This window comes from Triticum aestivum, chromosome 5D (genome assembly GCF_018294505.1).
Source record: "Triticum aestivum cultivar Chinese Spring chromosome 5D, IWGSC CS RefSeq v2.1, whole genome shotgun sequence".
In the NCBI taxonomy this organism is placed as follows: domain Eukaryota; kingdom Viridiplantae; phylum Streptophyta; class Magnoliopsida; order Poales; family Poaceae; genus Triticum; species Triticum aestivum.
The window spans coordinates 168,750,528-168,822,616 of NC_057808.1; positions in this window are offsets into that span (position 1 = coordinate 168,750,528).

Here is a 72,089-nt window from a genome sequence, read left to right on the forward strand (position 1 = left end):
GTTTTAGATTGAAAAAAGATAGATGCCCGTGATGCCTTTGTTCTGTCCCTCCCCTCCTTGGAGCTGCAGGGGGAGACGAAGAAGACGGAGGTAAGACCTGGCTGGGATTCGGTGCCTCCCCAGGATCAGGATGGCGACATTCCCAAGTTAGGAGGAAGAAACCGGAGGGCAGGTGCGGGTGGAAACACCAACGGGAGCCCAGCCGGTGATGATGGTGCTCCCAACAAGCATGCCTCGTCGGAGCGGTTGTCCTCGCTCTTGACGCGTCGTGGGTTGCCGCCACCTTCCCCATCGTGGTTGCTCAAGAGCGCGCGCCCGCGGCCTCTTAATCTCCACCCTGGCGACCAGAGAAGGCACCGGGCGCTCTGGATGACTCCACAGAGAGCATGGTCGTCTCAAGCGACCCGAAGCTAGAAGGATGCCGCCCCCTGAAGAAGCATGCATGGTCACAAAGAACCCGCCCATATGTAAGACGGGCAGTACTCCGAAGGAACGGATCTGCCATTACCAATGGCGAGCCACTCCCGCGGTCCCCCTCCGACATCACAGGAGAAGGGGGATAAGCCACGATTGAGTACCACACTTTGCGTCCATTATGGGCTCCGGCGTGGTGTCGCTCACGTAGCCCCTCACTAAAGTTGAAGCGCCGGGCGGCCCGGCGATGAGCGCACCAAAATCGCTACCGCCGGTGCCATCGCCGCGCCGCCCGCACACCCCCTGAGGCATGTGCAAAGACCGGAGAGGGGTCCCATCCCAGCAAAGGCGTGACCACGCCCTTTCACTTCTCATGCGCCCGCGCGAGCGTTCAACGCCATCAACCCCAAGATGGAGCCCGGGGCTTGGCCCCTGTCTCTCCCCTTCAGCATAACCAGGAGAAGACGGGGAGTGGGGGAAGAGAGATGTCTGGATGAACACTCCCACTTCTCCCCCACCCCCTCTTTTACAGTCCGATCGAGGCTGAGAACCGGTCCCTCGATGGGCAACCGTCGTCCTCCTTCGCCAATCCAAGAAGGTCGGGTCCCTGCCTTGACACTCTCCCGCACCACGTTCCTCCGTTACATACCCCACTCAATGCATGCAGCATACGTGGGCAAGGATAAGAGCGTGGTGGGAAGAGTGAATTGGCAGTTACTCACCCGTGCGTTAAAGTCATTCACGGGCCATTACAAGGGTGGCCCCACTGCAATTGGCGTTACACGATGCACGAGAGAACCGGAAATTGACCTGGTCTCAGGTTAGTGAAGAAGCAAAGAAAATCTCAGGAGACAAGCACCTACTACCCTCCTGTCTATGCACTGGTTAGGGCCTACCCCGACGACGCCCGCTAGCGTGTTCCGGCCAGGCCCGAGGGCTCCTGTCGGTGCAACAAACCCTGGGACCATTGCCCAGATTGTGCACAGGCCTAAGAGCAAGATTGCAACATCCAAGACCAGACCAAGCAAAATAGATCAGCTCTTTGATAGAATCAGAGTGCGGATCCAAGAGACCAAGTCAAGCCAAAGGAAGCAAGATATCACTAAGTGGAAACCTCCCTTGCCGGGCTGGTGAGCCTGGCGAGGTCAAGGTTAACCCAAAGACAAACCTCAAGACTATCCCGGCAGGCCTGCCGGACGCTACGAAGGCAAACTACCCCGCCAAGGCTTCACCGCTCCACCTCACAGCTACGCAAGTCATCGAGGTGCGGTGTCAAGCCCCCAAGTGACTAAGTGGCTGTTTCTTGCCACATGGCAGCCACTTCCTATGGAAATCACCTCCAAATGACACCCATCCAGAGACGTGTCAAGCAGGCAGGTGAGAAGCTGGCCGAACTACCCGGCAAGGCTTGCCGGGCATGCCATGATGTGACACTAAGCGGCACATTTAATGCGCTCTGTCCTGTCTGCAGAGTTAGGTATGGTAGCACTATTTGGTATCTATTCAGTGCACAATGACTAATTTGCTACTATGGTGACCCCTTGATCTATAAAAGGAGGCCCATGGCAACCATAGAAAGGATTCAGACCCTTGTACACTCATATGCGCATAGCCGTTCTCGCCCCGAGACAACCCTGCCGAGCTAGAGCACTGCATTTCCACCACAATCCACCATCAATCCACCAAAGCATGAGTAGGGATTTACGCCTCGCAGCGGCCCAAACCTGGGTAAATCGCCCGTGTGATCTCTGTCGTGTTGTGCTACGATTCTCCGCTCGTTGAGCAACGTGCTCATCCCCCCTGCCGAACCACAAGGGGTTGATGGCCCCATAGGTGGTTGTGGTTTCCCACGACACCGCCGGACACTCCTGCCTACTATGCATGAGACTTGTCGAGCTTTTGGTGTGACCTTCGTTTGCTGAAGGTTGTAATCTGCGAAGTGCACACACCATCAGAAGACTACATGGATTACAAGCTCATTGCCTTGTTCGACATGGGATTAGTCTATCTGGAATCCGGTCGCCATACATGGTTATGGCTCATCATCAATCCTGTTGAGCCTCCATTTCTGACTGATGCTATAGTGCACGATGGCATCGTTTATGTGGTCGACGCACAGACTGCCTATACTGGTGGAATCTACCGTCGTGTAATTCTACTATCTCATCTCATCTTTACCTTACGAATACGACTGCCTGTTGATTGTTCGAATTTTAGAATAGATAGTATGTCTATAACCACATCATTGCTATATGTTCCTCTCGTTTCCTAGATTTTTATGACCACACATGTTATGGTTAGAGTTGATATGAGAACTATTGGCATCTAATGATGGTTAGAATAGATATTATGAGTATAACCTCATGATTGCTAAATGTTACTCTCATTTCCAAGATTTTTATAACCACGCATGTTATTGTTAGAGTTGATATCAGAACAATAGTAACTGCTATGGTAGAATATGAGTAGGCCCTGTCATAGCTATTTTCCTCTCATTTTTACATGATGTTTAAACCATGACATATTGCTAGAATATGAAAGCCATTGACTTATTTTTTTAACTTGGGGTATAATTATGACCACGACATTGCAATTCTCTGTCTATGATATGTGTCACTATTATAATAATCTTAATTCCACACATACTCTGAACATGATTGTATATTTTTGACCTTTTGGTCTCCAATTTGATTTGTTGCAGCAGACGCAATGCGCTGGCCTTCATGATTCTAGGACCTGGAAATATACAAGTCAATGGGTGTTGGTTTATCGCTCGATCAGCTGACGCTGGTCATTTGATGCTCATTCGCACGTACAAAATTGACCAAACCATTTCTTCAAACCACATGTAGTACAATGCCTGGGGCTTTTGTGACTGTGATGGCTATGGTTGCTTCGTGTTCGAGAAAGATCCCAGCTCTGTTGGGCCAGGGTATTCAACTAGAGGTGGGTTTACAGCCTCGGCAACCACTCCATGTTCCTCGGGCTCAATTATCCGATCATCCAACCAATCATTGATCATATCACAGGCGATGATTACCATGCTATGCAACTTCCATTCGCCAGGGGGAACTGTGGTTACACATCGTACCATGGGTTTCATGAATCACCATATCCAGAGATTCGTTGACACAGCTTGTTGCCAGATAATCTTTAGTGTGTGAAAGGCATCAAGCTTCCATGCGATGAATGGCTTTTGCAAACCCGACATGCGGCGATGTGGTTCATGCCAATAGCAAATATCCACAACTTGATTCGTAGTGACATCTAGACTGAGCCATGTATCCTGCTGTTGTAGCATGACCCTCTTTTGTTGGATATTATGTATTGTAGTTAGTTTGAAGGATAGATACCTTTCTAGGATCAAGTGCACAATCATAGAAGACTATATGATGGTTCAGTATGTGGACTTGCCTAAAGGCTCCGATACACGACCCTTCCTGAAAAGATGATGAATTGTAGTTGCAAAGTTGACTGAGAACATAGTTTGTTAGTTTCTAATAGAGTTTTTGCTTCATACTTCAGTAGTGTGATGAATTGTCACTTGTTCATGAGACGTCTATGATAAAATTTCTATGATAAGAGTCTTATGTTGAAATTTGTTGTTGTTATAATAATGAACATGATGCTTCTATGTCCGTATTTTGTTTTTATCGACACCTCTCTCTCTAAGCATGTGGACATGTTTTTCGATTTCGATTTTTGCTTGAGGACAAGCGAGGTCTAAGCTTGGGGGAGTTGATACGTCCATTTTGCATCATGTTTTCCTACTGTTATTTATGATGTTTTTATCCATAATAATGCTTTTTGGAGTAATTCTAATGCCTTTTCTCTCAAAATATGCAAGGTATACACAAAGAGGGAGAATTTCGGCAGCTGGAAATCTGGACCTGGAAAAGCTACGTCAGGCCACAAGCTGAAACTTCACGGAGATTTTTTATCAAATATATGATGAATATTGGAGCAAATAACTACCAGAGAGGGCCCACCAGGTGGGCACAACCCACCTGGGCGCGCCAGGGAGCCCAGGCGCGCCCTGGTGGGTTGTGCTGACCCAGGCCCACCTCCGGTGCCCATCTTCTGGTATATAGGTCATTTTGACCTAGAAAAAACAAGGAGAGGACTTTCGAGATGGAGCGCCGCCGTCTCGAGGCGGAAATTGGGCGGGAGCACTTTTGCCCTCCGGCGGAGCGATTCCGCCGGGGGAACTTCCCTCCCGGAGGGGGAAATCATCGTAAACATCATCACCAACAACTCTCCCATCTTGGGGAGGGAAATCTCCATCAACATCTTCAATAGCACCATCTCATCTCAAACCCTAGTTCATCTCTTGTGTTCAATCTTGTTACCGGAACTATAGATTGGTGCTTGTGGGTGACTAGTAGTGTTGATTACATCTTGTAGTTGACTATATGGTTTATTTGGTGGAAGATTATATGTTCAGATCCAATATGCTATTTAATACCCCTTTAATCTTGAGCATGATTATCATTTGTGAGTAGTTACTTTTGTTCTTGAGGTCAGGGGAGAAATCATGTTGCAAGTAATCATGTGAACTTGATATGTGTTCGATATTTTGATAGTATGTATGTTGTGATTCCCTTAGTTGTGTAATGTGAACGTCGACTACAAGTCACTTCACCATATTTGGGCTTAAGGGAATGCATTTTGGAGTAGCAATTAGATGATGGTTTGCGAGAGTGACAGAAGCGTAAAACCCCAGTTTATGCGCTATTCCGTAAGGGACCGATTGGATTCAAAAGTTTAATGCTATGGTTAGAATTTATTCTTAATACTTTTCTCGTAGTTGCGGATGCTTGCGGGAGGGTTAATCATAAGTAGGAGGTTTGTTCAAGTAAGAACAGCACCTAAGCACCGGTCCACCCACATATCAAATTATCAAAGTACCGAACATGAATTAAACCAACATGATGAAAGTGACTAGATGAAAATCCCGTGTACCCTCAAGAACGCTTTGCTTATCAAAAGTGACTGTTTTGGCCTGTCCTTTGCCTCAAAAGGATTGGGCTATCTTGCTGCACTTTTGTTACTACTATCATTACTTGCCCGTTACAAATTATCTTGCTATCAAACTACTCAGTTACTTACAATTTCAGCACTTGCGAACATTACCTTACTGAAAACTACTTGTCACTTCCTTCTGCTCCTCGTTGGGTTCGACACTCTTACTTATCGAAAAGAGCTACATCCTCAACTTTGGGAAAAGGTAGCTTGGTATTGTTTATCTCATTTCCTACTCACCTTTGCTCGAGTCTTGTGATGGATATGCAAAGCACATCTACTTCGGTCTACAACAACGACGACGAGTTCAATGCTATGAAAAACTTCATCGATGCCAAGATGGATGGTCAAATGGAGGAGATCAAATCCCTCATAAAGTCCTACAAGAGATCTTCCTCATCTTCGAGAAGACGCTCAAGTGCACATCCTTCTGAGCATCTCTGGTACGATCACATCGGCATCGACACCACCACCGACGAGAACGTGAAGGTCAAGAGCTCAACACCAACAACCACTCATTGAATTCACCATCTGCATTGGCATCTTTGCCAAGCGACTTCAAGGCATGTTCACCTTTGGAGATTCGTCATCTTCGCTACAAGCACCTCAAGACTACACTCAAGAGAAGCTCCCCAAGCTCAAGTCTGTGACTTCGACGAGCTACTACGACCTCGACACCAACCATGAGCTTCCTTTCTATGGGACTCAAGACACCGAGGAGTATCTCGAGTGGGAGCGCAAGATGGATGACTACCTCAAGCTACATCAAGTCCCTTCCAAAGACCAAGTGAAGTGCGCCACAAGTAACTTCCATGACTACACGTCGACCTGGTGGCTTCATACACCTTCGAAGACCTTCGACATGAGTTGGCCCAAGACGAAGAAAGCTATGCGACGAGAGTTTGTGCCTTCCACCTACACGGAAAATCTTCAACGCCAATTGGAGAAAACCATACAAGGATCCAAGTCCCTCGACGAGTACTTCAAGGGGATGAAGAAAGCCTTGCGACGAGTCAGCGTGGAGGACCATATTTGGATGAAGTTCCACTTCATGATGGGATTGAACAACGACATCTCCAAGACTATCTTCCACGATAACTACAAGTCCCTCGACGACCTCTACATTGGTGCTCTCAAGGCGGGACATGAACACATGAAGGCCAAGACTTCTTCACCCCAAGCTCACTTTGCGATGACCAAGCTCCATGAGAACGAGCATGAGGATAGTACCACCAAGATGTCCAAGCCCGACGAGATCCAAGATGATGCTCCCAAGTTCGACTTCACCGCCATCCCTCTTTATGGCATTGATGATGCCGAGTCTACCTCGACTCTTTTTCAAGATGGTGTGGCGACGACTACGACTATGGAGTCTCTCAAGGAACATGCTTTGGAGGCGAGCGGCAAAGTGGCGAGCAAGGATGATGCTTCCATCTTTGGAGGCGAGAGTGATGATGTGCCATCTTCAGCCTTCATCCACGCCGACGGTGATGAGATGATCGAGCATGGGATTTTCCCTTTGGTCATGGAGGAGAGAGATGATGTGCCATCTTCGGCCTTCATCCATGGCAACAGTGACGAGATGGTTGAGCATTTCACCTCGACCACGGCGGCGTTTTGTGATGACTTGAGTGACTTGTGCCACCATATTGAGAGTGAGAGTGAGTTCACCACTAGCCGCATATATGATGAGTTGATCCAATTCCCATGTGAGGAGAGCCACAACCCCCACCACTTAAGTGAGATGAGTGACTCCACCATATGTGACTTTGAGTGCACCTACTTTGAGGGACTGAGTGAGACACCACATAGAGATAGTGTGATAGTTGATAGGTCACGTGAGGACATTTTGAACTCTAACGACTTAACCTCTACCTCTATTGTGTCTTTTCATTTGGTGCTAGGTCCCATTTATGATGACGCGCCGATACTCGATGATTTCGTCCTTCCTTTGGACAAGACATTAGCCATGGTGGAATATGATGCACCCCCACATGGTTCCGTCAAGTTGATGATGGTGACCAGCATTTGGTCTTTCCCACCTCACCTACACCACTTGAGTGGAATGACAAAGGTAACATAGGTGACGGTGATGCTCTTGTCCCACTAGTGGACTATCTTGACATTGATTGCTTGCATGATGTTGATCCACCTATGCCATGCTTCGTGGTAGTGCGACTTTCCCATGCGTTGATTTACCCATTTATGACGAGTTTGATGATTGCCATGTGGAGTCTATTAGTTGTGTTGCCATGTTGCATAGGATTTCTTGTGATAATTCTCTCGGTCAATGTTTGACAATCCGCTTGACTTGTCATATGCTATGCATGAGATCAACCATATGTCATCTCATCGTAGTGACTATGCATATGCTATTAAAATAAACCCCATTTGCACTTATGGTATAGATTACAAGCCCATGGATATTGGCATTTATTTTTCTTGTGATAATATTGATATGCTCCCTTTGCATCATTTATCTCATATGCCATGCCATGAGAACCTACATTCGGATATTCATTATTTTGGATGTTATCCATTTTCTCCATATGATGCTTTCGATATTGCTCATGAGGAGACCCCCATAGTTTCCTCATACATGTTAGGAGATTTTGATCCATCCCATCCATTTTGATTCTAATACTTGTGGGCAAAATATGCTCCCCTAAATGATAATACTATTGTTGTGCCATATACTTGCATGCTTAATTTGTGTCCCCATCGTGTTATACACAACAACTATTCTTTCATGATGGATGACATGTTCATATACCATGCTTCAAATTTCTTTGAGCGATGCTTATCTTGTGCTAACTCTCACGTGCACATACACATCATGATGGATGATGTGTACATTTACCACACACACAATTTATTTCGTTTGTGTATTTGTTGTGTAGGTACCCACGCATACTTGTCAACCTCACAATCCCACGAGTTGACAAAATGAGCTCTAGAGAGCAACGATGACTTGGGATCCCGTGGATTCGTTTTCCCACCGCTCCCGTCGCGCAAAGACTTCACGCATTTCTTCTACATGTCCCTCACATTGTTATGGGTTATTGTCAATTACATATTCTATGCCCATCTTGCCATGTTCATTTTGCATGATATTCTCATTCCTATATCTTTACCATGCATTTGTGACCCTTGCTTTGCATTACACATGATGATTGACTCTAGCACTTGTATGTGTATTTGCAAGATGGTGGAGATATTGTTTGTTCTTGACATGTTTCCTTTGTGACCCATATTCCTATGGTGATACTTTGATCTTACTTTGTGTTCATGCTTGTGATATGTCATGTGCATTTCCTATATCCACTATTTGCTCACATGACATGATTGCCATGATTTCCTCTAGTGTGTTGCATCTTTGCTCCACTAGTTTGCACGACTTGATTACTATGATTGCTTGCCTTGTTGCATCACCGATGACGCATACTTGCTTGTTTCATGCGGTTGATGACAACCATCTACATGCTTTGCACATGATTGCTATTGCTTCTTCTCATATATCTCCATATGTTGCCTCTCTTATGCTAGATGATTTTCCATGTATTGAGTACAACAATGATTTTAGTCTTTCTAATGAGATTGCCCCATAGCATTCTCGCATATATTTGGATATTTTGACATAATTCTTGTGAAGCATGCTTGTCTTCCCTCTTTGCACCATACGCCTAGTGACATGAATATGCACATTCTCGCATCAGATTATTCATGCACTTTTACTACTAATGGTTATGTGCAAGAGAAGAGAACCATCATGATGGATGATGTGTTTATCTACCATGCGCATACGTTCTTTCTTTTGTTGTGTGCATGTCTAGGATACTTGGACTTCGTGCCGACTTCCACTTCACGTGAATTGACCATTCGAGCTCTTGAGAGCGAGCCTCATACATTCTACCATGACTCGCTTCTACACCGCATTTGCTTGCACTTCGGCATTGTGAACAATGCACAAGGACACACCTTCAAGGTGACATCTTTCTTGAGCTTGGATATCGTGGATCATACTTCATGTGTTGCTTGCACCATTCACACACATGTTCGAGATATTGCCTTCAGTCATGATTGCCACATTGCCATGCCTCATGACATATATACCTTGTGTATTGCATCCAACTTGTTGAGTTCTTGCTCCTATCATATGCTTGGTTGCAACAATGTCATTTCTTCACATATGCCATGCCTCATTGATTCCTACATGCTTACCTTGATTGCCTCACACATGATGACCAATTGCACTTTCTATTGTGTTGAGTGCCACACGATTTTCACTACACCCCAGGCACGTTATGCTTGGATTGTCTTGCACTTGACCCATGTGCTTAGACACTTCATTTCCTAGTGTTGTGAATGATTCTTATGCCTACCATAGACCTTTCATTGAGCAATTTGTGAATGCTTGCTATGACCTTGAGGTATATGCTTGTCCACTTGACACACATATTTGCATCTCTACCTCACAATTACATGCTTGTTTCCAAGATGTTCTTGATTATGCTCAATTTATGTGCTTACATGCCATGTCACAATCCCTTGTCCCGCCATATGCTATGCTTGATGACGACACTTGCTGGGTGAATCACCTCTTGAATGCTTGTTTTTGCACTAACTCTAACCACATTTGTTTTTCCAAGTGTTTATTATCCTTACTCCTTTTGAAGGAACCACAAGATGGTGCGACATTGGAGAGTGCACATTACGAGCTTGAAGATGATGAGTACTTGGTGATCGTCCATTTCTACACGACGAAGCCATCTCTTTCCCAGGGTGATTTGGTTTTTGATCCAAGCTCGGATCTTTCCCAAGTCGGTGGGTGGGTGGGGGGAGATGATGGGGAGCATCCTACAGACATCGCCATGTCAAGAGTCCGTTTGGCAAGTGACACGTGCGACATCTACTTCACATACATAAAGGTGAATCATCTCCTTTACACGTGCTCACTTGACCCCTTCGAGGATGGTATACTACTTGACATTCCTCTCATGTGCATGCATAGGTATTTCCGGGAGCTTCATGCATGACGAGGAGGAGTGCAAGCACCAAGGAACACCTACACCATCTGCGAGGGAAGCATGGAAGCGAAGACGGAGCTGCGGAGTCTACAGCGGTCGGACGACCGGAAGCCACTGGATCCGACACTCTACAGCACCCGGACGACCGAGCGCCCCCGAACTTCCGACGCGTCCACACCCAACCGACCAGAAGGAAGGATGCTGGCAACTCATCAGCGCCTGGATGACCGCAAACCTCCGGACGTCCGACAAGTCCGAGTCACCGGACGACCGACGTCCCTCGGACGTCCGATGCTTGCCAGTGCACAGCCGGGCCTTTGGCCTTTTATCCCTCCCCCACTTACCCCTTCATGGATTAGACTATAAATAGAACTCCGCCTTCTCCTTTTTAGGGTTAGCAAATATGATAGCTCATTTGTATGTGAGCTTTGATCCTACCTCCTCCTCTTGACAGAGAGAGAGAGAGAGAGAGAGAGAGAGACCATTCCTTTGGAGGCCAAGACCTCCATCTAGGAGAAGATCCCGAGGGATTCAAGACCTCTTCACGGAGAAGAACCTTCTAGGATTCAAGGCCCCATCTCCTTTACATTTGGGATGAACTTCACCTTGTATCTTTCCCTTTGTTGTTCATGCACCCTTGTGGATCTTGTGTTTGATTGTCTAGTGGATGTGTGGTTGGACTTGTTCTTGAGTGTTCCTCTCGTGATTTCCCTCGTGTTTCCCCTCATGTTCTTCGTGTTTTTCATGGTATCCCCTCCAAATCATGAAAGATCGGCCCCTAGGGTTCCACCCTACATCATGATGTTGTCGCCATAATTCCGCACAGCCGACGTCGCGGAAGCTGCTGTTGCTGTTCCTATGCATGGCCGCCGGCATTCTTCCGCACAGCCAAGAACGGAACCGACTGCCGATGATCCTCTATGCAATAGTGATGCAAATGGCGCTGCTCCGCCTTCCACAACCGTTGTAGCGCGGTGAGCGAACGCCCTAGGGAAGGGTGGTGGCAGAGGCCGCACCATGTGGTGTGTGGATGCACACCACATGTTCTACGAGTTCCTCCGATTGACCTCTCTCTCTTTGGCGCTCTGTGTTCTAGTTTCCATGCTCCTGTGCTTCATACCTTTCTTCTGATGATCCCTACCAACTTGTCGCTGAACTTTCAGAAGCATGAATGTGATTCAGTGCACAACTTTTCTGTTTGGAAAAGGCATGTGATGAGGACATCAATACCATTGTTACACCCACAGCCACTACTGCTATACATACTGGACCAATCACTAGAGCTCGCGCACGCCAATTGAATTACCAGGTACTTCCGTTTCTTGGTAACAATTCTAATGTTCATGAGAATATGATGCCGCCTAAATTGGATACATTTGTGTTGATTACTAATGAAGGGGCTAGCATGGACAAGAGGGATGAACACTAGAGCAGAAACAAGTATGGAGATGAAGGCGCGCGCGAAGGGAACCAGAACGGCGTTTCTAGTGTAGATTTCAGTACTTTGAAGCCTCCTTGATGACATACAAGGACATGGACGAAATATACAAGATGTCCTTTCACAAATTTCGTCCATATCTTATAATAGGTGCTGCACCACCTTATTTTTGGGCCAGGCCCATGTAATTTCGAAATACTTGAGTATAAGCTGTTTTTAGAGTCTGTATATGTGGGGGAAACAAGAGTTAGGGTTGGTTTCGGACGCCTCCTCCAAGGGTCACGAAATTCCCCCTCTCCCTCCATATATACAACCCTTAGGGCGTCGTTTAGACTTTGGGTTTTGTTTAGATTAAAAGTTTGCCATAGCTGCAACTTCATTTACTTCATTTGTGTTCAACGACCAGAACAAGACTTCACAGAACCCCACTTTCATGAATAAAGCTTTCCTCTTATATTCGCAATATCCAGATTGCAATCTTAGTTTCTTGCTTGTTCTTCGTTTGCTCACAAGAAATAGACCCTCGTGGCCAGGTTGATCGTGTCTGTGGTGGTCAATAATGTAACGCCCTGAGACCGCTGCTCCAGACGCCTTCCATATTTTTCGTTGTCGCCGTGTGTTTTATTTTGTTTGTTGCTTTTCATCATGCCATCCTCATTGCATCCGCATGTTTTCTTAAACTCGTGGTCCGTTCGTAGTTCCCGCTTCTCCCTGTTGCCTTTGTTGTCCCTTCGAGACCAACCGTTCTTTTGTTGTCCGACCGTTTGACCCTCTCTGCATAGTGCACAAAACCCCTTCTTGCGCGCGATCGAAACCTGTCTCGAACCCGACCCGGGCTGGCATGACCATTGGGTTCGGATCATCCCCTAACATCTACAAAACATCTCCGTTGTCTTATTTGGACTCCCTACCTATTATTTTCTCGATCGTCCGATTTTAATCGGAGGGTCCTTTTAGCCCCTAGTCTAGCCACCCTTCCTATTTAAACGCTCAAACCCTAACCTATCCTGTCCAATCCAGCAATCCTCGCCGCCGCCACTCCACCAAATCCTCTTCCTCGGGATCCAAGCCCACAGCCACCCTCTCTCCTTCCCTCGTTTTCCCCACCGGACCAATCCATCTCCCACCTCGACTCCGAGCACCCCTGCAGCCTCCCGCGTCTGATCCAGGGAAAACAGCACCCTCCCGAGCTCCTCCATGCCGTGCCCCTTCTCCAAGTCCTGCGCCTCTCCTCTAGCTCCCTGCCGTCGTCCCCGGCGAGCAGTTCTGCTAGCAGCCACCAGCAGGACAGCCACGCTCGCGCCTCTCCTTCCTTTCCCTTTCTTCTCCTGTTGCCTTTCCCTCTCATGCTCTCTCTCTCTCCCAGGTACGCCCATCGCCAAGCTCTTGCCGTGCGCGCCTGGATCCGCCATCCCCGGCTCCTCCGCGCTCGATTCCCGTCGCTGCGCCAAGTCCCTCGCCCCGCCTCTGCATCTCTGCTCCTTCCTCGACGCCGAGCTCGCCAAGCTCCGCCGCCTCGACCTCCTTCTCGCCGGAGTCCCGCACAAACCGCCACTGCGAGTCGTCCTCAACGCCTTGCCCGCCTCCGGTCGCTCAGCCGGCGAGCCCAGTCGCCGGTGAAGCCCCGCAGGTCGCCGTGTGCCCCTGCTCCTCCTTCGCTTTTCCCCTCTACCTCCCTGACCCCTTTCTCGCGCCCGTGTCCTGCAGGAGCGCGTCGCAGCCGCCGCCCGAATCCACCGCCTCCTGCCGCCCTTCACCTCCTGTCGTCGCCCGGATCCAGCGCCCCTTCGCCAGTCCCTCCCCGGCGCCGTCTTCTGCGTCGCCGTGTTCTGCTGATGCTTCTGTTGGAAACGAGCAGAGAACGAGCGCACGCTGCCGCCCCCGCATTGACCCATCGCCGAGCCCAGACTTGCGGCTTGCTTCCTCGCGGGCCACCAGTCACAGCCGGCCCCGCTCCCTTGCTGCGGCCTGCCTGGCGTCCTCCTCTCCAGCCGGGCCTTGGCCCAGGGTGAGCAGCCCCCAGCCTCTCCAATGCACTATCGGGCTAGCCAGTTTCGGCCCGTGTAGTTTTTTCCCAGAGCTGCGATTTTGTCCATTATCTAGAGTATTCCAGTTTTGCAGAAAAACCCCTCATACATCATGCATATAATAACTTCACAACCGTGCATCGGATTAAAATAATTTATATATGAAAAATGCTTAGAATTTTATCTAGTTTCACATTATGCCACTCTCATCCATGTTTAAAATGTTTAAAATGCTGTTTGTTTAATTTTGCATAAATGCCATGTTAAAATGATTTATATCATAACTAATTAACCGTAACTCGGAATTTAATAAACTTTATATGTAAATGGGGTAGAAAAATGCCTAGTTTAACATGGTGCACTTCATTTTGCTGTTTAACAACATTAAAATTGCGTTTATGGCAGAGCAGTACCAAATCTAAAATATGCACATGGGGATTTTCCGGAATTGTTGCTTGTTGTTCCGGCCTCATTTAAACTTGCCTAGATAGGTAGTCTTACCATGCTTCTCCTCTTGCCATCTTAATCAACATTTAATATTGTTGGGTACATAACCGAGAGAGAACTAAATAACTTGGATGTGGTGTTTCGTTAATATGCAACTCGTTGCATATTGAGCTCCACTTAATTTGTAGTGTTGTTTGTTGCACTTTGCCATGCCATGCTCATTAAACCGGACATGCATCATACTTGATTGTGCATCATGCCATGTTTATGTGATGGTTGTTTACGATGTTGTTTGTTTCTTTCCGGGTTGCTTCTCTCGTTAGCTTCGGTTTCGTTCCGGAGTTGTGAGGATTCGTTCGACTACATCCGTTTGTCTTCTTCAACGACTCGTTCTTCTTCCTTGCGGTATCTCAGGCAAGATGACCATACCCTCGAAATCACTTCTATCTTTGCTTGCTAGCTGTTTGCTCTATTGCTATGTCGTGCTACCTACCACTTGCTTATCAAGCCTCCCAAATTGCCATGAACCTCTAACCTTTGTCACCCTTCCTAGCAAACCGTTGTTTGGCTATGTTACCGCTTTTGCTCAGCCCCTCTTATAGCGTTGCTAGTTGCAGGTGAAGATGAAGTTTGTTCCATGTTAGAACATGGATATTTTGGGAATATCACAATATCTCTTATATTTTAATGCATCTATATACTTGGTAAAGGGTGGAAGGCTCGGCCTTATGCCTGGTGTTTTGTTCCACTCTTGCCGCCCTAGTTTTCGTCATACCGGTGTTATGTTCCTTGATTTTGCGTCCCTTACGCGGTTGGGTGATTTATGGGACCCCCTTGACAGTTCGCTTTGAATAAAACTCCTCCAGCAAGGCCCAACCTTGGTTTTACATTTGCCTCACCTAGCCTTTTTCCCTTGGGAGTCGCGCTCCCGAGGGTCATCTTATTTTACCCCCCCGGGCCAGTGCTCCTCGAAGTGTTGGTCCAAACTAGAGCCACTTGCAGCGCCACCTCGGGGAAACTTGAGGGCTGGTTTTAGTTGTATGTAGTGTTCATCCGGTGTGTCCTAAGAACGAGGTACGTGCGACTCCTATCGGGATTGTCGACACATCGGGCGGCTTTGCTGGTCTTGTTTTACCATTGTAGAAATGTCTTGTAAACCGGGATTCCGAACTGATCGGGTCTTCCCGGGAGAAGGTTTATTCTTCGTTGACCGTGAGAGCTTATAATGGGCTAAGTTGGGACACCCCTGCAGGGTATTATCTTTCGAAAGCCGTGCCCGCGGTTATGTGGCAGATGGGAATTTGTTACTATACGGTTATAGAGAACTTGACACTTGACTTAATTAAAATACATCAACCGTCTGTGTAGCCGTGATGGTCCCGTTTCGGCGGAGTGCGGGAAGTGAACAGGGCTTTTGGGTTATGTTTGACGTAAGTAGGAGTTCAGGATCACTTCTTGATCATTACTAGTTGACAACCGTTCCGTTGCTTCTCTTCTCGCTCTTATTCGTGTATGTTAGCCACCATACATGCTTAGTGCTTGCTGCAGCTCCACCTCATTACCCCTTTCCTACCCATAAGCTTAAATAGTCTTGATCTCGCGGGTGTGAGATTGCTGAGTCCTCGTGACTCACAGATACTTCAAAAACAGTTGCAGGTGCCGAGGATACTAGTGCAGGCGATGCTACCGAACTCAAGTGGGAGTTCGACGAGGACCTTGGTCGTTACTATGTTTCTTTTCTTGTTGATCAGTAGTGGAGCCCAGTTGGGACGATCGGGGATCTAGCAGTTGGGTTGTCTTCTTTTCTTTTGGCTTTGACCGTAGTCGGTCTATGTGTGTATCTTGAATGATGTATGAATTTATTATGTATTGTGTGAAGTGGCGATTGTAAGCCAACTCTTTATCCCATTCTTGTTCATTACATGGGATTGTGTGAAGATGACCCTTCTTGCGACAAAACCACAATGTGGTTATGCCTATAAGTCGTGCCTCGACACGTGGAAGATATAGCCGCATCGTGGGTGTTACAAGTTGGTAATCAGAGCCATCCCCGACTTAGGAGCCCCCTACTTGATCGAATCGCTGGCGTTGTTGAGTCTACAAGAACAAATGTTTTGAGTCTTGGGATTATATATCAGAGAGTAGGATTCTTTTTACTCCTCAGTCCCTTCATCGCTTTGGTGAGGCCTCCTGACGTAGAAGTTTTGACTTTTCTCTCCTCAAATTTCGCTAAAAAAAATTAGGATCACGCGGGTATCTTGGAATCGTTCCGATGGTTTTGTGACGAGAACATTGTTCTTGGTGCCTCCTGACATTTAGGGGTTGTGGCAGTGTCCCGGGGAGTTGAGCTACGAGGTGTTGTCATCACAATTTTATCATTGCAGTTCTGGAATACCTGAGTTTCGCCGACATCGAAATCTCTTTTATGCAGTTGTTGGTGAGATCACCTCGACGCCACCAAGTACTGGGGCGGGAGTTCGGGAGTATTGCCATAACTCGTATAACGGATGCTTTTCGAAGGTTGAGGTAAACGATTTCCGAAGATTTCTTGGTTATGTGTTGACGGATGGATACAGCTGGATCTAGGGATTGCTAGTTTGGGTGATATATTTTGTGCCCCCTGTATCCCCAACACCAGATTGCATAACCAGAAAGTTTCGGGAGTTTATAAGTGGGAATTCAAGTAGCTCCTAGGATATCTTTCCGACAGATGCATGTTATGAGATTGGGGTTCGACGTCTAGTGGTCCGCCTTTCCACGGTTGGTTTTACAGTTGTCTCGTAGTGTCTTAAAGAGTCCTTGGCTATGACGACTCGGGGACGCTTCGTATGTCATGTGCACTGCCTTGTACATGATGGTGCTGTAGGATCGAGCCCGTGTGGGCCCCACCATGAAAACTTCGGACAAAATCTCTATCATATGTTTGTTCCGGCTTATTTCCTAAGCCAATCCTTTGTTTTGTTTTAAGTTGTGGTATTCGAGTTGCTTCAATGTCAAGTGTTGATTCCATACCTTATTCTAAGTGGTGTTCTCATATTCCTATGGGGATACTAATCCTTCTTGACCATCGAGTTTGTCATCCCAATTCTTTCCAACCGACGTGCTCTTTTTCAAGTGGATCCGATCATTTTAACATTCGCGAGATCAATTCTCAGTTCTTTGCAACGGTGTTTGCTTCATCCGTCCCAAGTTGTCTTTGTTTTTCCCGCCCTCCCACCCTTTTTCTTGAAACACTCAGATTTCTTAATCAAGTATCCATCTTATGGATGTGAAGTCTCTTCATTCTTTTCATCCATGTTCTTAACCGGTGATTTCTCATGAAGATGCTCAACATTTTCAAGTTCATCATCCTTCGTTGTTGTTTCTTCTCCGGTGGATCCAATTCAAGCTTACAGTGTTGATCATATTCCTTTCCTCGTTTCAAATGTTTTCTCATGCCAGTGCACCTCTTAATCGTCCATTTTTCGCCATTCATTCATATCCGGAGCGCTGAAGATATCTCAGAAAATTCAAGCTTCCATTCTTAATCAGTTTAAACTATTTTGAGGTTGTTATCTCATTCAAGCCATTTAATTCAACCGGTGCTATCTCCTTTTCAAGTAATCATTTCAACGGTGTTTCTTTTGAGTGGACCCTAACCCACAGGTCTTTTTCCAGGATCTTACCTGACTCTTTTAATTTTTCCGGAGTTATTCTCAAATTCATTGCAAAGTTTGACGTAAGAATGAATTATCATCAGTCAAATGTCTTTCTCCAAGATCTTTCAAATTCTTTTCATTGTTGGTTCAATCTTTCTAATTTTCATTCCGGAGTGCCTCAACAATTCATGGTGGTGTTTCTCATCGTCATTCTCAACATTTGAAGACCGAAGAAGAGTTTCTCTCAAATCTTGGTCCGTTCTCTTGAAGATTCATAGTTCTACCTTATGCCATCCTCTCATAATTGTTTTCGATTGTGAGAATTCTTCTCATACCCATCCGGAGCATTTCATGAGTTGTGATCATCCAAAGGCCATCTTTTCAGAAGATTTCTTCGTTCTAAGTTTTCAGCTTCGTTCTCCAATTATTCTAAATTGATGTCTCTTCGTTCATCCATATTCTCCCGGTGCATCGTTCAAGTATCCTCTAGTCAGCTCGTGATCTATTCGTTCTCATGTATCTAAATTCCCTCGAGTATTTTCGCGTGTTCTTTAATTCTTACAGTGTTTCGTCCTCTTTTCTTCAATTGTTTTCAATTCTCGCGGTGGTTCGTTCAAGATTTCTCTTCCTTCGTTATCATATCAATTTATTCGTTGTTTCAACCCTACCGGTGGTTCGTTGAAGACTTTTCTCAAGTTTGCGCTATATTTATCTTAATCCTTTCTACGAGAATAAGTAGTATGCCAAATCCGTTGCTTGTCATCAATCTAAATTGGTGAAGGATACGCATAATGTAATTCTTATTCTTGTTTCCTCCAAGTGATTAATCCCTTATTCCGGAGATTCATCAAAATTCTTGATCTCTTTTGTTCATTTTTCTTTCCGGAGCTCCAAGTTATTTCAATTATATCATTTCAAAGCTTCACCTAAATCATTGCAAGTCTTCACCTTGTGTTGTCAACTTCTCTTTCTTTCTATCATCCTTTTGTATACCGGAGTTCTTCATGGAGGCTCTACATGGTGCTTCGTCAAGGATTCCTTTCATTCTTCAATTGTTCTTCAAGATTTCCCTCGGAGTCAGGATCCGTCAAGCTATACTCTAAAATAAACATGGTGCTTAACACATGTCTCTCTTGAGGAGTTCAAGCATTCTTCATCTCGCATTCCAAAGTGCAATTCTTTCTACCTTATGTTTTGAGATGGTGCTATGTCATTCTGGATAATTTCCCTTCGGGTTCATGATTCACAAAGTTTTCAAGAGTGACATATCTAAATCCATCATTTTATCTTTGTTCAAGAGGTCTTTTCAACCAATCAATCTTTTTGTTCGAGTTGTATTGGGTTATATTTCACCTATAGCCTTCCCTAAGGAATGTAGCTATTTGTGGTGTTTATCAATGATCCAAATTTTCTCCTATCCTCTCGGCGAGGGAAGTTTTCATCTCTTCGTTGATCTCAAGCAAGCAATTGTTTTCGTTAGTGGCAGAATTTCACCTCAAGTTTCGAGATGTCTCCATAAGCCCACGAAGTTCATATCCTTTCTTTGTTGATTTTTCAACAACTCCGTTCTTTTCATTGCATTCTTTCATTTCTACCAGAGGCATTGTGATATCGCTCTCTTCGAACCCATCTTCTTGTTTTGTCAAGATCATCTTCTTTCCCTGTTATTCCTTTTAACCGAAGTGCTGTCTGAAATCTTTCTTACCCCTTGTGCCATTCTTTTAATAGTTCCGAAGGCAGTGTGTTGTTGATTTCGTCAAGTATCCCCTCATCTTGTCAAATTCATGTTCAATTCCTTCCATTTACAGTCGGAGTGCTTTCCAGATTTTATCACAATTATTCCTTCCCTATCTTTGTTTTAACCGGAGTGGTTTAATCGTGTCACTTAACCTCAAGGTTCTCATGGTGTTCCTTGCTTCCGTTTACTACGGAGTGCTCTCAATTCACTTATCTCCGTTGTGTCATGTCTTTCGATTTGTTCAACCCCACAAGGTTCTTTGGTTTCACTCCTTTGTCTAAGAAGCAATTAGTTTTACCTCTTCTCTTCCTCTCCCGCTTCTCTCCGGTGCCATCCTAGATCTCGGGACGAGATCCTCTTGTAGTGGTGGAGTGTTGTAACGCCCCGAGACCGACGCTCGAGACGCCTTCCATATTTTTCGTTGTCGCCGTGTGTTTTATTTTGTTTGTTGCTTTTCATCATGGCATCATCCGCATTGCATCCGCATGTTTTCTTAAACTCGTGGTCCGTTCGTAGTTCCCGCTTCTCCCTGTTGCCTTTGTTGTCCCTTCGAGACCAACCGTTCTTTTGTTGTCCGACCGTTTGACCCTCTCTGCATAGTGCACAAAACCCCTTCTTGCGCGCGATCGAAACCTGTCCCGAACCCGACCCGGGCTGGCATGACCATTGGGTTCGGATCATCCCCTAACATCTACAAAACATCTCCGTTGTCTTATTTGGACTCCCTACCTATTATTTTCTCGATCGTCCGATTTTAATCGGAGGGTCCTTTTAGCCCCTAGTCTAGCCACCCTTCCTATTTAAACGCTCAAACCCTAACCTATCCTGTCCAATCCAGCAATCCTCGCCGCCGCCACTCCACCAAATCCTCTTCCTCGGGATCCAAGCCCGCAGCCACCCTCTCTCCTTCCCTCGTTTTCCCCACAGGACCAATCCATCTCCCACCTCGACTCCGAGCGCCCCTGCAGCCTCCCGCGTCTGATCCAGGGAGAACAGCACCCTCCTGAGCTCCTCCATGCCGTGCCCCTTCTCAAGTCCTGCGCCTCTCCTCTAGCTCCCTGCCGTCGTCCCCGGCGAGCAGTTCTGCTAGCAGCCACCAGCAGGATAGCCACGCTCGCGCCTCTCCTTCCTTTCCCTTTCTTCTCCTGTTGCCTTTCCCTCTCATGCTCTCTCTCTCCCAGGTACGCCCGTGCAAGAGCCGCAAGGAGGAAGCCGCCATCGCCAAGCTCTTGTCGTGCGCGCCTGGATCCGCCATCCTCGGCTCCTCCGTGCTCGATTCCCGTCGCTGCGCCAAGTCCCTCGCCCCGCCTCTGCGTCTCTGCTCCTTCCTCGACACCGAGCTCGCCAAGCTCCGCCGCCTCGACCTCCTTCTCGCCGGAGTCCCCCACAAACCGCCGCTGCGAGTCGTCCTCAACGCCTTGCCCGCCTCCGGTCGCTCAGCCGGCGAGCCCAGTCGCCGGTGAAGCCCCGCAGGTCGCCGTGTGCCCCTGCTCCTCCTTCGCTTTTCCCCTCTTCCTCCCTGACCCCTTTCTCGCGCATGTGTCCTGCAGGAGCGCGTCGCAGCCGCCGCCCGAATCCACCGCCTCCTGCCGCCCTTCACCTCCTTCCGTCGCCCAGATCCAGCGCCCCTTCGCCAGTCCCTCCCCGGCGTCGTCTTCTGTGTCGCCGTGTTCTGCTGCTACTTCTGTTGGAAACAAGCAGAGAACGAGCGCACGCTGCCGCCCCCGCGTTGACCCGTCGCCGAGCCCAGACTCGCGGCTTGCTTCCTCGCGGGCCACCAGTCACAGCCGGCCCCGCTCCCTTGCCGCGGCCTGCCTGGCGTCCTCCTCTCCAGCCGGGCCTTGGCCCAGGGTGAGCAGCCCCCAGCCTCTCCAGTGCACTATCGGGCTAGCCAGTTTCGGCCCGTGTAGTTTTTTTCCGAGAGCTGCGATTTTGTCCATTATCCAGAGTATTCCAGTTTTGCAGAAAAACCCCTCATACATCATGCATATAATAACTTCACAACCGTGCATCGGATTAAAATAATTTATATATGAAAAATGCTTAGAATTTTATCTAGTTTCACATTATGCCACTCTCATCCATGTTTAAAATGTTTAAAATGCTGTTTGTTTAATTTTGCATAAATGCCATGTCAAAATGATTTATTTCATAACTAATTAACCATAACTCGGAATTTAATAAACTTTATATGTAAATGGGGTAGAAAAATGCCTAGTTTAACATGGTGCACTTCAATTTGCTGTTTAACAACATTAAAATTGCGCTTATGGCAGAGCAGTACCAAATCTAAAATATGCACATGGGGATTTTCCGGAATTGTTGCTTGTTGTTCCGGCCTCATTTAAACTTGCCTAGATAGGTAGTCTTACCATGCTTCTCCTCTTGCCATGTTAATCAACATTTAATATTGTTGGGTACATAACCGAGAGAGAACTAAATAACTTGGATGTGGTGTTTCGTTAATATGCAACTCGTTGCATATTGAGCTCCACTTAATTTGTAGTGTTGTTTGTTGCACTTTGCCATGCCATGCTCATTAAACCGGACATGCATCATACTTGATTGTGCATCATGCCATGTTTATGTGGTGGTTGTTTACGATGTTGTTTGTTTCTTTCCGGGTTGCTTCTCTCGTTAGCTTCGGTTTCGTTCCGGAGTTGTGAGGATTCGTTCGACTACTCTATTGCTATGTCGCGCTACCTACCACTTGCTTATCAAGCCTCCCAAATTGCCATGAACCTCTAACCTTTGTCACCCTTCCTAGCAAACCGTTGTTTGGCTATGTTACCGCTTTTGCTCAGCCCCTCTTATAGCGTTGCTAGTTGCAGGTGAAGATGAAGTTTGTTCCATGTTGGAACATGGATATTTTGGGAATATCACAATATCTCTTATATTTTAATGCATCTATATACTTGGTAAAGGGTGGAAGGCTCGGCCTTATGCCTGGTGTTTTGTTCCACTCTTGCCGCCCTAGTTTTCGTCATACCGGTGTTATGTTCCTTGATTTTGCATCCCTTACGCGGTTGGGTGATTTATGGGACCCCCTTGATAGTTCGCTTTGAATAAAACTCCTCCAGCAAGGCCCAACCTCATCTTATTTTACCCCCCCCCCCCCGGGCCAGTGCTCCTCGGAGTGTTGGTCCAAACTAGAGCCACTTGCAGCGCCACCTCGGGGAAACTTGAGGGCTGGTTTTAGTTGTATGTAGTGTTCATCCGGTGTGTCCTGAGAACGAGGTACGTGCGACTCCTATCGGGATTGTCGACACATCGGGCGGCTTTGCTGGTCTTGTTTTACCATTGTCGAAATGTCTTGTAAACCGGGATTCCGAACTGATCGGGTCTTCCCGGGAGAAGGTTTATTCTTCGTTGACCGTGAGAGCTTATAATGGGCTAAGTTGGGACACCCCTGCAGGGTATTATCTTTCAAAAGCCATGCCCGCGGTTATGTGGCAGATGGGAATTTGTTACTATCCGGTTATAGAGAACTTGACACTTGACTTAATTAAAATACATCAACCGTCTGTGTAGCCGTGATGGTCCCTTTTCGGCGGAGTCCGGGAAGTGAACACGGCTTTTGGGTTATGTTTGACGCAAGTAGGAGTTCAGGATCACTTCTTGATCATTACTAGTTGACGACCGTTCCGTTGCTTCTCTTCTCGCTCTTATTCGCGTATGTTAGCCACCATACATGCTTAGTGCTTGCTGCAGCTCCACCTCATTACCCCTTTCCTACCCATAAGCTTAAATAGTCTTGATCTCGCGGGTGTGAGATTGCTGAGTCCTCGTGACTCACAGATACTTCCAAAACAGTTGCAGGTGCCGAGGATACCAGTGCAGGCGATGCTACCGAACTCAAGTGGGAGTTCGACGAGGACCTTGGTCGTTACTATGTTTCTTTTCCTGTTGATCAGTAGTGGAGCCTAGTTGGGACGATCGGGGATCTAGCAGTTGGGTTGTCTTCTTTTCTTTTGGCTTTGACCGTAGTCGGTCTATGTGTGTATCTTGAATGATGTATGAATTTATTATGTATTGTGTGAAGTGGCGATTGTAAGCCAACTCTTTATCCCATTCTTGTTCATTACATGGGATTGTGTGAAGATGACCCTTCTTGCGACAAAACCACAATGCAGTTATGCCTCTAAGTCGTGCCTCGACACGTGGGAGATATGGCCGCATCATGGGCGTTACAAATAACCCCTTGGAAGTTGGTTTAGCGATTGCTAAGGCGCGATGTCTTCGCACGTTCGTAGCCGGATCGTCAAAGTCGACTCCCACAGAAAACGATAGCTATCTCATCGAAACATCGGGACACCTTCGCCTCTATCAGCATGTGTTCCTGTCCCTGTCCGAAGAAAAAATATGGTCTTGCAGTATACTTTGCACTTCATCTCTCAAAAATAAGATGATTAGGTCGATCCATTTGCATCGGCTGATGCTGTTCAAGATAAGGCAAGTGACGTTCTGTCAGCATGCTTCGTCTGTCCAGGACATTCTCAAGCACCACTAGACATTTTGCAGGGCGCTGTAGCTTACATTGGTGTATTTTTATTATTGTTAAAAAGGGTGTATTTGTCTTACCATAATAATATTTCCATTCGATTCAACATCGTGATTCGTACTGAAATCTCCACGCGGATAGTGTCATTTTCTGGCAGACCTGCGCATCCAAGTGTTTTTTGAATTTACTTGTCCTCCATCTCCTACTTTCTTAGTCCCCTGCCACAACTTTTTGGGGAGGGAGGAAGAGAGGGAGGGAGGGACAGAGAGAGAGAGAGAGAGACCAGCTAGGACGCCATCATTAGATAGGTTAGCAGTTTTTAACAGCATACATATTTTTGCTTATGTGTGCTTTACAATATTCAGCTCCAGTTTCTTTTCTTGATCTGTGTTGCTATTTTCCCGCACCATGATTTTTACCGTTCGATCTGCTCTTGTCATTCAGCCTGACACTTTGCGTGAACCATAATTTTCTCATGATTCCAGGAAAATCAGTAGGATGGGTCCATATATCATTATCTGGAGCTGTCCCCTGGTATGCATTTGTAATTGTAGCCTAAACATACAAGTCCTTATAGCATTGGAATTTCAAAAGGTAGCTCAGAGACTCACAGATGATCTGATCACATACTATGCATTTATGTTATAGAATTTCCTAATAATATATTCTTCATAGTGTTAACAGTGTTGCTAATGTTCTATCAAAGTGTCAAGCATATCTAATGTTGCAATTAACTCATTTCAGTCTATTAATGTCACATTACCTTCCTCTTTGACATAAAAATTTGCTACTGAAAATACATGAGGATTTCAGCCTTTTCATCTCTTAGAGTGGAAACTAATTGAATGGGATAATGATACTATTTGGATACCACAACTTAATTTTACTGCCTTTGCAGACAGTTGCATAACTCTTTTTCTTTCATGTTTGTGTAGAGAAACATTCATTCACACATTTATGCTCCAAGTCACGGTGTTGGCCATTCACCTAAATGAGAGGGACACCCATGTCCGACGGATCAAGATATATGGGCCATGGCAGTAAGTTGGATCTTCATTTGGTGCTAGGTCCCATATATGATGACGCGCCAATACTCGAAGACTTCATCCTTCCTTTGGACAAGACGATGGCCATGGTGGCATATGATGCACCCCCACATGGTTCCATCAAGTTGATGATGATGACCACCATTGGTCTTTCCCACCACACCTACACCACTTGAGTGGAATGACAAAGGTGGCTTCGTATTCTTTCATTTCACATTGAGTGAAACGGGATACATCCCCAACTTTGGGAAAAGGTAGCTTGGTATTGCTTATCTCATTTCCTACTCACCTTTGCTCGAGTCTTGTGATGGATAGGCAAAGCACATCTACTTCGGTCTACAACAACAACAACGAGTTCAATGCCATGAAAAACTTCATCGACGCAAAGATGGATGCTCAAATGAAGGAGATCAAAGCCCTCATCAAGTCCTACAAGAGATCTTCCTCATCTTCGAGAAGACACTCATGTGCACATCCTTCCGAGCTACCATCTCTGGTACGGTCACATCGGCATCGACACCACCACCGACGAGAATGTGAAGGTCAAGAGCTCAACACCAACAACCACTCAACGAATTCACCATCTACATTGGCATCTTCGCCAAGTGACTTCAAGGAATCTTCTCCTTTGGACAGTCGGCATCTTCGCCTACAAGCACCTCAACACTATGCTCAAGAGAAGCTCCCCAAGCTCAAGTCCGCGACTACCACGAGCTATTACGACCTCCACACCGACCACGAGCTTCCTTTCTATGGGGCTCAAGACCCCTAGTAGTATCTCGAGTGGGAGCGCAAGATGGACGACTACCTCAAGCTACATTGATGGCTCGTGTCCGTGTCAGTATTTTCCCCGAAGAGGAAGGGATGATGCAACACAGCTACGGTAGGTATTTCCCTCAGTGATGAGAACAAGGTTATCGAACCAGTAGGACACACGCAACAATATGTAAACCGTACCTGCACACAAAGAACAAATACTTGCAACCCGACGCGTAAGAGGGGTTGTCAATCCCTCCCAGGTAAAAGATAGATAAAATTGTAGTAGATTGGATAAATAGATCTCGCAGGAACGTGAGATAAAATAAATAACAAAAAATTGCAGCAAGGTATTTTTGGCTTTTTGGATTAATAGATCTGAAAATAAAAGAGGCAAATAATAGATCGGAAAGCAAATATGATAAAGAAGAGACTCGGGGCCGTAGATTTCACTAGTGGCTTCTCTCGAGAAAAATAGCATATGGCGGGTAAACAAATTACTGTTGGGCAATTGATATAACTTCAAATAATTATTACGATACCCAGGCAATGATTATTATATAGGCATCACGTCCAAGATTAGTAGATCGACTCCTGCCTGCATCTACTACTATTACTCCACACATCGACCACTATCCAGCATGCATCTATTGTATTAAGTTTATGAAAAAACAGAGTAATGCAATAAGAACGATGACATGATGTAGACAAGATCTATTCATGTAGTAATAGACCCCATCTTGTTATCCTTAATAGCAACGATCAATACGTGTCTTGCTGCCCCTTCTGTCACTGGGAAAGAACACCGCACGACCGAACCCATAACAAAGCACCTCTTCCCATGGCAAGAAAAATTGATCTAGTTGGCCTAACTAAACCAAAGATTCGAAGAAGAAATACGAGGCTATAAGTAATCGTGCATATAAGAGATCCAAACTCAAATTATTTTCATGGATAAAATAGATCTGATCATAAACTCAAAGTTCATCGGATCCCAACAAACACACCGCAAAAAGAGTTACATCAAATAGATCTCCAAGAGACCATTGTATTGAGAATCAAAAGAGAGAGAGAGAGGAAGCCATCTAGCTACTGCCTACAGACCCGTAGGTCTACCTCACACATCATGGGAGAGGCACCAATGAGGATGATGAATCCCTCCGTGATGGTGTCTTGATTGGATCTGGTAGTTCTGGAACTTGCGGCGGCTGGAATGGTGTTTTGTCGACTTCCCTAGGGTTTTTGGATTTTTGTGGTATTTATAGAGCAAAGAGGTGGTGTGGGAGGCCACCGAGGTGGGCACAACCCACTAGGGCGCGCCCAGGTGGGTTGTGCTCCTCTCGGGGCACCCGTTTGGTACTTCTTCGGCCCAAGTTGTTCCTTCTGGTCCAAAAAAATCTCCAAAAAGTTTCGCTGTGTTTGGACTCCGTTTGGTATTGATTTTCTGTGAAGTAAAAAAAAGGCAAAAAACGGCTACTGGCACTGGGCACTATGTCAATAGGTTAGTCCCAAAAAATGATATATATAGTTGCTATAAAATGATTGTAAAACATCCAAGAATGATAATATAACAGCATGGAACAAGCAAAAATTATAGATACATTGTAGATGTATCAGCATCCCCAAGCTTAATTCCTACTCGTCCTCGAGTAGGTAAATGATAAAAACAGAATTTTTGATGTGGAATGTTGCCTAACATGTTCATCACATATTCTTTTCTTTTGTAGCATGGACATCTGGACTTTTATATGATTCAAAGCAATAGTCTAGTTTTGACATGAAGATTTAAATACTCAAGCATATCAACAAGCAACCATGTCTTTCAAAATATCAACACTAAAGCAAGTTATCCCTTGCCCATCATGCTCAATCATTGATCCATTCATGAAACACACTCGCATATTAGCTACACCCAATGCTCAAGTACGATCATAGTGCCCCTTAGATGGTGCTCTATAAGAGAAGATGGAGACTCAAATAAAAATTGCATAAAGTAAATAGAAAGGCCTTTCGCAGAGGGAAGTAGGGATTTGTAAAGGTGCCAGAGCTCAAAGCAAAAAAGATAGAGATAAAACATTTTGGGTGGCATGCTTTTCCTGTCAACAAAAATGATCGAGTAGTTCCCAATACTTTCCATAATAGATATATCATAGGCGGTTCCCAAAAAGAAATTAAAGTTTATTCCTTTTTCCACCATACTTTCACATTCCATGGCTAACCATATCCATGGGTGTCGTCCATACCAACACTTCCCAAGGAATTTATTATTTGACAACATAAAGTAAATTCATTTTTTCATTTTGGGACTGAGCATCCCTAATACCTTTGCCATGCATACTCTTGTGCAATGACAAGTGAATAAACACTCATCTTGATAATAACACATCTAACATGGAAAAATATCAGCCACCCCCTACCGTTTCATGAGAGGTACGAGCACACAAAAGAGAAATTATTTAGAAAAATAGAGATGGATAAAATTTGATTAGAACGGCAAGAGAATACCGCATATAGGTAGGTATGGTGGACTCATATGGCAAAACTGGGTTTAAGGATTTTGGATGCACAAGTAGTATTCCCACTTGGTGCAAGGGAAGGCTAGCAAATAGATTGAGAAGCATCCAACCAAGAAACGAAAAATCACATAAACGAGCATTAAGCATAACTAACACCGAATAATGCACCACAAGTAGGATGTAATTTCATTGCATAACTATTGAATTTCGTGCTTGCATAGGGAATCACAAACCTTAACACCAATATTCTTACTAAAGCATAATTACTCATCAACACGACTCACATATTATATCGTCATATCTCAAAACTATTACAAGGAATCAAGTTTATTTTGTCCAATGATCTTCATGAATTTTTTTATTATATCCCTCTTGGATATCTATCACTTTGGGACTAGTTTCATATGTTGCTTTTGATAGCTCAAACAAATCTAAGTGAAGAACATGAGCATAAAATTTTCTTCTCTCAAAATAATATAAGTGAAGCATGAAAGAATTTCTTCAAAATTTTACTAACTCTCAAATAAATCTAAGTGAAGCATGAGAGAATTTATTCAAAAATACTAAAGCACACCATGCTCAAAAAGATATAAGTGAAGCACTAGAGCAATTCCATAGCTCAAAAAATTTAAGTGAAGCATAAAGACCAATTCTAACAAATCATAGCACAATTTTGGCTCTCTCAAATAGGTGTGTCTAGCAAGGATAGATGACACAAACTAAAAAGCAAAACAAGCAAAGACTCAAATAATAAAAGACGCTCCAAGCAAAACTCATGATATGTGACGAATAAAAATATAACTCCAAGTAAAATACCGATGGTCGTTAGAAGAAAGAGGGGGTGCCACTCGGGGGCATCCCCAAGCTTAGTTGCTTGCTTCTCTTTGGATAATAACTTGGGTTGCCATGGGGCATCCCCAAGCTTAGGCTCTTCTTATTCCTTATTCCTTCATCCATCGTGATCTCACCCAAAACTTGAAAACTTCAATCACAAAAAACTCAACAAAATCTTCACGAGATCCGTTAGTATAACAAAGAAAATAACTACTCTAAGTACTATTGCGAACCCATTCATATTTTATTTTTGCATTATATCTACTGTATTAAAACTTTTCTATGGCTTATACCCCCCGATAAAGTTCACAGATTCATTAAAATGAGCACATAATGCAAAGAAAACAGAATCTGTCAAAAACAGAACAGTCTGTAGCAATCTGAAAACTTCATATACTTCTGTAACTCCAAAAATTCTGGAAAATTAGGACAACGTAGGAAATTTGTATATCAATCTAGTCTAACACATTCAGAATTTTTAGTCGCTTTTGTGATTTTTAAAAATTATTTTTCTGGACGCAACAGTTTCTGTTTTTCAACAAGATCAAATCAACCATCACCAAATATGATGCCAAAGGCTTTGCTTGGCCCAAACACTAATTAAAACATAAAAAACACAATCATAACACAGGCATAATTGTGCAAACACTTGAGAACAGAAAGAAAAAGGCAAAAATAAATTTTATTCATTGGGTTGCCTCCTGAAAGCACAAGTGCTCCCTGGGTGGTTTTGGTAATTAATGTCAACACATCTCTTGTTGGACTAATGTTTTCATCTAGTATATTTCAGACAAGTTCAACAGATGGAGTGGCGTGGACAAGAGGATGTGGAACCCCTTCAAGGTGCTAAGGACAAAGGATTGGCTCAAGCTCAAAACCTCATGACTCTACATTTTACTTTTAGTGATCCAAGATCACATTGAGTCCATAGGAAAAGCCAATACTATTAAAAGGGGATGAGGTGTTGCTTAATGGCTTGCTTGCTCGAAGTGCTTAGTGATATGCTCCAAAGCCCACGACCACTTTCTCATATCCACATATGTCCCAAACCAAAAAGTCAAACTCGGCCCCACCGAAATATTCTATCCGGCGCCACTGAGTTCACTTGACATAGGCACTGCTAGAAACCCTAATCAATTCGGTCTCACCGATGGGATCCCGGTCTCACCGAGATGGGCTTGCAAACTCTCTGGTTCCTATTGCAATAAGATCGGTCTTACTAAGATTTGTAATCGGTCTCACCGAGTTTGCTTGACCAACTCTCTGGTTAGCCCATTACCAAAATCGGTCTCATCGAGGTTGTGTAATCGGTCAAACCGAGATGAGGTTTTACCCTAACCCTAGCACATCGGTCCCACCGAGTTGATCATATCGGTCCCACCGAAATGCCTAACGTTCACATTTTGAACTGAATCGGTCCGACCGAGTTTTCTGATTCGGTCCCACCGAGTTTGGTGATTTGTGTGTAACGGTTAGATTTTGTGTGGAGGCTATATATACCCCTCCACCCACTCTTCATTCGTGAGGAGAGCCATCAGAACATGCCTACACTTCCAGCATACATTTTCTGAGAGAGAACCACCTACTCATGTGTTGAGGTCAAGATATTCCATTCCAACCACATAAATCTTGATCTCTAGCCTTCTGCAACTTGCTTTCCACTCAAATCATCTTTCCACCAAATCCAAATCTGTGAGAGAGAGTTGAGTATTGGGGAGACTATCATTTGAAGCACGAGAGCAAGGAGTTCATCATCAACACACCATCTATTACCTTTCGGAGAGTGGTGTCTCCTAGATTGGTTAGGTGTCACTTGGGAGCCTCCGTCAAGATTGTGGAGTTGAACCAAGGAATTTGTACAGGCAAGGAGATTGCCTAGTTCATGAAGATCTACCCTAGTGAAGGCAAGTCCTTCGTGGGCGATGGCCATGGTGGGATAGACAAGGTTGCTTCTTCGTGGACCCTTCATGGGTGGAGCCCTCCGTGGACTCGCGCAACCGTTACCCTTCGTGGGTTGAAGTCTCCATCAACGTGGATGTACGATAGCACCACCTATCGGAACCACGGAAAAAAATCTTTGTGTCTCCAATTGCGTTTGCACACTCCAATCCCATCCCTTTACATTCTTGCAACTTGCATGCTTTACTTTCCGCTGCTCATATACTCTTGCCATGCTTGCTTGAATGTATTGTGAATGTTTAAACTTGTGCTAAAACTCTACCTTAACTTGTAGAAAATAAAAACTGCAACTTTTCTTTGTTAAGAGTCTATTCACCCCCCTATAGACACCTCTTCTCAATCCTTTCAATTGGTATCAGAGCTTTGGTCTCCATTGCTTTGGTTTAAACACCTTTGGAGGAAGATGGATGAGTCTATGTTGGGGAGTCTTAGACGTAGAGTGCCTATTCTTGATGGAGAATACTTTCATGAGTGAAAAAATGAGATGCTTGTGATTTTCAATGAATATCATTTGATGATATGACCCAAATATCAGCTATATCGATTAGTGACATTGTTCGGTCAGAGGTCCAAAATATTTACGTGTCACATTACTTACAGTTCTACCATGGAAAAGACGTCGTGGCCGTCACCCCTATGGAGCACAGTCAGGCGCACCATGATTTACATGGTTGCTACTTTGACAGGCCACGACCACCAGACTACATGCAATCATATAATGCAAGAAGGAAAAAGTACACCATAGAAGCTAATATTTGCTTTGGAAGGCCACGTCCACCACAAGTACTACTTAAAGTTGTACGTATGTATGCAACAAGCGTGATCATGCTCATGGATGTTGGATTCCTGGGTATCTATGCACACGTGAAGAATATTCGTGTCTCGAACTGTAAAAAGAGATCAGATCCATTTAAAAAGTACAAGGTCAGGGTTAAGCGTTGCCTGCTGTTTTTATTCCTGTCGCTAAGGAAATATCAGGCAAGTACAAATAGGAGGCGCAATGTGTGGAATCTGCTATGCTTAAAGGAGTCTGGATGGGGGCCACCAAGCTGTGCAAACTAAATTACGTGGTGCACAAATAAAAGAGTCATGGTCTTCCTTAGATTAAGTTAAGTTAGTTATTATGTTAGGCATGTCCAGATCGTTTCCTTTTGAATTAGATTAAAGAAGATTAGATAGCTGTGGTGCGGCCAGCCCGTTGGTCACGCAAAATTAGGAGGACTTGGCTATATATAAAGCCATGTCACGTCAATGTAATGGAGAGGTGATTTTGAGATGAAGTAGACACGCGTTTGTTTTTCGGCCATCGGCCATTATGGAGTTTTGAGAAATCTTGTCAAAAGTCTCTTCTGGCGTGTGAGTTCCTGCGACGCGACGTGTAGGAGATTACAAGCTGAGCCTATACGGTTCGTCCACGTTATTCCTTCAGATCGAGGGGTCGGCGTGTTGTTTTTGCGGAGTTTGTGATCATATTCGTAAACCCGTAACTAGTTCTTGCTGCGATGGAATTTTGTGCCGTGAAAGATCGGGCCAACAACGGACCGACCCTCGTCTCGAGGTTCGCTTCTCATCAAGTGGTATCAGAGACCGATGTTTCTCACGGCACTTCAGAGGAGACAGCCGGTGTGCCGTCACCAAGGAACTACTGGAGGCTATCCGGTGACTTTTTGCTAGAGGAGACAGGCTACGGCGCTGAACTTTTTCATACCTACTATAAAGTGGGAGACAAGGTTTGCGCCATGACGATCGACCACTACAGTTTGATCAACGCGGTCGGTGTTGACATGGTGGAGAAGTTGCAGCTATCAGTGACACCACATCCACGACCGTACTCATTGAGGAGCCACAACAAGCTCGACATCACCCACCAAACTATGTTTTTTTTTAATCGGCAAATTTTCTTCTCAGGTTTTGTGCAACGTAATTCCAGTGTCGATGGTTTCGTGTCATATGCTGTTTGGACAGCCATGGTATAAGAAAAACTATGCCATGCATGACTACCTCGCCAACACGTACACTGTCGAACGGGGTACAAAATATATTCTCGTGACCTTGGAGAAGAAGGTGTTCAATACTTGGAGGAAAGAACGACTGCAAAAAATGAACAAGCTAGAGGAAGCAAAGACAAAGGAGGTTGAGGTTGTTGATCTCTTTTCGACACAAGTTCAATGTGCTGACAAAGATATTGCTGGCGAGATTGACTCGAAACTGAGGACGGTTTCGCTTGAATAAGGGGAGGATGATATGACCCAAATATCAGCTATATCGATTAGTGACATTGTTCGGTCAGAGGTCCAAAATATTTCCGTGTCACATTACTTACAGTTCTACCATGGAAAAGACGTCGTGGCCGTCGCCCCTATGGAGCACAATCAGGCGCACCATGATTTACATGGTTGCTACTTTGACAGGCCACGACCACCAGATTGCATGCAATCATATAATGCAAGAAGGAAAAAGTACACCATAGAAGCTAATATTTGCTTTGGAAGGCCACGTCCACCACAAGTACTACTTAAAGTTGTACGTATGTATGCAACAAGCGTGACCATGCTCATGGATGTTGGATTCCTGGGTATCTATGCACACGTGAAGGATATTGGTGTCTCGAACTGTAAAAAGAGATCAGATCCATTTAAAAAGTACAGGGTCAGGGTTAAGCATTGCCTGCTGTTTTTATTCCTGTCGCTAAGGAAATATCAGGCAAGTACAAATAGGAGGCGCAACGTGTGGAATCTGCTATGCTTAAAGGAGTCTGGATGGGGCCACCAAGCTGTGCAAACTAAATTACGTGGTGCACAAATAAAAGAGTCCTGGTCTTCCTTAGATTAAGTTAAGTTAGTTATTATGTTAGGCATGTCCAGATCGTTTCCTTTTGAATTAGATTAAAGAAGATTAGATAGGTGTGGTGCGGCCAGCCTGTTGGTCACGCAAAATTAGGAGGACTTGGCTATATATAAAGCCATGTCATGTCAATGTAATGGAGAGGTGATTTTGAGATGAAGTAGACACGCGTGTGTTTTTCGGCCATTATCGAGTTTTGAGAAATCTTGTCAATAGTCTCTTCTGGCGTGTGAGTTCCTGCGACGCGACGCGTAGGAGATTACAAGCTGAGCCTATACGGTTCGTCCACGTTATTCCTTCAGATCGAGGGGTTGGCGTGTTGTTTTTGCGGAGTTTGTGATCATCTTCGTAAACCCGCAACTAGTTCTTGCTGCGATGGAGTTTTGTATCGTGAAAGATCGGGCCAACAACGGACCGACCCTCGTCTCGAGGTTCGCTTCTCATCATTTGAGCAAGTATATTACTAGCCCTTGTGCTCCTCATGTTGATCCTTTGCATCCTACCCTCGATGAGGATCTTGACATGATTCGCAATCTTAGAACCATCAATCTTATCATTAGAGGATTGCCTAAAAATTTGATTGCTAGCTTACCTGCTCTTGATTGTGCTTACACCATATGGAGATTTCTTGAGGAACAATTCCCAAATTATTCCTTGAAAAATCTAGATGAGATTCTCCATAAGTCTATTGCCTTCAATAGGATGAGTACTAGTGATCCTAAGTTTGATGATTGCATGTTTGAGCTTCGTGATCTCATGCGTGCCAAAGGAGATGTTGGAATTATTAGCAATATCATTTCCGAAGTCATTAGAATCCATAGAGATGAACATTGTTACGGTCATACTTCTAATGAATCACCTTCTCTAGGAATTGATCCATCACAAGACGATGTTGAACATGGATACTATGATGAGGATGATGATAGTGACTTTGATCTCGATGAGTCTATGAGACACTTTGGTCTTATGGCTAATCTTCACGGCTACATGGCTGGAGGAAAGGAATGCGTCCTTGATAGTGGATGTACCGATCATGTGACCAGAGATAAGGATATGTTTCGTGAGCTTGCTGAAACGATGGCCCTCGAAAGTATGTCACTTTCGATGATAACTCAAAGGGTAAGGTGGTTGGCCTTGGTAAGGTGGCCATCTCACATGATAGCTCCATACAAAATGTTATGCTCGTTGAATCTCTTGGCTATAATCTACTTTCCGTATCTAGACTTGCTGACTTTGGTTTCAATGTCCTATTCACTGAAGTAGATTGCCAAGTGTTTCGTAGAGATAATCATAAAATGGTCTTTACCGGTATACGTAGAGGTGATCTTTACATTGTTGATTTCACTAAAAAGTCTCAACCTATAACTTGCTTAATTGCTAAATCTTCTAAAGGTTGGTTGTGGCATAGAAGATTAGGTCATGTGGGCATGCGAAATCTTGATAATATTATTAAAGGTAATCATATCCTTGGAGTAAAAGATGTTATATTTGACAAGGATAGATTGTGCAGTGCTTGTCAAGCAGGAAAACAAGTTGGAGGAAGTCATCCTGTGAAGAATATCATGACCGCGAGAAGACTGCTCGAGCTACTTCATATGGATCTCTTTGGTCCCAATGCCTACAAAAGTCTCAGTGGTAACTCATTTGGTCTAGTCATAGTCGATAATTTTTCAAGATTTACGTGGGTGTTCTTTCTTGATGATAAATCGCAGGTCCAAAAGATCTTCAAGAACTTCGCTAGGAAGGCCCAAAATCAATTTGAAGTGAAGATCAAGAAGGTTCGAAGCGACAATGGAACGGAGTTCAAGAACGCAAATGTGGATACCTTTCTTGACGAAGAGGGGATTTCACATGAGTTCTCGGCTACATACACACCTCAACAAAATGGAGTTGTTGAGAGGAAGAACCGGACTCTTATTGAGATGGCGAGAACGATGCTTGATGAGTACAAGACTCCAAAATACTTTTGGGCGGAAGCGGTTGAGATGGCTTGTCATGCAACAAATCGCTTGTATCTTCACAAGCTACTCCGCAAGACGGCATACGAGCTCCTCACCGGTAACAAACCCCAAGTTGGATACTTTCGAGTATTCGGCTCAAAGTGTTACATTCTTGATAAGCATCGTCGTTCTAAATTTGCTCCTAAGTCTCATGAAGGTTTCCTACTTGGTTATGGCTCAAACTCTCACACTTACCGTGTCTACAACAATTTCACCCGAAAGGTTGAAGAGACGGTAGATGTGAAGTTTGATGAATCTAACGGCTCGCAAGTAGAGCAATTGCCAATTGATGTAGGAGATAAAGACCCTTCGGAAGCAATCCAAGACTTGTCTATTGGCAAGATTCTTCCAACGGAGGTAAAGGAGAGTACCTCGTCCGTCCAAGTGGAAGCTTCTACCTCACGTCAAGGTGAACCAAGAGTTGACATGGAAGCATCCACAAGTGGGACACGCCAAGATGAAGAAAACGAGGAAGTACACCAAGATGAACGTCATCAACCTCCTTCTCCACCACGACAAGAGAATGACAACGTCAACAATGAAGAAGGCCAAGAAGAAGAACAAGATGATGAAGAAGATGTTCCACCCCGACCCAAGCAAAAGCTCTCAGGAGTTCGAGCACGAGTTTCAAGAGACCATCCTGTCGAGCAAATCTTCAATGATATCCAAACCGGGAGAATCACTCGCTCTAAAACTCGTTTGGCTAATTTTTGTGAACATTATTCATTCATCTCTAGCATTGAACCTATGAAGGTTGAAGAAGCATAGGAAGATCCGGATTGGATAAATGCCATGCATGAAGAGCTACACAACTTTGAGAGAAACCAAGTGTGGACATTGGTCGAGAAGCCCGACAACAACCACAACATCATCGGTACCAAATGGGTGTTTCGCAACAAGCAAGACGAAGATGGTCAAGTCGTTCGCAACAAAGCACGTCTCGTCGCCCAAGGCTACACTCAAGTCAAAGGTATGGACTATGGTGAGACACATGCCCCCGTTGCTAGACTTGAGTCCATCCGCATCTTACTTGCCTATGCTAATCACCATGATATTACCTTGTACCAAATGAACATTAAAAGTGCCTTTCTAAATGGTGAAATAGAGGAGGAAGTTTATGTTAAACAACCTCCCGGTTTTGTCAATCCTAAGAAACCCGATCATGTTTACAAACTTCACAAAGCTCTTTATGGTCTTAAACAAGCTCCTAGAGCGTGGTATAAATGCTTGACCAAGTTCCTTATTAGAAAAAGGCTTTGAGACTGGAAAGATAGATTCTACTCTTTTTACTAAAAGGGTTAATGGTGAATTATTTGTGTGCCAAATTTATGTTGATGATATCATATTTGGTTCGACTAACCCTCTGAAAAGTTCGGGAAGCTAATGTCGAAGAAGTTTGAGATGTCTATGATGAGTGAACTCAAGTTCTTTCTTGGTTTGCAAATCAAGCAAACTAAGGAAGGCACCTTTGTTTCTCAAACAAAGTACACCAAGGACTTATTCAAGAAGTTCAACATGCAAGAAAGCAAAGGTATGAAAACCCCCATGCCTACTAGTGGACATCTTGACTTGACCAAGGATGGCAAATCGGTTGACCAAAAGGTTTACCGATCTATGATTGGTTCATTGTTATATCTATGTTCTCCCGTCCCGATATTATGCTAAGTGTGTGCATGTGTGCACGATATCAAGCGGCCCCCAAAGAATGTCATCTTAAGGCTGTGAAAAGGATAGTTAGATACTTAATACATACACCAAATTTTGGCATTTGGTATCCTAAGAGGTCTTCTTTTGATCTTGTGGGCTATTCCGACTCGGACTATGCCAGTGACAAGGTTGATAGAAAGTCCACTTCGGGTACTTGTCAATTTCTTGGTATATCTCTTGTGTCTTGGTCCTCCAAGAAACAAAACTTGGTACCCTTATTGACCGCCGAAGGGGAATACATTGCCGCCGGTTCATGTTGTGCTCAATTACTTTGGATGACCCAAACTCTTAAAGATTATGGGATCTTTGTGAAACATGTTCCATTACTTTGTGACAATGAGATGCTATTAAGATTGCTCATAATCCCGTGCAACATTCTTGAACTAAGCACATTGAGGTTCGTCATCATTTCATTCGAGATCATGTTGCTAAAGGGGACATTGATCTTAAGCATGTTCGTACCGATAAGCAACTGGCGGATATATTCACCAAGCCGCTTGATGAGAAATTATTTTGCCGCTTGAGAGGTGAATTGAACATCATTGATGCTTCAACTTGGAGTAGGAACTCCATGTGGATACATGCAAGGCATGAGCCTATGACTAATCCTTGTTTCTTCTCTTATGATGATAATCATATATCTTGGATACATTTGTACCCTTGCATGCTATCTAACCCTTGTAGGTACTTGGATGAATCTAAATCCATGGGATTGCAACTCACTCACATCTTGTGCAATCTCTACATCACCAAGTCTCTACACCATGGTGGTTGAAGACAAGGAAGCATGAAACCCTTCACCATATCCTTTGACAGATTCTATATATCAAATTTCATTTGGTATCAAATTTCATGATTGTCATGTTGGATACACAAGTGCTCTTCCTTGCAAGACTAACCCATGTAGGTAGATGAACTCAAACTATAAGAGGTGCTCCAAGCCAATGATGCGCTACATCAACCTTGAGCATCCCACACAAGTTCAACTACATGATCAAGATAAACTCCACCGCCCAAGGTATGATATTCCATCTTAGAGAAGCTTTACCCCAAGCCATGGGTCAAAGCAGCTCAACAAGATGAGAATACATAAAAATGCTTAATCGAAAAATGGTAACCCCATTTTGAGCTTAAACGATGAGTATGACTTATGATCAAGTGTTCTCACTTGACTCCTCAGTCAATATACTCTAACATAGGTGACTTTGTCACCGCCCAATTCTAGATGAAGTTCTCTAGTGTTTCTGAGTTTTTGCATTTGTCCCTTGCATTTTTGTTCCCCTTCTTTTAATAAAAAAAAACTTCATCTAGATTTTCTTTTCTCTGTTTTGTTCTGCATTCCCTGCATCCAATTCCTTGCAAATCTTTCAGTTAATTCCTTGCAAATCTTTGTGAGATCTTATTTGCCTAGTGAGCTGAGGTGGCAATTGCACTTTCTCTGTGTTGAACTCGGTCACAACGATCTATCACTTTTGGTCAAACCGAACCATTTCGGTGCAACCGAAAAATATAACTCTGTGTCACCGATTTTACTGCAGAGAAAACAATTTGCCACTTGTTCCTGCACTTTTTGTTCCAGCTCCACTCGATGATTCTTGTCCTCTACCAGCATCATATTCTATATGTTGCTTTGCTCTGTGACTCAAGGACCAAACCAATTGACTCACACTCCAGAAGATCCCTTCTTGGAAATTGATGTCAAAGGGGGAGAGAGAGAGATCACATCAAAGCTTAATAACTTAAAAAGGGGGAGAGAGTACTTCAACAGGGGGAGAGAGGTAATCACATCAAAGGCCCCAAATGCTTGGTGTTCAAGAGGAGAGAAGTCACATGTCTTTAAGAGGGGAAAGACATGTTTGTGTTATGTTTATGTGTCTAATCTGTTCTGCTCTGCTCTGATTTTGTTTCCCTATTTTCTCCCATTATCCAGTATAAGATTCAGGGGGAGAAAGACTTCTAGGGAAGGAAATCCTTGAATTCATTGCATATCTTTTACCCTTGGGGACATGTCTATATCAAACTAGAGTACCTAGCACTCACTCTCTACATGTCATCCCAGTCTTGGTACTCTTGTGGCTCTTTTGTTTGCTCTGTCTAGTAGTTGTATCTATGTTATCTAACCTTGTTTACTTAGGTTCATCTCTTCCTAAGTCAGCTCAAGACCACAAGGTAAGTATATGCATCACACTCATGTGCATGAAGATCTCTTGCTACTGTATGTATTGTTTGCAAGAAGGAATCATGAACATGAAGTTACAACTTCATATATTCACATCATTTGCTCTGATGCATACAACCAAGATACATGTAACTCATTGCTTGCTCTGTCATGCTTATGCATTCACATTCTCTTACATTTCTATTTACATGAGTGCATACATGTAGGGGGAGCCTATGCACGTTACATGTCTTTCCAAAGCTTTACTTGCTATTCTCTATATCATTATCTAAAGCTTTGATGTATGTTGTCATCAATTACCAAAAAGGGGGAGATTGAAAGCACAAGTGCTCCATGGGTGGTTTTGGTAATTAATGTCAACATATCTCTTGTTGGACTAATGTTTTCATCTAGTATATTTCACACAAGTTCAACAGATGGAGTGGCGTGGACAAGAGGATGTGGAACCCCTTCAAGGTGCTAAGGACAAAGGATTGGCTCAAGCTCAAAAGCTCAAGACTCTACATTTTACTTTTAGTGATCCAAGATCACATTGAGTCCATAGGAAAAGCCAATACTATTAAAAGGGGATGAGGTGTTGCTTAATGGCTTGCTTGCTCAAAGTGCTTAGTGATATGCTCCAAAGCCCTCAACCACTTTCTCATATCCACATATGTCCCAAACCAAAAAGTCAAACTCGTCCCCACCGAAATATTCTATCCGGCGCCACCGAGTTCACTTGACATAGCCACTGCTAGAAACCCTAATCAATTCGGTCTCACTGATGGGATCCCGGTCTCATCGAGATGGGCTTGCAAACTCTCTGGTTCCTATTGCAATAAGATCGGTCTTACCGAGATTTGTAATCGGTCTCACCGAGTTTGCTTGACCAACTCTCTGGTTAGCCCATTACCAAAATCGGCCTCACCGAGTTTGTGTAACCAGTTAAACCAAGATGAGGTTTTACCCTAACCCTAGCACATCCGTCCCACTGAGTTGATCATATCGGTCCCACCGGAATGCCTAACGTTCACATTTTGAACTGAATCGGCCCGACCGAGTTTTCTGATTCGGTCCCACCGAGTTTGGTGATTTGTGTGTAACGGTTAGATTTTGTGTGGAAGCTATATATACCCCTCCACCCACTCTTCATTCGTGAGGAGAGCCATCAGAATATGCCTACACTTCCAGCATACATTTTCTGAGAGAGAACCACCTACTCATGTGTTGAGGTCAAGATATTCCATTCCAACCACATAAATCTTGACCTCTAGCCTTCTCCAACTTGCTTTCCACTCAAATCATCTTTCCACCAAATCCAAATCTGTGAGAGAGAGTTGAGTGTTGGGGAGACTATCATTTGAAGCACGAGAGCAAGGAGTTCATCATCAACACACCATCTATTACCTTTTGGAGAGTGGTGTCTCCTAGATTGGTTAGGTGTCACTTGGGAGCCTCCGTCAAGATTGTGGAGTTGAACCAAGGAGTTTGTACGGTCAAGGAGATCGCCTACTTCGTGAAGATCTATCCTAGTGAGGGAAGTCCTTCGTGGGTGATGGCCATGGTGGGATAGACATGGTTGCTTCTTCGTGCACCCTTCATGGGTGGAGCCCTCCGTGGACTCACGCAATCGTTACCCTTCGTGGGTTGAAGTCTCCATCAATGTGGATGTACGATAGCACCACCTATCGGAACCACGGAAAAAAATCTTCGTGTCTCCAATTGCGTTTGCACACTCCAATCCCATCCATTTACATTCTTGCAACTTGCATGCTTTACTTTCCGCTGCTCATATACTCTTGCCATGCTTGCTTGAATGTATTGTGAATGTTTAAACTTGTGCTAAAACTCTACCTTAACTTGAAGAAAATAAAAATTGCAACTTTTCTTTGTTAAGAGTCTATTCACCCCCCCCCCTCTAGACACCTCTTCTCGATCCTTTCACCTCCCAACAAGCGCTATCGTTTTATGCCCTTAGCTAGGCATAAGATTTTATTGATGCTCACATGAAAGATAATAATTGAAACACAAAGAGAGCATCATAAAACATGTGAGAAAAACATTTAAGTCTAACATACTTCCTATGCATAGGCATTTTATGAGCAAACAAATTATCAAGGCAAGCAAAAACTAGCATATGCAAATGAGAATGATATGGCATTTGCGATCTCAACATAACGAGAGGTAATTTAGTAACATGAAAATTTCTACAACCATATTCTCCCCTCTCATAATAATTACATGTGGGATCATATTCAAATTCAACAATATAACTATCACATAAAATTTTCTCTTCATAATCCGCATGCATGCAAAGTTGACACTCTTCCAAAATAGAGGGATTATCATGAAATAAAGTCATGACCTCGCCAAGCCCACTTTTTTTAAAAAAATCATAGGATTGAACACCCTCCAAATATGTGGGATTATTTTTAGCTAAAGTTGACACTCCTCCAAGCCCAATTTTAATATTATTGCAAGCATATTCATCATGATGTTTAATTAAATTGTTAAGATCATAAGAATCATTATCACCCCAAGCTTGGGCATTGCAATAAGTAGTGGACATAATAAAACAAGCATCCCCAAGCTTGGGGTTTTGCATATCACTAGCACAATTGACATTAATAGAATTTATAATAACATTATTGCAATCATGCTTTTCATTCAAGGAGCTATCATGAATCACTTTATAAATTTCTTCGTTTAACGCTTCATCACAATTTTCAGATTCATGAATCTCAAGCAAAACTTCACAAAGATAATCTGGTGAACTCAATTCACTATCAATTGGTTCATCATAATTGGATATTTTAAAAAGATTAGCAAGTGGATGAGGATCCATATTAATAGATTTTTAGTAAGCGAAGATGCAAGCAAATAGAAGGCACATGTCAACACAAGCAAACAAAAGATCGAACGAGAAAAAAGGAAAACGAAAACGAAAACGGAGGAAAATTAAAGGGCAAATTTTTGTGAAGTGGGGGAGATGAAAATGAGAGGCAAATGGAAAATAATGCAAATTGCAAGGACATGATATTTGTGATTAGGAACCTGATAGATGTTGACGATGTCTCCCCGGCAACGGCGCCAGAAATGATTTCTTGATGGCTCATGTCCGCGTCACTATTTTCCTCAAAGAGGAAGGGATGATGCGACATAGCTATGGTAGGTATTTCCCTCAGTGATGCGACCAAGGTTATCGAACCAGTAGGAGAACCACGCAACACTATGTAAATGGTACCTACACACAAAGAACAAATACTTGCAACCCTACGCGTAAGAGGGGTTGTCAATCCCTCCCAGGTAAAAGATAGATAAAATTGTAGTAGATTGGATAAATAGATCTCGCGGGAACGCGAGATAAAATAAATAACAAAAAAATGCAGCAAGGTATTTTTGGGTTTTTGGATTAATAGATCTAAAAATAAAGGAGGCAAATAATAGATCGGGAAGCAAATATGATAAAGAAGAGACCCCGGGGCCGTAGATTTCACTAGTGGCTTCTCTCGAGAAAAATAGCATACGGCGGGTAAACAAATTACTATTTGGCAATTGATAGAACTTCAAATAATTATGACGATATCTAGGCAATGATCATTATATAGGCATCACGTCCAAAATTAGTAGACCGACTCCTGCCTGCATCTACTACTATTACTCCACACATCAACCGCTATCCAGCATGCATCTAGTGTATTAAGTTTACGGAAAAACATAGTAATGCAATAAGAATGATGACATGATGTAGACAAGATCTATTCATGTAGGAATAGACCCCATCTTGTTATCCTTAATAGCAACGATCAATACGTGTCTTGCTGCCCCTTCTATCACCGGGGAAGAACACCGCTGATGCGGAGCATCCTACGGACATCACCATGCCAAAAGTCTGTTTGGCAAGTGACACGTGCGACCTCTACTTCACAGACATAAAGGTGAATCATCTCCTTTACACGTGCTCACTTGACCCCTTCGAGGATGGTATACTACTTGACACCCCTCTCGTGTGCATCCATAGGTATTGTCGGAACACTATGGACGACGAGGAGGAGTGCGAGTGCAAGTGTACAACTACACCATCCACGAGGGAAGCGTGGAAGAGAAGACGGAAGAAAGGAGAAGAAGATGGAGCGGCTGCTGGAGCCAGGCCGGACATCCGGACCGCCGTCCGGATCATTCGGGCTCAGCCGGATCATCCGGACCTTCCCCTGGATCGTCCGGATAAGTGCACCGAAGACACCCGAAGGCTTCCACCGAAGTCGGATCATCCAGGACTCCGTCCGGATCATCCGGACCCCCGATGCCCGGATCATCCGAGACCCCGTCCGGATCATCCGGTCTTGCCTGCGCGCATGACTTGGGCCGAGGCCCGTGTACCCATTCGCCCCCTCACTTACCCCTTCGCCCCTTGGACTATAAATAGACCTCTCCACCTCCTTTCTAAGGTTAGCAAAGTGATAGCTCATTTGTATGTGAGCTTTGCTCCTACCTACCTCTACTCTTGAGAGAGAGACTACCACTCCCATGGAGTTCAAGCCCTCCATGTGAGCATGTGAGAAGATCCTATGGGATATCATCAAGACCCCAACTCCTCCAAGGATTGGGATGAACTTTGCCTTGTATCTTTCCCTTTGTTGTTCATGTACCTTGTGGATCTTGTGTGTTTCATTGTCTAGTGGATGTGTGATTGGACTTGTTCTTGAGTGTTTCCCCTTGTGATTTCTCTTCGTTCTTCCCCGTGTTCCTCGTGTTCTTCGAGGGATCCCACTCCAATCGTGAAAGATCGACCTACACCGGGTTAGTCCCATATCATATGGTATCATGAGCCACGTTTATCATGAATTTGGAGTCCCCCCCCCCACCATTTTCTAGCCTTCTTTTGCTTGATTTCGTCCTAAATTTCGAAAATCCCCACCAAAAATAGCCCCAAATTTTTTTGTGTATGTTGGTTTGATGATGTTTTGTTGATTTTGATCCGTGGATTTGGTTGGTTTCGAGTGGATCTAGCATCTCCCCAAGCTTCCTCACTTTCCATCCACGAAATCTCCTCAATTTTGCCCCCAAAAATCATCCATTTTCGCCCAAAAATTCGTCCCCGAGAGGAAATCCCGAGCACTTTGACTTGTCCGGATCAGCTGGACCCTCTCCCGGACGTCCGGATATCCCACGCATCCGAACAACAGAACCGGAGCTGACGAACCCGGATCATCCGGAAGTACTCCCGGACATCCGGACATAGCCCAGATGTGATGGACCTCCTCTCGGATGTCCGGTTAACCCAGAAACTGACTGTGCTGAAATTTTGTTCCGGCCATAACTAATTCATCCGGAGTCCGTTTTTGACGTTCTTTAGCTCGTTTTGAAGCTATTGACATCCCCCATCCCAAAAAAATACTACCTTCACCATTTGACTCCATCAAATTTTTGGAACTTTGGCATCTTTGCCTAGGGCTTCCACCATATCTTCCGCATAACCACCACCAACTTCCGCAACCTAACCCATATTGATCCCCATAGCATTAGTGGTTGCTTGAGTAGTGATTCGAGTCTCCTAAGGTGTTTCGGCTACTTAGGGACGGTTGCTTCTTCATCAACCACCACCACCACTTCCGCATAGGCTTGCCCACCATACACTTCGCCACCCCCAACTTAACCCAATTTTGTTTGTGTTGTGAGTTGTGTCTCCTAAGGTGTTTCGGCTACTTAGGGACCGTGCTTTCAACTCTGACACCATGTATAGCTCATCATACCCTTCCAGCACCTTAACCCATATTGACCGGGTTTTCACCAATACTTCCGCAACCACCACCGCTTTCCGCTACCACCATTTGACATTTGACATTTGAGATTTTGTGTTCGTGGTTTTTCCGTTTCCTAAGGTGTTTCAGCTAATTAGGTACGGTTCGACATCGAGAACACCGCCACTCATCATCTCCATGAGGTCGTCATCATACAAGGACGGTAACCTCGACGACATCATTGTATTTTCCCCTTGCCATTACATTGATAACCCCTAGCCCATTTTGCGTTACTTGCCTATCGAGACTAGCCATTTGAGTATTGTTGGCAATGTTACTTGTGCACATTAGTGATCCACCCTTCCATTGCATACGTACCATATCATATTGGTATCATCATATCATCCCTTGTGTCAGAAGATTGTTCCCGCATATACACAATTGCTATCTTGGTTTGTGCATTGTGCAAAAGTGGCCATAAAAAAGAATAAAGCTTTTAAGCAAAGAAAAAGAGTGAACAAAGAGCTTGGAAGCAATAGCCATAGCATCGTACCACATTGCATATAAGATTTTCATATCAGATCTTCTTGAGAGAAACACTGGGAACCATACATACATAGCATACTTGGGATAGAAGTTGATATATCTTTGCATCTTATATGTTGTGCACAAGTGTCGTATCCGCCTATTGATCAATCGTGCTAGCGTATCTCTTGAGTTGTGCAACACGAGCGTTTTCCGTGGATTCCACATTTTGTGCTCACTCCTTGGTTGCACGACCCCATTTATCTATCTGTGTGTGTGTGTTTTCGTGTGCCATTCATTGCTATCGGTCTACTTGTTTCACTTGCGAATTTGTGAATCTCTTTCAACATTATTGACTCTTGCTAACATTTTGCGTCAATTTTTTGTGCCACTATCCTCACCGAGCCACTCCATAAGCTTTACTTCATAGGTGTGAGTGAACAAGTCCGGTACCAATTCCACTATTCTTTCATTTCATATTGAGTGAAACGGGATACATCCTCAACTTTGGGAAAATGTAACTTGGTATTGTTTATCTCATTTCCTACTCACCTCTACTCGAGTCTTGTGATGGATAGGCAAGGCATTTCACCTTTGGTCTACAACAACAACGATGAGTTCGATGCCATGAAAAACTTCACCGACGCCAAGATGCAAGCTCAAATGGAGGCGATCAAATCCCTCATCAAGTCCTACAAGCGATCTTCCTCATCTTCAAGAAGACGCTCAAGAGCACATGCTTCCAAGCTACCATCTCCGGCAAGATCACATCAGCATCGACACCATCACCAACAGGAACGTGAAGGTCAAGAGCTCAACACCAACAACCGCTCAACGACTTCACCATCTCCCTTGGCATCTTCGCCAAGCGACTTCAAGGCATCTTCGCCTATGTACATACGACATCTTCGCCAACAAGCACCCCAAGACTACGCTCAAGAGAAGCTCCCCAAACTCAAGTCCGCGACTTCCACGAGCTACTACAACCTCGACACCGACCACGAGATTCCTTTCTATGGGACTCAAGAACCCGAGGAGTATCTCAAGTGGGAGCGCCTAATGGACGACTACCTCAAGCTACATCAAGTTCCTCCCGAAGATCAAGTGAAGTGTGCCACAAGAAACTTCCACGACTACGCCTCGACATGGTGGCTTCACACACCTTCGGCGAGCCACGACATGAGTTGGCCCAAGACGAAGAGAGCTTTGCGGTGAGAGTTCGTGCCTCCAACCTACACGGAACAACTTCTACGCCAATTGGAGAACACCATACAAGGATCCAAGTCCATCGACGAGTACTTCAAGGAGATGAAGAATGCCTTGCGACGAGCCGGCATGGACGACCCCATTTCGATGAAGTTCCACTTCACGATGGGATTGCACAACGACATCTCCAAGACAATCTTCCTCGAGAACTACAAGTCCCTCGACGACAACTACATTGGTGCTCTCATGGCGGAACAAGAACTCATGAAGGCCAAGGCTTCTCCACCCCAAGCACACTTCTCGAAGACCAAGCTCCAAGAAGGCGAGCATGAGGATAGTACCACCAAGATGTCCAAGCCCGATGAGCTCCAAGACGATGCTACCAAGTTCGACTTCACCGCCATCCCTCTTTGTGGCATTGATGATGCCGAGTCTACCATGACTCTTTTTCAAGACGGTGCGGCGACGACTATGACTACGGAGACCATCAAGGACCATGCTTTGGAGGCGAGCAACATGGTGACGAGCAAGGATGATGCTTCCATCTTAGGAGACGAGAGTGATGATGTGCCATCTTCGGCCTTCATCCACGGCGACGGTGACGAGATGATCGAGCATGGGATTTTCCCTTCGGTCATGGAGGAGAGTGATGATGTGCCATCTTTGGCCTTCATCCATGGCGACGGCGATGAGACGGTTGAGTATTTCACCTCGACCACGGCGACGTATGATACTTGAGTGACTCGTGCCACCATATTGAGAGCGAGAGTGACTTCACCACTAGCCCCATATATAATGTGTTGCCACAATTCCCATGTGAGGAGAGCCACAACCCCCACCACTTGAGTGAGATGAGTGACTCCACCATATGTGAGCTTGAGTGCACCTATTTTGAGGGAGTGAGTGAGGCACCACATAGAGAGAGTGTGATAGTCAATAGGTCATGTGAGGACATTTTGAACTCTAACGACTTAACCTCTACTTCTATTGAAGGAAATATGCCCTAGAGGCAATAATAAAGTTATTATTTATTTCCTCATATCATGATAAATGTTTATCATTCATGCTAGAATTGTATTAACCGGAAACATAATACATGTGTGAATACATAGAAAAACATAGTGTCACTAGTATGCCTCTACTTGACTAGCTCGTTAATCGAAGATGGTTGAGTTTCCTAGCCATGGACATGAGTTGTCATTTGATCAACGGGATCACATCATTAGGAGAATGATGTGATTGACTTGAACCTTTCCGTTAGCTTAGCACTTGATCGTTTAGTATGTTGCTACTGGTTTCTTTATGACTTATACATGTTACTATGACTATGAGATTATGCAACTCCCGTTTACCGGAGGAACACTTTGTGTGCTACCAAACGTCACAACGTAACTGGGTGATTATAAAGGTGCTCTACAGGTGTCTCCGAAGGTACTTGTTGAGTTGGCGTATTTCGAGATTAGGATTTGTCACTCCGATTGTCGGAGAGGTATCTCTGGGCCCTCTCGGTAATGCACATCACTATAAGCCTTGCAAGCAATGTGACTAATGAGTTAGTTGTGGGATGATGCATTACATAACGAGTAAAGAGACTTGCCCATAACGAGATTGAACTAGGTATTGAGATACCGACGATCGAATCTCGGGCTAGTAACATATCGATGGCAAGGGAACAACGTATGTTGTTATGCGGTTTGACCGATAAAGATCTTCGTAGAATATGTGGGAGCCAATATGAGCATCCAGGTTCCTCTATTGGCTATTGCCGAAGACGTGTCTCGGTCATGTCTACATAGTTCTCGAACCCGTAGGGTCCGCACGCTTAAAGTTCGGTGACGATCGGCATTATGAGTTTTTGTGTTTTGATGTACCGAAGGTAGTTCGGAGTCCCAGATATGATCACGGACATGACGAGGAGTCTCGAAATGGTCGAGACGTAAAGATCGATATATTGGACGACTATGTTCAGACACCGGAAAGGTTCTGGCAGGTTTTGGACATATACCGGAGTACCGGGGGGTTACCGGAACCCCTCGGGGAGTTAATTGGGCCTCATGGGCCCTAGTGGGAGAAGAGGAGGGGCGGCCAGGGCAGCCGCGTGCCCCCTCCCCCTCTAGTCCGAATTGGACAAGGAGGGGGGCAGCGCCCCCCTTTTTCCTTCTCCTCCTCTCTCCCTTCCTTCCCTTCTCCTACTCCAACAAGGAAAGGAGGAGTCGGATCATGAAGACGTACGACTACATCAACCGCGTTGTGCTAACGCTTCCACTTTCAGTCTACGAGGGTACGTGGACAACACTCTCCCCTCTCGTTGCTATGCATCACCATGATCTTGCGTGTTCGTAGGATTTTTTTGAAATTACTACGTTCCCCAACATCTATTGTGTCTTCTCATTTGGTGCTAGGTCCCATATATGATGACGTGCCGATCCTCAACGACTTCGTCCTCTCTTTGGACAAGACGATGGCCATGGTGGAATATGATGCACCCCCCACATGGTTCCATCAAGATGAAGATGACCACCATTTGGTCTTTGCCACCTCACCTACACCCTTGAGTGGAATGAACAAGGTAACATAGGTGAAGGTGATGCTCTAGTCCCACTAGTGGACATTCTTGACATTGATTGCTTGCATGATGTTGATCAACCTATCTCCATGCTTCATGCTAGTGCAACTTCCTCATGTGATGATTTCTTGCCCATTTATGATGAATATGATGATTCTCATCTGGAGTCTATTAGTTGTGATGCCATGTTACATAGGATTTCTTGTGACAATTCTTTAGGTCACATCATGTTTGACAACCCACTTGACTTGTCATATGCTATGAATGAGATCACCCATATGTCATATTTACAATCTCATCGTAGTGACTCTGCATATGCCATTAAAATAAACCCAATTTGCACATATGGCATAGATGACAAGCCCATGGTTATTGGCATTTGTTTTTCTTGTGATGATATTGATATGCTCCCTTGCATCATTTATCTCATATGCCATGCCATGACCACCTAGCTTCGGATATGCATTGTTTTGGATATTGTCCATTTTCTCCATATGATGTTTCCAATATTGCTCATGAGGAGACCCCCATAGTTTCCTCATTCATGTTAAGAGAATTTGATCAATCCCATCCATTGCATGATCCCAATACTTGTGTGCACAATATGCTACCCATGAATAAACATGCTATTGATGTGCCATATACTTGCACTCTCAATTTATGTCCCCATCGTGTCATACACAATAACTATTCTTTCATGATGGATGACATGTTCTTATACCTTGCATCAAATTTCTTTGAGCGATGTGTATCTTGTGCTAACTCACACATGCACATACACATCATGATGGATGATATGTACATTTACCACACACACACAATTTCTTTCGCTTGTGTATTTGTTGTGTAGGTACCCATTCTTACTTGTCAACCCCACAATCCCATGAGTTGACAAAACGAGCTCTAGAGAGCAATGATGATTTGGGATCCCATGGATTGTCTTCCCCACCACTCTCTTCGCGCAAAGACTTCACGCATTTCTTCTACATGGCCCTCACTTGGCTATGGGTTATTGTCCATTACATATTATATGCCCATCTTGCCATGTTCACTTTGCATGATATGCTCATTCCTATGCCTTTGACATGCATTTGTGACCCATGCTTTGCATTACACATGATGATTGATTCTAGTACTTGTATGTGTATTTGCAAGCTTGCTGGAAATATCACTTGTTATTGCCATGTTTGCTTTGTGCCCCATGCCTATGATGATACTATGATCTTGCTTTGCATTCGTGCTTGCGATATGTCATGTGCATTGCCTATGCCTGTTATTTGCTCACATGGCATGATTGCCATGATTTCCTCTAGTATGTTGCATCTTCGCACTACTAGCTTGCACGACTTGATTACGATGATTGCTTGCCTTGTTGCATCACCGATGATTCATACTTGCTCATTTCATGCGGTTGATGACAACCATCTACATGTTTTGCACATGATTGTTATTGCTTCTTGTCATATATCTCTCATGCTAGATACTTTTCCATGTATTGAGTGCAACAATGATTTTAGTCATTCTAATGAGATTGCCCCCATAGCATTCTCACATATATGTCGAAATTTTGACATATTTCTTGTGAAGCATGCTTGTCTTACCTCTTTGCACCATATACTTAGTGACATAAATATTGCCATTGTTGCATCGTATTATTCATGCACTTGTGCTTCTAATGGTTATGTGCAAGAGAAGAGAACCATCATGATGGATGATGTGTTTATCTACCATGCGCATACGTTTTTTGTTTTGTTGTGTGCATGTGTAGGATACTTGGACATTGTGTCGACTTCCACTTCATATGAGTTGACCATTCGAGCTCTTGAGAGCGACCGACTCGCTTCTACATCACACTTACTTGTGCTTCGGCATTGTGAAGGACGCACAAGGACACACTTTCAAGGTGATATCCTTCTCTTTTGAGAACCTCCAAACCATGAGCATGGATATTATGGATCATACTACTTGTGTTGCTTGCACCATGAGACTTATTGTTCATCTTGGACCACTTGATTGCGCACATGTTAGAGATCTTACTTCGACTTGTCATTTTCACCTTTCCGTGCCTCATGACATATATACCTTGTGTGTTGCATCCAATTCTTGGATTACTTGCTCCTATCATATGTTTGGTTGCAACAATGTCACTTCTTCACATATGCCATATCCCATTGCTTGTCACATGATTGACTTGATGGCCTCACACATGATGAACAATTGCTCTTTCTATTGTATTGAGTGTCATACTATCTTCACTACACCCTATGCACGTTATGCCTGGATTGTCTTGCACTTGACCCATGTGTTTAGACACTTCATTTTATTTGGTGTTGTGACTGATTCTTATCCCTACCATAGACCTTTCATTGAGCAATTTGTGAATGCTTGCTATGACCTTGAGGTAGATGCTTATTCTGTTCTCAAACATATTCGCATCTCTACCTCACATTTACATGCTTGTCCCCATGATATCTTTCCTTGTGCCCAATTCGTATGCTTACATGCCCTGACACAATCCCTTGTCACACCATACGCTTTGCATGATGAAGACACTTGTTGGGTGAATCACCGCTTGAATGCTTGCTTTTGCACTAACATTAACCACATTTGTTTTTCCAAGTGTTTGTTTTCCTTGCTCCTTTTGAAGGGATCCCAAAACGGTGCGACATTGGAGAGTGTCCATTTCGAGCTTCAAGATGACGAGAACTTGGTGATCGACAACTCCTACACGGCGACGCCTTCTCTTTCCCATGGTGATTTGGCTTTCGATCCAAGGTCGGATCTTTCCCAAGGGGGAGGGGATGATGCGGAGCATCCTATGGACATCACCATGTCAAGAGTCCGTTTGGCAAGTGACACGTGCGACCTCTATTTCACATACATAAAGGTGAATCATCTCCTTTACATGTGCTCACTTGACCCCTTCGAGGATGGTATACTACTTGACACCCCTCTCGTGTGCATCCATAGGTATTGTCGGAACACTGCAGACAACGAGGAGGAGTGTGAGCGCAAGTGTACAACTACACCATCCGCGAGGGAAGCGTGGAAGAGAAGACGGAAGAAAGGAGAAGAAGACGGAGCGACTGCTGGAGCCAGGCCGGACATCCGGACTACCGTCCGGATCATCGGGGCTCAGCCGGATCATCTGGACCTTCCCCCGGATCGTCCGAATAAGTGCGCCGAAGACACCCGAAGGCTTCCACCGAAGCCGGATCATTCGGACCCCTGACGCCCGGATCATCCGGGACCCCGTCCGGATCATCCGGCCTTGCCTGCGCGCATGACTTGGGCCGAGGCCCGTGTACCCATTCGCCCCTTGGACTATAAATAGACCTCCTCCACCTCCTTTCTAGGGTTAGCAAAGCGATAGCTCATTTGTATGTGAGCTTTGCTCCTACCTACCTCTACTCTTGAGAGAGAGAGACTACCACTCCCATGGAGTTCAAGCCCTCCATGTGAGCATGTGAGAAGATCCTATGGGATATCATCAAGACCCCAACTCCTCCAAGGATTGGGATGAACTCTGCCTTGTATCTTTCCCTTTGTTGTTCATGTACCTTGTGGATCTTGTGTGTTTGATTGTCTAGTGTATGTGTGATTGGACTTGTTCTTGATTGTTTCACCTTGTGATTTCTCTCCGTTATTCCCCGTGTTCATCGTGTACTTCGAGGGAGCCCACTCCAATCGTGAAAGATCGGCCTACACCGGGTTAGCCCCGTATCAACCGCACGACCGAACCCATCACAAAGCACCTCTCCCATGGCAAGAAAAATCGATCTAGCTGGCCTAACTAAACCAAAGATTCAAAGAAGAAATACGAGGCTATAAGTAACCATGCATATAAGAGATCAAAACTCAAATAATTTTCATGGATAAAATAGATCTGATCATAAACTCAAAGTTCATCTGATCCCAACAAACACACCACAAAAAGAGTTACATCAAATAGATCTCCAAGAGACCATTGTATTGAGAATAAAAAATGAGAGAGAGGAAGCCATCTAGCTACTGCCTACGGACCCGTAGGTCTACCTCACACATCATCGGAGAGGCACCAATGAGGATGATGAACACCTCTGTGATGGTGTCTAGATTGGATCTGGTGATTCTGGAACTTGCGGCGGCTGGAATTGTGTTTTGTCGACTCCCGTAGGGTTTTTGGATTTTCGGGGTATTTATAGAGCAAAGAGGCGTTGTGGGAGGCCGCCGAGGTGGGTACAACCCACCAGGGCGCACCCAGGTGGGTTGTGCCCCCCTCGGGGCACCCCTATGGTACTTCTTTGGCCCAGGTTGTTCCTTCTGGTCCAAAAAAATCTCCAGCTGCGTTTCGACTCCGTTTGGTATTGATTTTCCGTGAAGTAAAAAACAAGCAAAAAACAGCAACTTGCACGCGTGTGGTGTGGCGACCGTTGGCGGTGCCACCGTGACTGGATACGATCCCGATGAGACCCAAAGCCAAGACGGCCGAGTGCCATTCACGCCGGTGAGCCATGATCAAGCGGGCATGCACGAGCCTTCATCCAAGATCAGGTTACCCTGGACCTGGACGGCTTCCCGCTCGACCACGATTCCCGGAGGACTACGACCTCGAGGAAGAGGATGAGTTCGCCATTGACGGGGAGCCTTTGTTTGAGGATGAGCTCGCTAACCAAGCCGCCGGGGCGAAGCCAAAGCGCAAGAGCAAGCAGACGTAGGCATACACGGCATCTGAGGACAAGATCCTTTGTGAGTTTTGGATGGACATTGGGCAAGACCCCAAGGTCGGTGCCGAACAAAAGGCATCGACCTTTTGGATTTTTGTCCATCTTGAGTTCCATGAGCATAAGAAGTTTGCGCCGTACCAAATGCATAGCAGCGCTGCTGGGTGTCCATTTCGAAGCGATGGAAGGTGATACAACAAGAGTGCAACAAGTTTTGTGCCACCCTTTAGAGCATCAAGGCACGCCGTGTGAGCGGCATTGGCATGGAATACATGGTATGCATGCGGCCCTCTTCGTTTCCATTCCCTTCATGCTTGCATGTCCATTTGCATATCCATTTGCCCATATGCTTGCATGCTATTCATTTGCAGGCATTCCAAGATTTGGAGGCATTCAAGGTCCAACATGAAGGCAAGTCCTTCAACCTCTCCCATTGTTGGAGGGTCATCAACGGGGAGGAGAAGTTCAAGGTGCAATATGCCACCCTCATGGCGCATGGGGGGAAGAAAGCCTTGGAGGAGGTTGGGGAGGGCGAGGAGCCACGGCCGCGGGGGAAGACCAACTCCAAGAAGGAGGACAAGCGGGATACAACGTCGATCGTCTTACTCGCAACCATGGAGGGCATGATGACCGAGAAGGGCTCAAGGGAGGAGAAGTGTCAGCAAGACAAGGACGAGCAAATGAACACCTTCGTGGAGATCCAAAGGAGCGGGCTTGAGACGGAGGCAGAGAAGAAAGCGAGGATGCTTGAGATGGAGGCAGAGAAGCAACCAAGATAGTAGAGATGGATGCCACCAATGCCAAGACCAAGGTGAAAAAAGTGGCTCTCGCTAGCATGATCACGGGGGGTGGAGATCATGAAGGTGGACCTCAACACTATGTCGCCAAGGAAGAGGTCGTGGTTCGAGAAGATGCAGGCCGACATGCTCAAGTTTGATGACGAGTGATCTACGGCAGAGACCACCATCCCTTTTTTGTATGCGGGGCAAGTGTACTGGCATGACCACGGCCAAGATGGCGTGCTTGAATTTCCCACCCCTTTTTGTGTGCTAGCATGTGTGCTGGCCGCTGGCAAGTGCGCCAGCATGAACTGTGTGGTGGTTTTTTGGAACTGGCACTGTATGCCGGCTGCTGGCATGGTGCCGACATGAACTTTGGGCAATGACATGGCATGATCTACGGCCGCGGGCCTTTTCAAATTTGTGCGCGGACATGAAATGGGTCGTGGGCGTTGGGCGCACTACCGACCCAAAACGAAAACAGGCGGACGACGAGCGGGCGGCTAACCCAAACGGACAAAAAGCAGACAAAAGTGTCCTCCATTTGGGTCGGCACGTGGGAGTTTCTCTAATGTTTTCGTCTTTTATCTCCAAAAGTTTTGTTCGTCATGGCACTTGTACTCTGTCTACTGCCTATCTCTTTGCTTTTAGCTAGGGGGCGATATGGTGACTGCGTTGCCGCCGCCACTCTTGGGGGGAGTGTGAACCCTTTGTAGGATCGAAAGTATGTCTAGAGGTGGGGGTGATTAGACTACTTGACCAAATAAAAATCTATAATTTTCCCAATTTTAGTTGTTGGTAGATTTTAGCAATTAGCACAAGTCAAACAATCAACCTACACATGCAATTCTAAGAGTATAACAGCGGAAAGTAAAACATTGCATATGAAGGTAAAGGGAAGCGTTTGGAGAAGGCAAACACAATGGAGACACAGAGATTTTTTGCGTGGTTCCAATAGGTGGTGCTATCGGACGTCCACGTTGATGGAGACTTTAACCCACGAAGACGGTTGCGCGAGTCCACAAAGGGCTCCACGCACGAAGGGTCCACGAAGAAGCAGCCTTGTCTATCCCACCATGACCATCGCCCACGAAGGACTTGCCTCACTCGGGTAGATCTTCACGAAGTAGGCGATCTCCTTGCCCTTACAAACTTCTTGGTTCAACTCCACATCACAACGAAGGCTCCCAAGCAACACCTAACAAATCTAGGAGACAACACTCTCCAAAAGGTAATAGATGGTGTGTAGATGATGAACTCATTGCTCTTGTGCTTCAAATCATGGTCTCCCAAACACTCAACTCTCTCACACAGATTTGGCTATGGTGGAAGAGGGATTTGAGTGGAAAGCAACTTGGGGAAGGCTAGAAATCAAGGTTCAAAAGGTTGGAATGGAATCTCTTGATATCAACACATGAGTAGGTGGTTCTCTCTCAAAAAATGGTAGTGGAAGTGTAGGCATGTTCTGATGGCTCTCTCACAATTGGAGAAGGGGGTGGAGGGGTATATATAGCCTCCACACGAAGTCCAACCGTTGCACACTTTTGACCCATGTTAGTGGCACCAATCAAAAAATCCGGTGGGACTGATCTGTTCAAAAATATGAACGTTAGGAATCTCGGTGGGACCAACTGGAACAACTCGGTGGGACCGATGTGCTAGGGCTTAGAGAAAACATCATCTCGGTGGCGCCGATTGCATCAACTCGGTGGGACCGACTGTGTAACATCCCAAAATTTTGAATTTTGGAATGTTAGTAATTTAAATATTTTTAATTAAAATCTTGCTTGTGTTGCTTGTACTTAGTTAAATTTGGCTAGGATTTGAAACTTTTGGAATATTTGAATGGATAATGAATAATAAAAGAGAGGGAATTAAATTACTTTCCCAATTGTTCATTTGGATCTTATTTTGGGTTTGAGAATATCCAGAATGTTTCCAATTAAATATGAGAGAGGATGACATGACTTCCTCAAAGAATGATGTTGGTGAGTAATTTAATATTCTCTTATTTTGGTTTCAGCATTTAAAACAAATCCAACAAAAAAATTGAGAGAAGGTAATATGACTCCTTCAATACAAAAGAGCTGGAAAATGATTTATATGTTATTTGCATTTTTCTCCGGAGTTCGAAAATATTTAATGGGACATTTTATAAGTGTCAAAGTAAAGTTTACGAAAATATTATATGTACTTTTCATAAGTAATTTTGGACTGGAAAAATATTTACTATTCTCTATATTAATATATATATACTTTTGCAAATGTTCTGGTATTATTTATAAAATGATTTGGTTCATTTTTTGAGCCACAGTCATTTTTGTAAATAAAATAAATATAGGAAATCCTAAACCTACTACACTAAACCTACCCAGGAGCTATTTGCCGAACAGCGGAAGCAGCGCAGCGGGCAGCAGCAGAGGGCCCAGCAGGCCGAAGCCGAGCAGCAGCCAGCGCCCAGCAGGGGCAAAATTTCATGTTTTGACCCTTTTGTCAAACAAAATCGAGATCTGACCCCAGTTTGAAAGTTTTTCGAGATCTGACCCTTTTGCTACCGCCAGGCCTTCAGGCGGTAGGGTTGCACAGTCTACCGCCGCAGGTTCTGACAGTAGGTGTGGCTGACGACCGTTAAACCGTTAACGGCTGCTTACGGACCTACCGCCATAGGCCACGGCGGTAGTCGGCACAAACCTACCGCCGAGAGCTCTGGCGGTAGGTTATCATAGTGGCATGAAGTTAACTGCTTTGATTTTGTCTTCAATTTTTTTGCCATAGACATAAGAAACAATAAGCACAATTTCATAGACATAAGAAGTTTGATCACATCCAAATAGTTTGATCACATAACGTAGTTTGATCACATCAAAATAGTTTTGCCATTACGAACTAAGAAACAAGTACCAAATAACATAGTTTGATCACATAACATAGTTTGATCACATCCAAATAGTTTCACGAAGCCAACATAAGAAGTTTAACAAGTTCAACGGTCATCGACCACATAAAAGGTTTCATCCATAGGTAGCAATCAAACATGACGATCATCAGCAGCCACACGCATATATAGTTTAGATGATATCGATGACGATCATCATCTTCAAGCCTTGACGGTTGGTGTTCCTGATAGTAATTAGGATGGCCTGTCCAACATGAAGATTCTTGTCAACGAGGAAGCTCTTCCACCCAACCGAGCTTAAGTGTGTGCGACCGTCCGTGTCCACGCCGTACGCACAAGTAGTGACGGAGCCCCTTGTGGGAAGGCGTATTCCAGCATAGCCTTCTTCATCAGCCTCGATGCCACAACTCTCAGATAGGCTCTTTGGCAATTTCTGAATATGAAAAACATATCAATTAATAAGTATGGATTATCTAAACTATTAACGGTTCCTTGGATTCTACACTAATAACATACCATGACATGTCGATCGATCATGGTACTTGCCAGACGGGTCACAAATGGCACCCCGACCAAGTCAGCACGTGGCAGAAAGTTGTCCCATAGGTTGCACACCTCCTGATCGCTCAGCCACACTCTTTGAGCACAGATGGCTTCCTCAAGTGGGTCTTCATAGTCATCATCCTCATCAAGTGGTGGTGGTGGCGCCATTTTCCTTATATAAGTATTGATTGGATAAAGTTAATTAAACATCAATATTTGTTCTAATGCAAGCATTCATCATATATAGGTAGATTCCACCTAAATCAATGGAGATATATAGCAAAACAAATATCTACAATATTCACACAATAAATCATCACATATGGCTATAAGAAAGACTAAACCTAGGGTTCATCTAGGTTCTAGGGTTCATCTAGGTTCTAGGGTTCATCATATCAACTAGAGAGGGTTCCTCATATGGCTATAAGAAAGACTAAACCTAGGGTTCATCTAGGTTCTAGGGTTCATCTAGGTTCTAGGGTTCATCTAGGTTCTAGGGTTCATCATATCAACTAGAGAGGGTTCCTCGTATGGCTATAAGAAAGACTAAACCTAGGGTTCATCAACTAGGTTCATCACATTGCAATCATCTAGGTTCTAGGGTTCATCATATCAACTAGAGAGGGTTCCTCATATGGCTATAAGAAAGCGGATTGATTTGACTCAAACTAATTGGGGGATTGGAGGAGCTTACCTTCCTCTTTCCGTAGTCATCTCGATCCGCAAAATCTGTGAATCAACAAAGAAGATCGGAGTGGGGAAGTGGAGGAGATGAGAAAATGGGCGAGAGGAAGAAGAAGGCGGCTGGGTGGGTGGGGATTAGGTGTTGGGGTGGGGTGGGCGGGCGGTTGGGTTTATAAATGCCCAAACCCTACCGCCACACACTAAGGCGGTAGGTCTGTACAACCTACCGCCATCAGACCCGGCGGTAGGGTGCCTCCCCCCACGCCCCCTTCTGTGACCAAAAAATCAAGCAACGCAGCGGTAGGCTTGCACACCCTACCACCGAGGCCCTAGGCAGTAGGATCCTACCGCCAAGCACCCTGGCGGTAGGGTGTGCAACCCTACCGCTGCGCTGCTCGATTTTTTGGTCACAGAAGGGGGGCGTGGGGGGAGGCACCCTACCGCCGGGTTTGATGGCGGTAGGTTGTACAGACCTACCGCCTTAGTGTGTGGCGGTAGGGTGGCCCAGTGTGCATTTTTTGCACCTTCTAACTTCTTTTGTCTTCAATTTTTGGCGGACAACATTTAAACAGCACCTGTATGACATATGAAGCACACAATGTATGATATATGATGCACACACCACAAATCTATAAATAAGGTAGGTTCGATACATAGCAAATAGACATCCATAAATGTTTTCACCAAGTTATACATAGCAAATTAACGAAACCGTTTCACGAGCAAATCCATATGGTTCACGAAGCAAATATGCAAGTTTTTAGTTCAACGACACGGCAGCAACTTCAGTCCTTCCTTCCCCTCTTCGACTTTCGGTCCTCGTTATCCTTGGATCGCTTCTCGGCCGTCGTCTTCTTGCGGGCCGTAGGATGTGCTTTCTGAAACGGGGATGGACTCTTCCAATCCTTCTTCGGCACATTCCTCTTCTCGCGCTGGGTTGGCTGAGTTGCTGGAGGTCCGTCGTCATCATCGTACTCCTCCTCCTCATCGTCCTCTTCCTCTTCCTCACCATGTTCTTCTTCTGCGCCCTCTTCTTCATCTTCCTCTGCATCATCATCGTCGTCGCTCTCCTCCTTGTCATCTTGAACCGCCCTAGACGACGAGGCTACATGGCTCGATGAAGCGAGGCTACGCATCGGTGCATAAGGAAAAACATCCTCGGTGTTTGTAGCGCACCCAAGCAGGCCCACAAGCCGGCGTGCTTTGTTGACGTATTTCTACAATGATAACGAAACAATATGAACTTCTCGAATGTCCAATGATAACGAAAATGAACTCCATATTACCTTCACCGTTTCCCTCAACTTGTTATCACTAGCTCGAGTCCCAGGGACAGCACTAAGCGTATCAGAGGCATGAAAAATGCTTTTGTTCAGCTCCGAAGACTGCAAAGTCATAAAATGAGTCAATAGCACTAAAAGCTGATTTCCTCCAACCGTTGGTTCAAAAGAGGTAAAAACAACATACCACTCTGTTCATGAGGGGTTCGTACTCCCTAAACCCGCCTTGAAGCTGTCTGATGCTCTCGTTGTAGGCTTCATTCTCTGAGGCGTCATCGAACAGGTCTTCGGCATCTGCTGTCGTCCACTGGGGCCTCAGACGCAGAAGATGCTTGATGCCATCATCGTACCACATCATGTGATCCTCGTACTCGTCCCAGTCAATCACTCTCCTCTCCGTGTCTTTGCGTCCTTTCCACTCGTTCCATTCCTTCACGTATCTCGCATGTTCGGCTTCCCAATCCGTGATTGATTGATTCTTCTGCCTGCTCATCCTGCAATGCATAAGAAAGAATGTAAAACACCCTTCTTTTATGAATGTAAAGCATCAAAACAAGAACTTAGAATCGATGAGGACGGCTTGTGGTACTCACAGGTGTAGGTCGTAGCCACCGGTATCGTGGCCGGCTGGTGGTGTGTGTTGCGCCTTACCAAATTGTGCGGCAACGCGCTGTGGCAAGTGGTACTCCACGGCATAGACACAAATCATGGGCACGATGCACCGGAAGAGAAGCCGGTCCTGCTTGCACATGCTGTTCAGCTCGAACCCCCACTCTCGATCATCACTATACGGCCGCCAAGTAACCTATAACCAAACAATGTTAGGCTCAAGTGAAAGTGTTATCGAAACAATGGTAAGCTCAAGTGAAAATGTAGTTCTTATACCTGGAAAGGCGTGAGAGCATCAAGCTCGTTGCTGAAGACCTTGTATAAGGCCTTCGATTCGCCCGTGTAGACACGCACCACGTCCCAAGCGTATGCGACGGTCGGGTTCCGATCATCTTCGTCATCTTGGCCATAGTCCGTCCATGCACGCGAGCGCAGCTTCTCCGGACGGCCCACCGGGATTCGCTCCCACATCCAAATGGAGAGGCCCCATACACATCCACACATACCGGACGTGACTTCCGCTCTCTGGGTCGCGTCGTCAAGCTACAAACCATGTTCAGATGATAAGATGTCAAAATGTAAAGCAGCACACGCCTGATATTTGAAAGAAAGTGATATTCACTTACCGAACGGTATAGGTAGGCGAGTCCGGCGGGCCCCCAGCTGTACCCCGCATCCCAGTCCTTTAGGAAGTCGAGATACATCCATAGGGCAGAGTTCCTGGAGCAGTCCGGAAACACTACCTCCGTGAGAATGTACCACAGGTAGGCCCTGGCGTACTGCTCCACCACCCGGGGCTCGGCATCTTCCGGGCACTTGCTCCGGTGCTCGAGGAGCCATGACAGCGGTATGCCGGAAGTCCGGTTGCTCTTAGCGGGGGGGGGGAAGGCAGTCGCCGATGAGGCTGACAACCCTCTCGTGCCAGTTCGCCCTCTCCACTCTTCCTGTGAGAGCACGACCCTCGAGCGGTAGTGCCGTAATCATCGCCCAATCCTCGAGGGTCACGGTCATCTCCCCACATGGAAGATGAAAGTTGTGCGTCTCTGGCCGCCACCGGTCGATCAAAGCCGTGAGAGCTGAGTGAACGAGCGTCGGCGGCTTACGCTTGAACTGCAGGACGAAACCCAATAGTCGGGCTCTCCTGAAGAACGATGCGTACCGATCGTCGTACTCCATCTTAACCGTCGTCTTGTGAGCCCTCATCCGCAGTGGCGGCAGCATCTGTGAAAATCAATAACCAAAGCATAATTAGCATGGACATAATAGTTAGCAACTTGTTTTCATCAATTCGAAAGATTTGGTTTAAAATGGTAATTACCACTCCATTCTCAATGAAACGGGCACGGTGACGCTTGTCGAACCTAGGGTCAAGCATTGTGTACTTCGTGTCGATGTCGTCCGCAAGAGGTGGCCTCCTAAAAGAATTGCATAAGCATATCAAAAGATTTTTCAACATGAACTAGGGTTTAACATTAACTACGAAACATATCGATGCATAACAAAAATTAATCACATCCAACAGAACCTATGAGTTCAATCTTTGAATAATCATATATCAAGATTATCATGAACATGAACTAAATACAATACATACATCAAGAACTAAATAAAATACTTTTATGAAGATGCAATCACCATGGTTCAAATGCATCATAACACATATTTCTCCAACAACATCCAACATGCATCATCTCATATTTTGTTAAAAATAAAAAAAATGAACTAGGGTTCATCTTGAGGATTCATACACTACATATAACAAATATATCAAATATTCATCTCCAATATTCATCATACACTACATCCAATACTTGCATCATAGCATAGGAACATGCATCATCTATCATAACAAATACCTCCAACATCCATCATATAAAAAACCATTCAAATCAACTATGAACTAGGGTTCATCTTAACACAACCATACCAACTATTCAATATAGTTCATATCTAACACAATATAACATCTAGAATCAACCTAAATCAATCCTAGGATTTTTTTTTCAAATAGAAGTGATTTGAATCGAATAATGCGACGAATCGAAAGGTGTTTGATTAAAACTTATTGGAGGGATTGAAGGAGCTTACTTTTCTTTCTTCGGGGCCATCTCGATCCGCAAAATCCGTCAAGAAACGAAGAAGGTCGGAGGGGGGAGTAGAGGGGATGAGAGAGGGCGAGTTGGAGCAACTGCTCTGTTCTTCGTGGTGGGGGCGGCTGGGTGGGGGAGAAGGGGGAGGGGGCGGCCGGCCCGCGCTTTATGTATGTCCACACCCTACCGCCAGAGCCTCCGGCGGTAGGTTTAGACATCCTACCGCCGGGCGAAGCGGCGATAGGGTGTGACGGAGGGGGCACGGAGGCCGTTATCGTTGCTGACGTGGACAAGTTTGCTACCGCGGCAGGTCTCGGCGGTAGCCTATAGGATCCTACCGCCATGCCTCGTGGTGGTAGGGGAAAGGGTCAAATCTCGAAAAACTTTCAAACTGGGGTCAGATCTCGATTTTGTTTGACAAAAGGGTAAAACACGAAGAGTAAAATGCATTGGTGGTCACTAGACTTGTCGTGTACGTTCACTTTGGTCACTGTACTCAAAAATACAGTTTATACGGTCACTAAATACGAGTTGTGGTGATTATACGGTCACTATCACATCGTATATCTTCGTATTTTGTTGAGTTGACTAGTCAAACAGTTTGAATGATGCCTCCTCAGCTCTCTTTTTTTCTCTGTACCAACGCAAGCAAAATAAAATAGTGATGCGGTGGGGATTCGAACCCCAAACAGTATACACTTATAACAACCGTCACGATTCCTTATTATACATTAGCGTGCATGCACACCGTGCACACACAGTATGCGGCAATTTTAGCAAAAATAAATTTGAGCTGAATTTTAGCAATTTTAAACTAAAGATATGCATGAAAATGTTGTGTAGATGCAACACACACGAAGTGTTACAGAGAAATTTTTGCCGCTACGTTCGAGTTCCGTGGTATTTTTTCTCTTATATTGAGATTGTTTCAAGTCAGCCGAAACATCCTAGTGTACCTCATGATCTAACTGACGGTTGCGCCATTCAACATGTACTTTCCAATTGCATACTAAGCAGCCCTGTCTACCTTGGTTTCGTGCCATCCCACCAACGCTTACATAGCGGCGAGCTAGCTATATGCAAGAAATAGAAACGAGGCCATGCATGTGTACAAGGCTGGGGGTTCACGCTACATGCTCTCTTAATCTGTGACGAAACTGAAGAAATATTAGCGCCTAGCAGCCGGAACGTGCAACTTGATTAACAGACTAACAGGGTAAATGAAAAGAGCTTGAGAGTTGAGAGGTGCATCAGAGTAATTGGACTGGAGAATGAATTATGTATTGATGGGATGATAATAATACGCAGATATCACAAGCACGTACAATATATGCATACGCACACAACCACAAATATGCACGTACCCATACAAGCTCAAGCACAGCATGCATGCACAGCCAGCAACAAACGACGTGTCATGGTTGTCACATGAATGCATAACGTTACAGCAGGATGCCTTTCTCCAGTTTAGACACAGGGAGAGGTGAGCACAGCGGGCTAGCTTGCTGACATCCTAGCGCTATGTTTGGGGTTTGATTTCATACTATGTCACTATTTTATTTTGCCTCTACTTCTTTCTTTCACTCACGGACAAGTGGGTCTACGTCCATAGAGAAAAAAAGAGCTGACAAGGCATTATTCAAACTGTTTGACCGGTCAACTCAATAAAATACGAAGCTATATGAAGAGACAGTGACCGTATAATCACCGTAACTCATATTTAGTGACCGTATTGACCATATTTTTATGTACAGTGATCAAAGTGGACGTATACGACAAGTTTAATGACCACCAATGCAATTTACTCAAGCACGAAATTTGGCCCGCAGCAGGCCACAACCTGGTTGTCTCTGTGTTTTTTGTTTTTCCCTTCTCTCTGTTCAGCCGACAAGCAGGCCCCACCTGGTTGTCTTCCATCTTCGCTCGGTCTCCTCCTCCTACACGTCAGCGCCGCCGCTGCAGGGTCGGACCACGCTCGATTCGCCCGATCCCTAACCGCCTCCATCGAATCCGTGGGCACATATCGACTCCTCTTGATCCCGTCGACCAATTCCAGCACTGCGTGCTCGCGACCCACCTCAATTTCGAGCTCCTCGATCTCGCCGGTCTCCGCTTCGCCATCAGGCTTCGCTGGTCGATTCCGTCGCCTACAGAGGTCCCCGACGACCCCCCTACAGCTCTTCCTTTCCCTCCCTCTGCTCCGCGTCGCCGTCGCCACTTTCCCCTTGAGTAGAGCACCGGATTGAGCACACGCATCAAGAACTGAAGCTCCAGAACTCCGCAAGAATTCGTGCACATCGCCACCGCCTCCCTATGAAGAGATCGCCGTCGCTGTCTACACCAAAGCCACTTCTGTACCATGCCTCCCCCGCGCGTCATCTCTGCATCGCCGGAGAAGCCCCGCTGCCTACACCCGAAGCCGCTGCCGTCTTTCTCTGTTTTTGGTGAGCGCACGTGCAGAGTCATTTCGGCCAATCACGTGATGACACTCGGCGATATGCTACAGTAGTCGCATATAAAAAATCATGTTTTGGATAGATTTTCACATATCTTTTTTCGTTTAAATATATCTCCTGATCTGTTTAGTCAAATTGAGTGATTCTTTTTCCTATGTAATCGTGTGGATCAGTAGAATGCAATAGGACCAAGATTTCAAACTTTTGAACTATTTAAATTTGAGCAATTCAAATTTGAACTCATACTTTCATTTGATCATATCCTATGAACCGTGACACCTCTTCAACTGATTCCTTTTTCCTATGAACATCTGTACCAAATACTTACTGATCATATCCTGTAAACTCAAATTTCAAATACTTTTGACCTGTTTGAACTTAAATTTAATTCAAACTCCAATTCGTTATAACTTGAGTAGTAGTGCTCCTATTCAATCCATTCTTTTTGCAAATGAACACCTATGTCATATGCTTTCTGTTCAACAACATGTTTGTTGTATTCCATATAATTTCGAGCCTATTTCATATTATCTCAAATATAATCCTAAATAGTAATTTTTCAATGTCAGTTGATTCCTTGGAGTTGATTTCACCCGTCACCTTATAGCACATCGAGACCTATATTATATATTAAACCTATATATATTGTTTTGTTTAACCTTGCCATATTTGTTTTATCGTTCTTTTGATTCTTCTGTATGGCATGGTTATTTATTTGGATTCTTCTGTTTACGGTAGATTGCTCGGAGCATGATGAGTAGAATTATGAGGATTGTGAGTGCGACGATCTTCATCAAATAAACCAGGCAAGTTACACCTTGATCATCCTTTATCCTATTGCTTTTATATGCATGTAATCCTATATCACAATACCACATTAAGCATGTGTAGGAATATTATGGTAGTATGCTATTGCTATTGAGATGCAGTTAGTATGGCCTTATTGCAGATCAAGGTAGTTGTAGTTTTGCTATGCTTTGTAAACGGGGGTGGTTCGTGTATACATTGAGTTTATGTGGGGATTATATATATATAGCCGGTCTATTCTGCTAATATTAGTAGAATAGTTATTCTGATATCACTTTCGCACTGCACGCTCAAGGCAAGAGCACTGCACTTTCTGTGGCAAAGGTACTGCAATACATAGGCGAGTGAACTTCGTGTCGGGAAAAACTGCACGCGCTGTTTTTTGGTACCTTTTTCGCTCTAATTTTTAACTGTTTATCAGAATAAGGCGTGTAATATATGGTTGGACAGCTATAGATTAGGCACAACTTCGCTATGTTGAACAATTTTCGAGATTCGTCACGGTTTAAGAGCAGTTTTGAAAATGGTGTGACGCCCAACGAGTGACAACGAGCTTATTTTCGTGTTTTTTTTCTAAACCGCTCGTCGGAATGAAGCAAATGATATGCCGTTGGAAAGATATCGTCGAGGCGCATCTTTTTCATATGTATTTCTCTAATTCGTTACGGTTTAAGAGCAATTTCAAATTTACTAAATCACCGAATTCTGTTTTTCATTTTTTTTTGAATTTTTCGGTACTGTTTTCGCTCCAGTTTTTTAACCGTTTCTCGAAATGATGCGTGTAATATACCGTTGAAAAGCCATGGACGAGGCACAACTTCCATATGTTAAAATGTTTTTGAGATTCCTTACAGTTTTAAGTTAATTTTAAAAATCGTGCGGCGGACGACAAGTGGCTGCAGACGTTTTTTGGTGATTGTTTACAAATCGCTCATCAGAATGATTCAAATGATACGCCGTTGGAAAGATATCGACAAGATGCAAACTTTTTCATGTAGACAACATTCTCTAATTCCTTATGGTTTAAGAGTAGTTTTAATTTTACCGAAATGCAGACACTGTTCTTCACGACACCAATATCGACGCTTGATGAATGCACTGCTTCAGACTGAAAACCGCACTGCAATGTCTACAAAGGTAACTACATTATTAATATATTTTTTCTAACATTTTATTTTGTAGTTTCATCTAAACTACTAGGCCGAGTGTAGTGAACCGCACGCGGCGACGAAGTGCACTGCAACTCCTGATGCATTTTGCTTTATTTGAACACACGAGTACAATTTAATTTTTTGGTAGAAATGAACCTCGGGTGGGCATAAATCAAAACGAGTTGCATGGTTTTTCCTACTTGTTTTTTTAAAGTATAAAGGCATTTTGGACTACACGACTAGGGCCAGTGAACCTACATCAACGGTTCAAGTGTACTGATATTTTTTTATTTTGCATTGTGAACCACACAGATTTTATAAAGCGAACCACACAAATTTTTAACAATGAACTACAATATTTGAAAAAATGTACTTCTTCGATTCACCGAGCGCACTGCTTTTACAAAGAAAGATTTTACAAAGTAAAATTAGAGTGTTCTGCACTCCTGGGAAGTTTTTCTTTTCTTTCTTCCATTCTGTGTTCTGCACTGCAGGGACGAGAGTAGTTATCTGCATAGACTAGCGCACTACAGTAGGTGCACATGTGCACTGCACGTACAATGCAAATATCTTTCAGCAGGCATGTCCTCTGTTAGACTCTGTGTAATACAGTGCGTCCAGTGTTGCTGCAGTTCATACATAGGCAATAGGCATGGTGACAATATAATAAGAACAGTGAAAATGAATGGTCACTGCAAATATGGACAAGTGTTGTCATTAGCAACAAAAAGCAAAAGATGAGCCAAAGCAAGCATGAATCCAAATCCACTGCAAACTCACTAATAATTCAACATTGCTGGAGCCTGGAGACACGTGAACCAAGATCCAGTGATCACTTTGGCTCCAGGGATAATGGACTATGGAGTGTGTTTGGATATATTTTGCTACTGTAGTTTGTTGGACCTGTCAGAGACTCAGAGTTGACGGCTCAGCCTAGTAGTAGCGTGCAAGACATCTGAAACAAGCATTGGATTTTTACAACTTCCAATGGCTGATCATCACAAAACAAGACTGGCGGCAAAACTTGAATTTCACTGAAGTTGCAATATACAGCACAAGGGAATCGCAATGATGGTTGGATGTAGATATGCAGAAACTATAGACAACAAATCAAATGTACTACTAACGCTAAATCAAAGGGGTGTTTAGTAAAGACATCTGAGATTCAGTGGGTCAGGAAATAACTTAGGCGCTCCATATCTGGCTGGCCACCTTAGTGCAGTGCACTTCTCTCCTGCCGCCGGGGAACCGCAACAAGTTGGGGAGAGAGCTGCTTTTGGAGGCTCGTTGCCAAACTGTAGCAGCAGTGATAGTGCACAGCAGGAAGCGAGCAGCTTGTCAGATTTCTGTGTTGATGAGAATGTAGGGGGAGGGGGCGCTTTGACTAGAAACTGAATTGCGAGGCATAGAGCAGAGCAGTCAAATCTGAAGAGGTAAAAAAAAATGGAAAAAACAAATCGAACAAACTGCACGTATGGAACTGGCCGAGGCGCATGCCCGCACAGCTGATGTCGCTCGGTCGAGCTGCACTGATGTCACCGGCGAAAGTGCACTGCATGCGCGCCCGCCACAGGATAGTGGTGCACATCGAACCGAACTGCACTGGAATCTCGCTGGTTGCCGATGCGTGTGGTGTCCACGGCCTCGAAAATTGACCCCGACGATGGGAAGGGTCGCACGACCTGAGAGGTAGGGAAGGGAAGTGGAGTAGGAGGGCGACGGAGGAATCTTGCTAGGATGCATGGGGGCGGGGTTGGCGGAGGTCCGCGGGAGCGCCGTCGGGCTTGGTTGGGGGCGGGGGCGTCGGACGGCGTCACGGGGCGGAGCCGAGGCCATGGGGGCTGGGCCTCCTAGGGCGGGGCCGAGGCTGTGGACGGGGTCGGGAGGCATCGCGCGGCAGGGAAGGGGCCGTTGACGCCGGCGAGCGCATGGCGGGGCAGTGGCCATGGCTGGAGCGGGGCGGGCCGGGGCCGTCGCTGGGCGGCGCTGCGGGTCAGAGGCGCGCGGGGGAGATGCGGGGCGGCACCAGACAGGAGGAGTAGGAGGCAGGGCGGCTCCGGCTGGGAGGAGGAGGAGGCGGCGACACCGGCCGTGAGGAGGAGGAGGCGGGGCGGCGTGGGGAAGGAGGTTGTGCGGCGGCGGGGTAGGAGGTGGTGGTCGTGGGGAGTGGACGGAGGGGCACGGGGAGAGAGGGGAGTTGGTGCCCGAACAGGATAAGGTGGTTAGTTTGTAGCTACAGGGATACGTGGGGTGTTAGCATAATAAGGTTAGTTGTTAGTAGAATAAGGGCCTTAAGGGGTGTTATTAGAATAGATCCATCCTATATATATATAACTAAATGAGTAGTAATTAGGGATATAATTCACCTCTGGGTGAAAGTGGTATTGTTTGGTCTTGAGGGAAAGCATCACGGGGTCTTGCACCTTTTCTAAGGCCATGCGCCCATGAGAGTGCATCCTAAGTGGACTGCCGTCGAGGTTCAAAAAGATCAGACAGACTTAGTGACTAGTAGCTTCCATGTACGGTCACTTGCTATATGGGCTCTTGTAGGATCGAAAGTATGTCTAGAGGGGGGTGATTAGACTACTTGACCAAATAAAAATCTAGTCTTTTCCCAATTTTAAGTCTTGGCAGATTTTAACAACTTTAGAACAAGTCAAGCAATCAAACTACACATGCAAGTCTAAGAGTATAGCAGCGGAATGTAAAACATTGCACATGAAGGTAAAGGGAGGAGTTTGGAGGGAGCAAACGCAATGTAGACGCGAAGATTTTTTTCCCTTGGTTCCGATAGGTGGTGCTATCGTACATCCACGTTGATGGAGACTTCAACCCACGAAGGGTAACAGTTGCGCGAGTCCACGGAGGGCTCCACCCACGAAGGGTCCATGAAGAAGGAACCTTGTCTATCCCACCATAGCCATCGCCCATGAAGGACTTGCCTCACTAGGGTAGATCTTCACGAAGTAGGCGATCTCCTTGCCCGTACAAACTCCTTGGTTCAACTCCACAATCTTGACGGAGGCTCCCAAGTGACACCTAACCAATCTAGGAGACACCACTCTCCAAAAGGTAATAGATGGTGTGTTGATGATGAACTCCTTGCTCTTGTGCTTCAAATGATAATCTCCCCAACACTCAACTCTCTCTGGCAGACTTGGATATGGTGTAAAGATGATTTGAGTGAAAAACAACTTGGGGAAGGCTAGAGATCAAGATTTATGTGGTTGGAATGAAATATCTTGGTCTCAACACATGAGTAGGTGGTTCTCTTTCAGAAAATGTATGCTGGAAGTGCAGGCACGTTCTGGTGGCTCTCCTCATAAATGAAGAGTGGGTGGAGGGGTATATATAGCCTCCACACAAAATCTAACCGTTACACACAATTTACCAAACTCGGTGGGACCGAATCAGAAAACTCGATCAGACCGATTTAGTTCATAATGTGACCGTTAGGCATTTCGGTGGGACCGACATGTCAACTCGGTGGGACCGATTCCATTAGGGTTAGGGCATAACGTAATCTTGGTGAGATCGATTACACAAACTCGGTGGGATCGACTTTGGTAATAAGCTAACCAGAGTTGGTCAGGCAAACTCGGTGGGACCGATTCGCTCATCTCGGTTGGACCGAAACGTTACGAAAGGGAAACAGAGAGTTTGCATTGCGAACCTGGTGGAACCGATCGCTCATCTCGGTTGGACCGAAACGTTATGAAGGGAAACAGAGAGTTTGCAATCCCATCTCGGTGAGACCGAGATCCCTATCGGTGAGACTACAGTGACTAGGGTTTCTGGCAGTGGCTATGTCAAGTGAACTCAGTGGCGCCGGATAGCTCAAATCGGTGGGGCCGAGTTTGACTTTTGGTTTGGTACATATGTGGAAATGAGAAAGTGGTTGAGGGTTTGTGGAGCATATCACTAAGCATTTTGAGCAAGTAAGCCATTAAGCAACACCTCATTCCCTTTTAATAGTATTGG